The sequence below is a fragment of the Homalodisca vitripennis genome, unplaced genomic scaffold, assembly GCF_021130785.1.
Source record: "Homalodisca vitripennis isolate AUS2020 unplaced genomic scaffold, UT_GWSS_2.1 ScUCBcl_1481;HRSCAF=5165, whole genome shotgun sequence".
NCBI lineage: Eukaryota > Metazoa > Arthropoda > Insecta > Hemiptera > Cicadellidae > Homalodisca > Homalodisca vitripennis.
Window position 1 is genome coordinate 26,792 of NW_025777608.1, and position 68,679 is coordinate 95,470.

General features: G+C 33.2%; 2 protein-coding genes across 9 annotated transcripts; both read left to right on the top strand.

Moving 5' to 3' along the window:
• Positions 1-11,524: 11,524 nt before the first annotated feature.
• On the top strand, positions 11,525-27,147 carry LOC124371478 (ubiquitin-like protein 7). Of its 2 annotated transcripts, none has more exons than XM_046829811.1 (8): positions 11,525-11,731; positions 17,217-17,318; positions 19,870-19,973; positions 20,694-20,827; positions 21,325-21,490; positions 23,364-23,442; positions 24,089-24,183; positions 26,848-27,147. In XM_046829811.1, the coding sequence occupies exons 1-8, from the start codon at positions 11,590-11,592 to the stop codon at positions 27,040-27,042; spliced, it is 1,017 nt and encodes a 338-aa protein (XP_046685767.1). In that variant the 5' UTR covers positions 11,525-11,589; the 3' UTR covers positions 27,043-27,147. The 2 variants fall into 2 exon arrangements, with proteins under 2 accessions (XP_046685767.1, XP_046685768.1); XM_046829812.1 differs by having other exon boundaries at positions 26,851-27,147.
• Positions 27,148-31,215: 4,068 nt separating this feature from the next.
• On the top strand, positions 31,216-59,692 carry LOC124371479 (sugar transporter SWEET1-like). Of its 7 annotated transcripts, none has more exons than XM_046829818.1 (7): positions 31,216-32,097; positions 37,221-37,317; positions 41,181-41,258; positions 43,082-43,205; positions 46,706-46,861; positions 51,792-51,911; positions 59,517-59,692. In XM_046829818.1, exons 2-7 carry the CDS (start codon positions 37,241-37,243, stop codon positions 59,643-59,645), a joined length of 684 nt encoding a protein of 227 aa, XP_046685774.1. In that variant the 5' UTR covers positions 31,216-32,097; positions 37,221-37,240; the 3' UTR covers positions 59,646-59,692. The 7 variants fall into 7 exon arrangements, with proteins under 7 accessions (XP_046685774.1, XP_046685775.1, XP_046685772.1 ...); XM_046829819.1 differs by lacking the exon at positions 31,216-32,097 and adding an exon at positions 32,951-33,303; XM_046829816.1 differs by lacking the exon at positions 31,216-32,097 and adding an exon at positions 33,612-33,765.
• The last annotated feature ends 8,987 nt before the right edge of the window (positions 59,693-68,679 follow it).

Genomic DNA, 68,679 nt, shown 5'->3' on the forward strand with positions numbered 1-68,679 from the left:
AAGGAATGGAAGGAAATTGCGAAAGAACTAAAAGTTACAGGTAACTAAAAACTTTAAATTTAAACTTAAACCAGCTTTGCTGTTTTATGTGGGATATTCAGTTTAAAGTGTAATGTAAAAGTATCCATAGCAGACTTTCTAATTAATTAATATATTTTTTATCTAACATTAGTAAGTAAAAGGTTTGAAATAAGGTAAAAATTAGAAACTTGCGAATGAAATCTTTAATGAACTATAAACAAGGACACACAGTTGCAACTAAGTATTATCTTGATTACGGATTGTTTACAAAATATTCCTTGAAACTATTTCTAACTTCTTTGGCTCGATTAGATGTAGCATTTCCAGATCTACGTTTCAGGAGTCATTCGCAAATAATTTTGAAACTTCTCAGGATAATTTTTTAGTTCATGAAAAAGATGATGATATTCACCTAGTTCCTGTCGCACTTGATTAACAGGATGTGCACTAAATGTTCGATTACTTAACGTTCCCGTAAGCCACCACTTACATGCTGAAGACATATCATCGCTATCATCACTATCTTCACTTATCATCACTGACAGAGAAAATTGTTGCAATAGGCAAAAAAGCTACCACTGTGATTAATGGATAGAAACAACACTCGACTGCTTGTGTTGACGCGTGTTTGGGGAGGGGAAAGAGCTGCGAGGCGGCGAGCTAGACGGCGAGGTAAAACCTCCTGCACTATACGATGCTACCTCCATCTGTACCTCCACCTGCACCTACACATCCAGCTACACCTCCACCTTCACCTCCTCACTATGCGCGTACCCTTACTCGCCGCCTGCCTGCTCCACGCCTGGCCCCGGACCCTGCGCTGAGCGCCACTCCATCCAGATCCTCCACATCGATCAGTTCACCGGCGGGCGAGACTACTGCGTTCCACGCGTCTACGGGAGAGAAACCGACCCCTGTCGCTGCAACAAAACCTGACCTGCTCGCTACTACAAACTCACTCGAAGTGCCTACGCCTGTCGCCTCGTCGGGAGCCTCTGATGCTGACGAGCTTGCGTCAAAAAAACTGCAGATTAAAGGAGCAGATAAGGCAGCTCAATGTCGATCTGATGAGGGTTGTCAATCATTCCATTGAATCGCACACAAGGCTTCTTCGGCATACAAATGACATTTTTGTTGCGAGATCTTCGCTGTCCGGAGTATCAGCGGGAGCTTCTGTAAGAGACTGCGCTGTGCAGTGCGAGCCACCGGTGACCACCTGCTGTCAGGTCTCACAGTGCTCCGAGACTCGTGACCTCGTCACCAATCTGAGGACAACTATTCAGGTACTCGAGGCAGAGATTGAATGTCTACGGGCCGAGAGGGAGGTCCAGGTGTGTTCCTGTGGCTACTCTCAGGCGACGGGTGATTGGATTGTCTGTTAAAATAAAAAATATGTTCCTATTACGACCAGCAATAGATTTGAACCTCTATAAAATACAAACAAAAAACCACCCATTCTCAAAACCATCGCAACCACTAATGCAGCTCAACAAAAATATCCCCGTACAATAACCTGCAACAATAGTAAACCATCCGGCCAACACCCTCCTCCAAAGTCTTCTCCTGATAGAAGGCCAAAATTGAAAGGCAAAATTAAAAGAGAGTTGCTTTCCTTCAGGAATGTTGTGATTGAGGGTGACAGTAATACCCGTTTCCTGACCAGCATTGTGCAGCGCCGCGTCTCATCGGCTGCCAAAGTGACTGGCATATGTAAGCCTGGGGCCAAACTCCCGAATGTAACGTCCAGCAGCCCCTCGCCTCCCTCTAGCTGCTTCATCCTTCTCGCTAGAACCAACGACATCGCTGCCGGTGAGTCACACAACATCTATAATCGCCTGGAAGAAAGAGTCACCGTTCGACTGAGTTCGGCTGATGTCATCTTGGCAATGATCCCTTATCTTCACGATCTGCTCGTTAGCTATCCTGTGAACCAACGGACCATTCTCGCCAACTACTACATAGAGGAGCTATGCGTGAGACACTCAAACCTCAAGCTCCTCGATATCAATGATATCGGAATAAACTGTTAACACGGATGACATGCATCTGCAATTGCCGGGTAAAGAGCTGCTGGTCGAAATGATAGTGGAGGGCTTGGTTTCTGCTGTCGGACCGCCTGCTGCACCTGAGTTGTCTCTAACACTGCCTAGTGCCCGCTGCCTCACCTGCTGCTGCTGATACCTGTGAGTCGCTCACCAGTCCTGCCCAGAACCGTCTCATGCAGCATAACACTTCATCAAAGCTACTTCGCCTATAAAACCTGACGAAAACAATATTACGCTTTCCTGTCAAAAAAAACGAAGAGCCTATGACGAATGTAAAACGAGAGAGGGATATCAGATCCCGTTATTTATTCAGAACACGTTTTCAGAAACCACTCAAAATTTTCATAAAATTTCGAAATTCAAAATTATTCACCTAAATGCTCAATCCGCTACCAATAAGTTAGAAGAGTTGGACCTCATGTGCGATGAGCGAAAACCTGATATTATTGTAATATCGGAACACTGTTTTACAACCGATCAGCATTTAAAAAAATGCAAAATCATGAATTGGCACATATTTTCCTTTGTTCCAATTTTAAGGGTGGTGGTGTGGCAATCTTTGTAAAAATCCCCTTGAAATTTGAAAAAAAATTAAGTAATTCATACTCTAGAATTTGATTTTGAGGCTGCTGGTAATAATATAAATTTAAATTCATCCGAAAAAGTTAATATTGTTGAAATATACCGTCCAAACAACAACCGAAGTTTTATTTCATCCTTTTTTGGAAAACCAGAGAGCCTGCTAACCAATTTTTGTTTTCAAACAATCAACTATTTCTCTTAATTGGCGAATTAAATATAAACGCACTGGACCACCCCGACCCCCACACTCGGCGGCTGCGTGATATTCTTCAAGCTTTTGGTCTAAATTGGTCAGTGAACTCTCCTACACGAGTATGTGCCACGACGAGTACAACCATCGACAACGTTATCACCAACATCCCGAAAGTTGACGTTGTCGTGTTCAATCCTGCCATCTCTGATCACTTCGCTCAGGAGATTGATTAATGGACTTGATCCGGTGACTAGGCTTGCAGAAAATACGGTCCAAAGAGCTCTAAACCCTCAAAATATTAACGTGTTAATTTATCACCTTAAGCGAGAAAGTTGGAAATTTTTAAATAACATTCAGTGTCCAAATAAAGTTTACACTGCTTTTAATGAACGCTTTCTCTATTATTTAAATATTTCATGTCCTTACAGAAAATTTGAAGTACGCAGTAAGTGACATAAGAATACTTGGGTTACACAAGGTATTCTCACATCTCGTGAAAAACTCAAATTTTACCACTCAATTTTTATTAATACAAACAACTAAAATTTTCAAAGATTTTTCAAAAATTATAGAAGAATATATAAGAAAGTTATAAAAGCTGCTAAAGCCTATGAATTAAACAAACTATTAAAGAATACCGAGAACTTTTCAAAAACAGCATGGAAAATTAATCCGTAAAACGAGAACATCCAATACAAAAATCAAAACAATGTTTACTGCTCGTTGAAAACCAACTTATAGATGATCCTCAAAAAATTGCTGACAAATTTAACTAGTATTTTGCCTCAGTTGGTTCGTGTGATGAGTGCTTCACTGAAACCCTCTCCCGCAACCTTTGTAGAGAACCGGTATCGTCTATGATCTTGACCCCTGTCGATAAGGCTGAGATGGCTGGTATTGTGCAAAAAATAAATTAAAAGAAATCTTGTAAAAACAGTGGTATGTCCATGTGGCTAGTCAAAAAATGCTCCAAGCGTATCTTGACTCCACTAAAAAAGTGGTAAACTCCTCATTTCTATCTGGAGTTTTGACATACATAGGAGAAAGATTTGATATACTGTGTCCTGAAAAATTCGGCTTCCATAAAAACAAATCAACAATTGATGTGGTTTCAAGTCTTGTGGATATTGTTGTCGATGGTTTTGAGAGACGGGATAAGGTGCTCAGCATATTTCTCGATCTTTCTAAGGCTTTTGACACTGATGCATCAGTTAGCGACATGAAGAATACGGGGTCTACCACACAGGTGGATCTCGTCCTACATAAGGATAGAGACCAGTGCGTGCAGATCTCAAATGCCATGTCAGGAAAATTGAAAATGGCAAATGGTCCCTCATGGATCGATCCATGGGCCAGTGCTTTTTACTATTTACGTTAACAATTTAAACTCATCGGTTCAGAATGGAAAGGTGATTCAATATGCTGACGATACGACTCTCTGCGTTACTGCAAATTCTTTGCAGAAGCTTGAAATTAATTTATTTGTCACAGTGAATTCATGCATCCAATTTTTTCGGAAATCAATTTAAAAACAAACAGCTCAAAATCAAACACAATTGATTTTTGAGACAGCGTGAAGGTAGTGCACGACCTGCTGTCCTGGTAGATGACAAACTCTTAGAGGAATCTGACTCCATCAAATTCCTAGGGATGTACCTAGATCGAGGCCTGACCTGGGACAATCATGTTGAAAGTGTTTTTTTCCAGAGTAACTTCAGGTTTGTATGCTTTGCGGAATCTGGCAAAACACTGTTCTCACGACATTCTGAGAATGGCTTATTTTGCCCTTGTTTATCCGCACCTTGCATATGGAGTAAGACTCTGGGGTAGCTGTGCAAACAACAAACTGTGTACGAATCATTTCAAAATTAAAGAGAAGAGAGTCGTGCAGGGATGCTTTCAGGGAGCTTGGTTTACTGACCTTGCCCTGCCTCTACATCTTCGAGGTGGCTGTGTTCTGTAAATCAAAGAGCACATTGGCTCAGGGAAGGAACATTCACCAGTATGAGACAAGAGGCAGGGACAACTATCGCAGTCAACCACATCGAACGGTGGCGTCTCATAATTTGCCATCGCAGGCTGGTGTTAGGTTGATTAATAGGCTCTCTGAGGATCTTAAAACATTGGCAGTAACAAAAAATTTGAATCTCGTCTTCAATGCCTATTGGTGTCAGGTGCTTTTGACACGGTATGTGAGTTCATGGAAAGCCGCCCGTAAATAGACAATTAAAATGGAAACACGTTTTAACAGGATCCGATTAGCCATTGCATGTTTGTCTGGATAAGGAACTTTTTGTATGTATAATTGTGTGTGAATGAGTAGATAGGCTAATACATTGGCTAATAGGCTACAGACTGCTTCTATACAGTATTGTATGCGCTGTTAAAAGGCAATAAAGACTGATTTGATTTGATTTGAAAAAGCACTTTATTCAATGTTCGACAGTATGCCCTGTACAGAAACCCGGCAAATCTTGGTCCGAGAATGGTGGGGGATTTCCCCTCATTCGAGTATTTAGTTCGTTATACTCACGCTAGGCGAGCTACTGTACAATCAGATGAACTTTATAGGCAAGTAGCACTTCTTGGTCCAGGATGTTACACGCTCTATACAGAGCCTCGTAACTTGCGGGTCCGGACCAACACGTTCAAGGCCCGGACCAGCATGAGGCGCGATGACCAACAAGGTACGCACGATTTACGCTCCTGGACCAGCAAGTGCTGAGGTTCCAAACATATATATATATATATATATAAAATATTATATCTTAATTTTCATTTTCTGTGTTGATGTTTTATATATATATATATATAATGTTTATATATATATATATATATATATATATATATATATATATATATATATAAGGAATATATATCAGGAGCTCCGATGACCAAATGGTCTAAGATATCAGACTTTGGATCTGAGTTAGACATAGCGCCGTCTCAAATCCTGTCTGTGATCGTAGTACTTTTTTTTCAGTACATCGATATGTACTGAATCAACTCTCCACCTTATTCTATTTGATAAGATCCTTGCACAGCCCAGTGGCCCATGTGGACGGGAAGAATAAGTCTTAAAAGAGGATCAGTTTCTCTTTCATAAAACAATTATATAAATTAAAACATTAGACTGTTGTTATAGAGGGAACTGTTTTAAAATACTACATGGATCTTCCTATAAGGGCTATGAATCAAAAATTATTAAAAAGCAATACATGCATACATAGCATTACAAATTACTATTTGTCATTTCTGGAATGTTAGATAAATGATTAGTAAGAACACCTTTTAGAAAGTTATTAGTACTTTTTCGGATGTGATGATATATAGCTTAGTAAATGTCTTTTTGTGCTATAGAATGTTAATGTTTTCAATGCTTGGAAACTGGGTTTAATATTTGAAAATTATAAAGTTTCTAAGTGTTCTAGGATTTTGCTTAAACTTTTTTATTGTTTTAATACCTTTTTATTGCAAATTTAAACCCCCTGTCTAGGAAAGAATACTGTATATTCAATATAAACTCAATTTGTAAATATTTTAAGAATACGTTTGATATATTTTACAACAGAAACTTACCCATCACTTTGTTATTCTGTCTAAGTCTGTTGTGCACTGTATCATACAACAAATGCCTGCAACTAATGTTTTTAGTTCGCAAAACAAAAGTCACGTTCCCGTTATTTAACAGAAAATGTTGAGCACTCGATAAAATAGATGTACTTTTTAAGAATAGTATGACAAAACTGCCAGGCCACCTGTGCTTCGCTTGCCACTCGCAACACAATAGTAGAGAAGCAATGAAATCACTCGAATTATGTACAGTATTTACCTCATTCCAATAGCAAACATTTGGTTTCTGTCATTCTGAGCCAATTAATGAACAAACTTACATTTTGGAATAAGATCCAGTTGCCGCAGGTACACAGTCGATCCCAAAAAAGGAATTTACACACTTATTTTGGTCCAAAATATGGTCCTACCATAGGATATGTATAAATATTGTATTAACCTGTCAACAAGTTTATAAATTCAACTTGTGTTTTAAGTTTGAGTTTTCAACTTTATTCTGTTCGGAATGTGTTAAACGCTAAATAGCAGGGTAACAATTATTTATTTATTTTTAAAATGCTACAACACCAATGAAAACGGTTTGGTACAGTACATGGTCATGTACAGTATGGTACCCAATTACATTGCAGCACTACTATATTATTTAAATGTATAGAGGAAATTCTTCAATTAGTTCTCCAATCACAGTCTACTTTACATCATTGAACAAAAAAAGTTTCAAAAAGTCGGGATTCAATTTAATATAGTGTAATTTATATAATAAAAATAACAATAGGCTGAGCATTAGTGAAGCATATCACTCGTGAGACTAAAAAACTCATGTCTGTCTGTCTATCTATCCACACGACACTCTAAAACAAACTGAACTATATACTTACAATTTTGCATGAATCTTAATTTGTATATGAGGAAAACTGAGTTAGATCATGGTACCAGTAAATCCATCGGATTTAGCTGAGCATTTTCCATGGTAGAATATTTTTAGGGATTAGTTTTACATTGGTATTATGGCAATCCTGATGGCAACAAGAAAATGCCAAATAAATAAATTTGTAAACAACTTAGTACACTCATTAGAGATTTTAACAAAACAAATTTTGAAAGGTTTAACCTACATGTCCTGACACATACAAAATCATATTATGCTGGTGACTTAATCTGTAGACTGTTATTATTTAAACACTGATATGAAACCAAATTTAATGAAAAAAGTGTGAATGAGTCGTGTGGCAAAATACCTTGTTAAAGATTAAATTAGTAGAATTTGCATGACACTTTTTTGATAAACAATAATGACTTCTTTGAAGTTGCAGGTTCAACCAAGAGATTTGGCTGAGCATTGCTCAGTAAGCATATTGAAAATGTCAATTTGTAATGGCTATAAATAGAACATTGTGACATTTTGAATATTACACAAAAATAAAATTTTATATATGAATATTCTTGCAAGCAATAGTGAAGTAAAAAACATAGCAGGACCAATCTTAGAATAACAATACTCGATTATCATTATTAAAAGTGAAGGAAAATTTTTTGAATGATTTTTTATATAAGTAAAATAATTGTGCACATTTACTACAATATGTGATATAAAAATCAAGTAATGTATCATAAGTAATTAAATAAAAAAAGTAATTTGACGTTTAACTTGACCAATCAACAAACAACACAAACAAAGCTGTGTTGGAATTCTTTGAGAATTACAAGAGCACGTAATTTTTGTGCCGACAAAATAAATTTATATATTTTAATAAGTGGACAGTATGAAGCTGTAGTAAGGTATTAAAAATTAAATTGCACTGATTGGACATACAATTTGAGCCAAACTTAGAAATATATAGCTGTTTTATAACCCCTATAACTAAATATTCTTATTACATTTTACTTTAATAACAGTATAATATTATTACATTTCTAAATAAGAAATCATCACAGAAATCACTCAAATTGTATTTTTATTCATAAAAATTCATAAAAAAAAATAACAATCAACTAATTATGTGCGATTGGTGGCTCAGATAATACTATAGTATCTTTTAATGTGATGCTGGTGCACGGGATATCTCAATAGGGTGGAGTTCCCAAATATTAGGTTGAGTTTCTTGTGCTAGTGAACAATATTTATGTATTGTGAACAAACGATTAGAACCACCGGGCTACCAGATTTATTACTTTCTACCTTTCTATATATAAGTCACGTATAAAAAAGGCCTTAGAACGTCGATTCTAAGTACTAAGCTGCTTGTACAATGTTCAATAAATTGTATGTACGTACTAAATTGTAAAAATATTGTTTTAGTTACATTACAACTTTTTGTTTTACATGGACCTGGATTTACATATGGCCTTAAAGGGCTATAGCCCAGGGTAACAGTTTTTAGATCAGTTAAAGCGCTTGCTTTAGTCATTATTTTTATTGGATGCTGCTAAACTCCAAATCAACTTGATTGCTCAGTCACTCAAGTACCTCATTAACAACTCTAACATTGATTAAAATCTCATTAACAACATTAAGCCAGTAAAACTTCAGGTGATATTAAAATGTATGCTAAAATATTTTTTCCAGCTATTTTAAAAGTCTAGTTGTACTATCATACAGTGCACCATAATACCACATAAAAGGTGGCCGTTATGTTGTCACTTGATATTCCACTGCAAATTTTGGTGCATAATATAGCATAAAAAGAGGAGTTCCACAGGGATCTGTCCTGGGACCTGTTTTATTCTTTCTCTTCACCTTAGATAGTTCAAAATATCACTACTTACCACCAGTAATACAGCTGAAAACATGGAGATCGCAGCCTATCCAGTATATCCTTATCAAATCCTGGGAAATATGTTTATTAATACATTTTCTCATTGATTCTAATCAGACCAGACGTGACTGCAGGCTATCTGTGTATTTAATTAAAAGTTTTAGTATAACAATTCAATCAGGAAGTGCCGATGGCGAACGGTGTAAGACGTTAGACTTCAGGAGATATAGATGGCGCAGGTTTAAATCCTGTTTGTGACCTTTGCACTTTTTATCAGTACCATTAAACTTGTCCTGTATTGACCTCCCTATTATTAGGCTTGATAAAACCCTCGCACAGGCCAGGGGCCCATGAGGACGGGCTGAATAGGGCTTAAAACGAGATCGGCCTCTCCTTTTAAAAGAAAATTACTCGAGTATGTGGAGCTGAGAACTTGCATGCAGACAAGTCCTTTTCCATTTAAGAAGACATTTTAACAATCACTTTCAAACGGTGTATTTTGATCTAAGAAGATCCTAAAACACTGTGTATCCGCCCAATTCTAAGGTGAAACCTATAACCAAACAATCCCTGGACGGAAAGTAGAAATATATCAAAATTTAAATTGGAAGTTACATATTACAGAATTGTAAAATGAAATAATAACAAGTATTCGTCTCTTATATTTTCTCCGAATGTGTCTTCAAAGGATTCTAAAAACTTTTTATTTTGCTCTAGTTAATAGTAGATTAGAGTATGGTTTGCATGTTGGAGAGGAACTTATATTACCAATTTAAGACCACTTATTACTTTGTAGTAAGCATAATTCTGAAGAAAAGCAGACGATTCGTCTCTTCCAAGTTTTCTCCAGCTAAGAATATTACCATTGAGGTCACTTTTTATATTTAAAACCGTATTTAATAATGGAAAATGTAAATATAATGGAATTTTGTATACAGCGAATTTAAGAAGCTCTTGTAATGTTTTGTTCCGAAACCTAATTAAACCTTTTATACTATAACATTTAACTTCTTAGCACCATTGCTACTTAATAAACTTAATGATGATATTAAATTACAAACAAACTATAGATTATTTGTTAAACTAGTCAAGGTGTGGTTGCTAACTCAGGGGTATCCTGAAACATTATTGTGTGATGTGCGTTGACAATACACAAATATAGTGACATAATAAGTTTTAGTTTTAAGGAAAGACTTTCGAGATTGGGCAACAATTACATTTGTACATATAAGTTTATGTATTCCTGTGTATGTATATGTATATGCACGTATGGTATACATGTACCGGTATTTATTATGTACATGTATAATTTGTTGATTTAGGTGTTTTATTATGAACAGAAAGTGTTTTGTTTTTTATGTTATATTTAGGTATTTGTAAATAAGTCTTATTTTAGTAAGTTCTAGTTTTTTGTTTGCTTGGTTTAGTGTATTTAATTAATTCAGTTTGTAGGTAGTAGTACATCGGCATGTATCAGGTTTGGCATGAAAGCACATCTTTTGTTTTTTAGTTGTTATATCTCAGTAGAGTTGTTAATTACAGACTAATGCTCCAGAACTTATTTTATTTTGTAATAGTTATAATCATTATAATGGGACCCCTAGTTGGGCTAGTTAGTAGCCTTAGGGGCACTATTATTTTCCTGTTGAGGTCAGCCTGGATCTTAGAATAAGTCTAATTTCATTACTTTATATTTTAAAACGAATTAGGAAAAAAGTCGAATATGAAATCATTTTGTTTTGTAATGTATAACTTCATGCAGAACATATAGATATTAATTAATTATTATTATATTCAGACAGAAGAATGTTTAAGCTTTTTAGTAACTTTACCAATGATAGATGGAGACGCAGATAAAAAAAATATATTGTGTGTATTACTCCTTATAAGTATTAGGTACTGTACTTAAATAATATAATTAAACTATTTCAAAATTTAATCAAAGATGTAATGCAATTTACGTCTGTTTACTTCTTTGTAACCTACAGCTTTGACTATCTTATGGTTATAGCCTATATTATCAGGGGATTGTACAACTATTTTCATGTATGTGACAAGTGCAAAGAGAAGTTATTATAAGCTGCGAGTTCGCTTCGGGTAATTTTCAAAAAAAAAGTCTGAGAGCACAAAAAGTGACAAGTTGATGTTGATCAGTTGATCAGTCAGTCTTGGTCTTGTCTTGCTTGTTGTTGTTTGTGTTAGTAAACTTGTGAAATTGCGTCTGTCATGATATTAATATAATTTGTTTCTGTATTACGATTGATTGATTAGTTGATGTAACTATTTTCAAGTAATTGATCTGCAAATTGTTGAGTAATTAAACTGATTAATAGACTTAGACACAGAGCCCTATTGTGTATTTTGTGAAGAAGTTGAGTTTTCTTTGATATCTGACTTATTCCCATAGGCTAATTCTAACATGACAAGTCTTGTATTAGGAATGAGATTATCTTTATTTGATTTTCAGAGAGTTAAAGTAGATGATGTAGATCTTCATACAAAAGTGGAACACTTCAAAGTAGAAGTTTCAAAAAAAGCAAATGTACCAAAAGAAAGTTTAGGTATGATTTTGATATTAATATTAATAGCTAGTTATACTTTAATTTATTGAAATAATCTATGGTACCAGTAAGATTAAACGCCGGGGCGGCAAATCACGAATTTGACGTTACCAACGTATTCTGCTCACCCTCCTGAACAAAAAATATATATAGTACTATGGGGTGCAAATGACAAATAACATGATTTTAGGGGGTATATTGATAAGTGGTAAAGTTTCTAATGTTTTAATGTTCAGTTTGTGTGCTGTGTCTGGATAATCTGTTTACTTGAATATTATCTGCGGCCGGGACTGATAGCAGCCTGATAGCATACCTGTTATCTGAGTTGTCCGGGGCATAGGTCAGTTCTACACAAGATGATTGAGTGAGTGAGTTTACAATGATGAATCAACCATCCACTAGTTCAACCAACCCTAGTGAATTGTGTGTGTCGGAGTGTTTCGTAGGGCACGTAAAGAGCTTACGTTTTAACCGAAACGAAATTATCTCTTTTTTAATAGAACAGGGCATTTTTAAAAATGAGTGTATTTGTTCGTCGTGCGGTCGAGTGGTGTTTTTAAACCGGGAGAGACTGTGTCGTTTCGTTGTGATAGACCACTTTTTTGTTGCTGCTGTTTAGCTATATCCGCCAACACACTAATGGTAAGTGTTCTCTGTTAATATCCATCTATATATTTGAGTTTTTAATGATTTATTTAGTTTTTAAACTTTACATAATTGCCTTTTCATTACATTTCAATTTATATTTTTGATCAGCCCCTCTAGAATTTTATATTTTACTGATAGGTACTATCTCGAGGGATGTTTTTCTTTTATTGACATCAGCGCGGGGCAGCACCGAAGGTGCTGCCGAAGCCCGCGCTGATGGCCGGAGGCACTCGTAATTAATTTTTTTCTCGAAATTAAGAAAAACATTATTAATTTTGATCAAAATTCTGCTCATTTCTGTAATTTCTCATTTACGTTTGCAAAGATGGCGGCGCAACCGATGACGTCATCACGAGGTTCAATCATTGGCCACAAAAGGTCACGTGACGCTAGACGTGGATGTAGAACATGGAGATATTACTGGAAAGTTATTTAATTTTTTATTTTCTAGAACTTCGTTATTTCTCATTTCCACCCCATCAAACCTTATACTTTTTTTTATATAGGACGATTCCAATAAGTTAAGAACGCAAAACTCGTATTTTTCCGCCCCGGCGGTTAATATGATAATTACCTAATCTATAAACAAAAAGTAGCATAGCCTTAGGTTTATGGTAGCAAATTAATGGGCACTTTAGCTAAATCTTTGGTGAATCATTGCTGGACATCTAGGCTAGATAAATATAAAATTAATGTCTGGTGTGGCAAAATACAAGTTTTATGTTATTGGTAATTATCATATAAACGGCCGGAGCGGCAAAATACGAGTTTTGCGTTATTAACTTATTGGAATCGTCCTATAGAACAAAAAAATATAAGGTTTGATGGGGTGGCAATGAGAAATAACGAAGTTCTAGAACATAAAAAATGGAACAACTGTTCACGTGCGGAGTAATATTTCCATGTTGTACATCGACGTCGAGCGTCACGTGACCTTTTGTGACCATGATTCAACCTCGTGATGACGTCATCGGATGGGTCGCCATCTTTGCAAACGTAAATGAAAAATAATACTGAAATGAGCAGAATTTTGATCAAAATAAACAATGTTTTTCTTAATTTCGAGCAACAAATTAATTACTTGTTATCGAAATGAGACGAGTGCCTCCGGCCATCAGCGCGGGCTTCTGCATCACCTTCGGTGCTGCCCCGCGCTGATGTCAATTAAAGAAAAACATCCCTCGAGATAGTACCTATCAGTAAAATATAAAATTCTAGAGGGGCTGATCAGAAATATAAATTGAAATGTAATGCAAAGGCAATTATGTAAAGTTGAAAAACTTAAACTCAAATACAAATATATAGATGGATATTAACAGAGAACACTTACCATTAGTGTGTTGGTGGATACAGCTGAGCAGCAGCAACAAAAAAGTGGATTTTTAAAAACTGCAACATTTAAAACTTCTTTTCTTACTAATTTTTCTAATTTTCCTATCGGAACGAAACAACAAAGTCTCCCGGTTTAAAAACAACACGCGACCGCACGACGAACAAATACACTCATTATTAAAAATTCCATGTTCAATTAAATAGGAAATAATTTCGTTTCGGTTAAAACGTAAACTCTTTACGTGCCCTACTAAACACTCCGGGACGACACACACAATTCACTAGGGTTGGTCGAACTAGTGGATGGTTGATTCATGATTGTAACGCACTCACTCAATCCAATCTACTGAACATGATATCTTGTGAAGCACTGACTCTGCCCCGGAGAACTCAGATAACAGATACGTTATCAGGCTGCTATCAGTCCCGGCCGCAGATAATATTCAAGTAAACAGATTATCCAGACACAGCACACAAACTGAACATTAAAACATTAGAAACTTAATATAAATATACCCCCTAAAATCATGTTATTTGTCATTTGCACCCCCTAGTACTATATATATTTTTTGTTCAGGAGGGTGAGCAGAATACGTTGATAACGTCAAATTCGTGATTTGCCGCTCCGGCCTTTTATCTTATAGCTACCATGTTATTAACCTTCCTCTGGAACAAGTAATGTAAGGTTTGCAAATGACAAATAACATAATTTCTGGTAATTCCAAAATCCTCACGGGACTGTTTCCCTTTTTCTATGATCATGGGCTTGCTCATAGGTTTTCCTTCAGACCTTTTAGCAGAAAACCGCTGGAACAAAATTTCATATAGGCCTAGCCTAACTTAGACTTTTTAAGTTTGTCGAGACTGAATGTCTTTTACACTAGTGGATAAGCAAATTTTATAAGTTTATTCTTTTATATGCTATATATAGTGGAAGAAGCTATATTATATTCTTCCATTATCTTATTCCTATTCTCACCTTTTTCTAAACGTTATATGATGTCAAGCTTTTGTTGAATAATATCATAGTAAGTTAGTTGCAATAAATCAAACAAACCAAAACTATTGTGCAGTTTTCTACTATTCGTGTACACTGTACACCACTAGCACACAATCAACAAGCTGGGCTACAGTATAATAAGCTGCCACCAACACAATTGGATTATGATTATCAATTTTAAATATCGATACTATCGAATACGACATTAGATATTCATAAAATAATCATTGCCAACTGTCTTTATTTAGACTAGTGACGTCATTACCAGCTGTTGGCAGTGACATCATTATCAGCTGTTGTTGTTTTGTTTATGTAGAAGTAGGCTAGTACAACAGGCACAATGGCGATGAATATGCAGATATTGGCTCAAAATAATTTTATAAACACTGAGCAATGTTTTAAATAGTAACAAGATAATGACCTTTCTCCTTTAAATCCAACTTGTCCAGTTTGTATTGATGAGTTGAAAACTAGAATTAAAGGTGTAAATCACAAGAAATGTAAGAATAAACATCACTTATCTAAACACAATCTTGAGAAGACTTTTTGGATAATCTAATTTTGTTATTGTGAATATAATGAAAAATGTTATACTATTATAGTTGAAATAAAAATAAACTATGACTTTTATTTAATAATGAATGTACTTTTGACGGCATGAGTACCTGTAGAAATGCCATTTCAGATTGGTCAAAGTAATCGTAAGTACTAAGCTGCTCAAACATCGTTTTAAAAGTATAGTTTATGCAACCATATACTTTTAAAAAACTTTTTTTAATGCAACATACTTTTCCAAGATTGATGCCGGACCGTTGAAAGTGCCATTTATTATCGAGTGGCGGACTAGTGGGCTTTTACCGTACTTTAGTATAATTTGGATGTCTCTGCCCCTTTCTACTATTTTATATTGGGCTATAAGTAGGTAAATACATACATACATATTATAAATAGAATTTAAGTTAAACTTAACATTTAAAAGCGCTCATGTGATCTTACCTTGAATTTACATATTATCTTGAAGGATGTTTTTCTTTTTTTTGCCAGAAGTGCTTGCCAAAGCCTGCACTGATGGCCAGGGGCATTTCTGATTAGTACTTTCCTGACCTCTGATCACATCCCAGATCATTCAACTTTTCCAACATCAGATTATGTTGGACATGCCCTTTTTTGGTTTTTTTTTATATTGTTATTGGTTATTTTTAAAATCTCATTTTAACCCTTCCCGGGTCAATGATTGTTATATACGCCTAACTTAACATTTCCCGGGGGTCATATGCTTATATTTACGCATACACTTATTTTGGCCAAGCGTCAAATGCGTCTATATACGCATAATCATGTTCATGAATATCCTTATTGTTTGCAGTTGTCAGCTATTCCAGCTAATCGGGAACATAATATAAGTAGTTTGGCGGCAGTATGGTTGGTGGGGGTGCCGGAGTTGCTTGAGCTGCTTGGGTGGGGGGGGAGGACCTTTAGCGGCAACTGAATGAAGGTCATTGTCGGTTGCTTCTTTGTTTACTGAGTCGCTCTCCACTCGGCGTACTGAACTGAAGTTGTTAGGTTGTTTCATACTCGATCATACCTATTGAATTGATGGAGGTGAAATTTATAATGTACGTTGCCTTGGAATAAGTCATGAATATTTTATTCCTACATCCCACCCAGTTGTACTCTAAAAAGTAATTTTGCAATCAGTTCTGTAGTTATTGAGTGAAGTAGTTTTGTGGCAGTAAGGTGGGGGAAGGGTGTGCCGGAATAGCTCGGGCTGCTTGGTGGGGGAGGGGTTTTATCGGCAAGTCAAGGTCATTGTCGGCTGCCTGCCTCTTTGTTTCTCAGTCGCTCTGCACCTTGCGCACCACGGCTAGACGGAAAACTTCATCTCATTGGAAGAGACGCAAAGGGTCATCATTGCCATGTCTGCTATAAAAAATATCTGCGAAAAGAAACGATCTATTTTTGTAAAACGTGTGTCAACAATCCGTTCCTTCACCCAGATAGCTGTTTCGAAGCTTATCATAACATGGAGGACTATGTGAATGGACAGTGATCAATCTCCTTTGTTATATGATTAGTTTTTACTTTATTTGTTTTGTATGTTAACCCTAATCATGTAATACATACTTATTTTTAATCATAAAATGTTTTTATTACGCTAAACCTAAACATCAATTATATTTATATACGCATGTCAATTCGTGGAAGGATCAATGACGCTTATATACGCATACTGGTCTATCACACAAAAAAGGTGGGAAAAATTATTTATGTGTAGATTTCCATTTTTCCATGACAGGTAAGCAATTTAAAATCAAATTGAGTAGTTTTTGTCAAACAAAATTTTTTTACCCCAACAGATGAATAATATGCAATCTAAGGCTACAGTAAGTTGACCCTGGAAGGGTTAACATCTATGTATTTTATATTACTTATATCTAATTAATATAATTTTAAACTATTTCATGATTTAACTAAACAACAAATTTATGTACTTTCAAATTTCAGAATTGGTTTACTGTGGTAATATCCTTGATGATGACTCTACTTTGAACGCGTGTGGGATAAAATCTGGAGTCATGATTCATGTACTGAAGAAAAAAGCCAAAGGTAAACTAACTATGATTGTTGCTTAAACATACGAGGAGCGACAATAGTAATGAGACTGATATGAAAAAAAATTGTGCTTATCGTTATAGTCAAGTTTAGTGTTGTCGCCTTCAAAGTAGTTCCCTCCTGATTGCACACACTTTTTCCAGCGCTTCTGCCATTGATGATAACATTTCTGGAACTCATCTTCTGTAATATCCTACAAGACCCTCGTCACAGCTTTTTGGACATCTTGTTTTGTTTGAAAATGGTGTCCCTTCACCGCCATATTGACTCTTGAAATATAAAAAAGTCGCACGAGCAATATCTGGTGAATAAGGCTGTGGTAGTACTGAAATTTGTTTTGAGGTTTAAAATTGCACAGTATGGGATAGGGCATTTTTGTGATGCAGAGTCCAATTATCAGCAATGTTGGCACGGACACGGAATAACTCTTTTACAAAGTTATTACTAGACAAACCGTTTATCAATTGATGTTCAGTTCTTCTTAAATCATTTTCACGGACAATCTTCGATCAGATCGTATGAGTTCATGCACCCTGGTCAAGTTGACATCCATCCGTGAGGTTGAATATCGTCCACTGCGGTATTCATCTTCAAAATTTGTTCTGCCTTATTAAACATTTTATGCCAACGAAAAACTTAACATAAACTCCTCTCCAAAAGCCTTTCTGAAGCTTTCTATAAGTTTTCGTTGCGTTTTCACCCAATGTAACGCAAAAAGAAATGGCATTCCATTGCGCAATATTATGCACTTCCATTTCCTTGTCAAGAGATACAAACATATGTTAACTTATTACAGCACAACTCAAAACTGAGCTGTCGTATCGATGTGCCGCTTGGACTAGAAGCATCTTATAGATCAAGGTTAAAGATGTACCTATGCAAGCCTGCAGGGTTGCCACATCTTGCAAAGAAAATCAGTCTCATTACTTTATTGTCAGACCTCGTATGTATTCCATAACCTTCCTTATCAAAATGTGTGATGTACTTATGATAGACTACATAAAGTCCAGATTATTTTAATATACCTAAGATGACTGAATAATCAGACAATATTTTTTTTAATGTTTTCATACCACTGCAATGAGATGTACGAGTAAACATGACATATCACATGAAATTACACATTTTAAAATTAAAGGAAAAGATGGATTGGTTAAATTTCAAATTGAATTTCAATACTTATGAATTAGTATTTGGTTGATATTTTTTAGTCAATATTACAATTTCGTGAAGAAATGCAATTGTATCATACATTTTATACAATGTTAGGCCATTAAAGTAAAATAGACATTAAAAATTTGGTATTATCCAGAGGCCACTATTTTTAGAAGAATTTTTTCTCCAAACTACATTATTAGAAAGCACAGACTTTGATGTACTTTGAAAATTACATGTCATTAGGACAATCTGTTCATGTTTTCTGCCTTACAAAGGGAAGCAATGTCAGGGAGAACGTACTCTCCACTATTTGTTATTAGCCTATGTAAGTAGGTAAATATACATATGTACGTAAAAAATATGTACATACTGTAAATCTAGAAAGTTAAACGTGATCTCAGCTTGAATTTAGGTATTATCTCAAGCGATGTTTTTTCTTTTATTGTCAGAAGTGTGGGGGCGAATCCCGCACTTATGGGCAGGGGTATTTCTGATTTATACTTTCCCAACCTCAGATCATGTCCCAGATCATCTAACTTTTCTAACATCAGATCATGTTTAATTAACCAGGCTATCTTTAACTTTGGTACTACTAGTAATAAATTTATGATAATTTAATCTAAAAATAGTGGCCTCCTCGCCGACATCGATTCCTTTTGGGAGACAGAAAACAAGAACCGATTTTCATAATGACATGTAATTTTCAAAGTAATTCAAATAAAATTTAAACTAGTTTTTGAGCTGTGTTGATATGATTCCCTCTAGAGTGTGATATGTAAGCCCTGGATATGTGTTTATTCATAAGCTATGCTAACTGAAATAAAGGTTGCGATCTCCAGGCTTTCAGCTGTATGACTGGTGGTAAGTAGAGATACTTTGGACTATCTGAGGTGAAGAGAATGAATAGAACAGGTCCCAGAACAGATCCTTGTGGAACTCCTCTTTTTATGCTATAATATTATGTATCAAAATTTGCAGTGGAATATCAAGTGACAACACAATGGCCACTTTTTTATGTGGTATTATACTGCACTGTATGATAATAAAATTAGACTTTAAAAATAGCTGGAAAGAAATATTTTAGCACAAATTTTCCTGAAACTATCTTTGCTTAATGTTTTTAATTATATTTTAATCAATGCTAGGGCTGTTAATGAGATACTTGAGTAACTGACCAATAAAATTGATTTGGAGTATAACATCCTCAATGTCAAATAAAAAAATTACTTAAGGATGCGCTTTATCTGATCTAAAAGTAATGTCAGTGTAACATGTTATTGTTATTGAGAATATTTATTTTTTTAAGAAAATTCTGGTTTATCTATGAACTTTTTGTTGAGGTCACTTTGATTTTATAATATTCACTTGTTACTTCAATATGTTCCAGAAATACCCAAACCTACTCAGACTATGTCAGAAATTGACATACAGAGTTTAGTGATGGCTTTTCGAGCGTTAACTATGAACCCTTCCTACAGGAGTTCACTACAGGTATAAGTTAGCATAGTGAATTGTATTATACAATGTTGATGTTGCTACCTTGAGAATAGCCTTCCTTTTCTCAGCATATGGTCGCAACTTAGCTTCATTACTTATGGCTTTGATACTGTTTTTTAAGATCAATACTAGCATTATTATAAACCATTCAACTAATGTCTGTTTCTCTCTCAATGAAATAATTGTTTCTGCAATATCAAAAATAACTAGATTAATTTTAATTGATGTCACAGTTTGATTTTTGTACTGTGTAAGTTTAGGCCTACAAATTTTTAATGTGCATTTTTTTTGTATTGTGTTGCACAATTTTAACTACGTAACCAAAGCAATTCAGCAGATTCAATTTTTACCATTGTCTGATGATGAAGTGTTAACTCGGAAATATGTAATTAGTGACAACATCTCATAGTTTGTTTTTGGATTTGATGGAAGTAAGGATGCCTAATTAAGTAGGATTCTGTATAAGTAGACTGTAACAATTTATGTGGATGAATGTTAAACAACGTATAATGGGTTAATTTATTTGTAAAACCTAATGAAAATTTGGGCATGTCTGATTGTAAAATTGAAGCAACCAAAGAAAAATTTGCATAAAACAATTTCTTGACTTGTAAATAGTTCATTTTAGAACACAATCTGAGAGTTGTTAGTTTCTGTCCTCTAGTTATTTCTTTTTTCGTAATCATACATTAATTTAAAATTTTGATTTTACAGAAGCTAAGTCGGCCAGATATCCTGGATAACATCATCCTAATTACTCCAGGACTCAGCCAGGATCCTGTAGCAATATCTATGATCCAGGATCCAGAACTGCTGGTGCGCATGGGAGACATTGATACTGTTCGCAGGTATGTTGGATCAATGATGTGTGTTTTTAAAGCTAATTAAAAAGTAATATTCACAACTCTGAAACACACTTGTCTTGAAAGTAAACAGTTTCCCTGGGGTACATCTATCCCCTGTTTTGTGTGTTTTATACCCACTAAACTCCCCAGAGTGTCAGCCCTTTCAGAAATAATTTTATATATACGCCATTGATCTTTACACTATACTTTGTAATGTGTCAAATGAATAAAAAGGGGCTGTTTCTTTTTGAACAAACTCATAAAAACCGAAGCTTAAATATGCATTTTAAAACTCTAATCCTCCCTCTTTTTGTTTAATATCCTCTGCAACTTGACATTTGGCATATTTACACATTTTTAAAACTCCAGTAAAGCAGCACTGTAAGGATTGATTTTACTATGCCACAACAGTTAATTTAGATGTGTAGTTTAATTTGTGTATTTATAATATTTAATTGTTCCAGCCATTACATTAATTAAGTATTTGTCATATTTGAAAGGATCGTAGAATTGCATCCAGCTCTGGCGGAGGCAGCCAATCACATCGCAGCTGCTGTACACGAGGAAGCTATCGCAGCTCCCACCTCCACCCAGCCCACTACAAGTTCCGGGTACTCGTACTCACTAGATGCCCTCAGCGACGATGACGAGATGGACTCTTCCCAGGTAGCCAATACTTTTTATCATTAAATAACAAATGCTATTAGTACAATATGTCAAAATAAGTCAATGTTAATTAGTTCTCTGAGAAACAAACTTAATTCATGTCGAAATTTCTTCCTAAACTGAAAGATTTCTGATGCTGATAAAAATCAAAGAAATCAAACTGTTAGAAAACTGTTTTGTAAAAGTTCTTTTATTCTATTAAAATGTAAAAAATGTTAGTTAATGTTTTGTGTTTTTGTTTCAGCAGTAATGGAATTTTGCACTAGTTATTGTTTACTATATTGCAGAAAAATCTTAAAATTATGGAAGTCTATTGAATTTTTGTACAATAGCTTTCTCCGAAAAACTTGCTAATTTACAGAGCACAGCCTAGCACTTTATGCACATGTCTATGAAAAATGATCATAACACTCAAAGGGTTAAGTGTCATTAATATTTTCACAACTTTGTGAGGGGAGACTGATCCCTTTTTATACTTATTCTACCCTTCCTCACAGGCGACCGGCCTATGCGAGGATCTTGTGAAACATAATAACGGGAGAGTCAGTGCAGTACAAGCTTAACAGTACTCATTAAAAGTACTAAGGTCACAGATAGGGGCAGCATGATAGCATTATACCTTTAAAAATGTTAAAGGAGCCCTTTAACATTTTTATATTTTAGTGTAGTAGATAGCCATACAAAGTTAGGAGTGGGAAGTTCGCTATGAAACAACTTGAAAACCAATGGCTAAAAGGTGAAAATGGCCAGACATTTGTGCTGTTTGCGAGGAAAGGATCGCTCAGCAGTCACCATCTAAGGAGCAGCTATGTTTGTCACTGCTAGACCATTGGCTGGACAGTTGTGCTGTTTGCTAGGAAAGGATCGCTCAACAGTCACCATCTAAGGAGCAGCTATGTTTGTCACTGCTAGACCAATGGCTGGACAGTTGTGGTGTTTGCTAGGAAAGGATCGCTCAGCAGTCACCCATCCAAGGAGCAGCTATGCTTGTCCCTGCTAGACCAATGGCTGGACAGTTGTGCTGCTTGCTAGGAAAGGATCGCTCAGCAGTCACCCATCCAAGGACCAGCTATGCTTGTCCCTGCTAGACCAATGGCTGGACAGTTGTGGTGTTTGCTAGGAAAGGATCGCTCAGCAGTCACCCATCCAAGGAGCAGCTATGCTTGTCCCTGCTAGACCAATGGCTGGACAGTTGTGGTGTTTGCTAGGAAAGGATCGCTCAGCAGTCACCCATCCAAGGAGCAGCTATGCTTGTCCCTACTAGACCAATGGCTGGACAGTTGTGGTGTTTGCTAGGAAAGGATCGCTCAGCAGTCACCCTTCCAAGGAGCAGCTATGCTTGTCCCTGCTAGACCAATGGCTGGACAGTTTTGCTGCTTGCTAGGAAAGTATCGCTCAGCAGTCACATTTTTACTCTAGTGCTCTTGGGGAATTATATGCACTTTTCAAGTTCAACATGTAAAAATGTTAGGCACTCGAAGGGTTGAATCAAATACATATGTATTTTCCTTATTAATATTAACAACTAAGCAACAAACCAACCAACTTTCTAAAATATGTTTCATCACAAGTTAAGATTATTCAAACTTCATGTAACTCCTTATTCCTCTCCTAATTTTATAGGACTATTCCAATGCATTCCTTTTCCTTGATCCCGATGATGAAAATGATGGTGCAGAGTACATGATGGAAACTTCTGAGATACCGGTATTGGTAAGGCGTTTTAATTTCTAAAAATAATACAAATAATTTTTGTTATCTTAGAAATAATGTATTTATTGTTCATGTGTTGTTGATGGTTGTCAAGTTTAGTATTTCCAAATGGATGATTATTATTCTTGATAAGTATAATCAATGTCAACTGTTTTTTCAGTCATCAGACTCCCAACCTGTCGGGGCTCGCCATGCCATTACAGCAGATCAGCTGGCAAGTGCTCTAGCGTCCGCTAGCAGTAAGTTGTCTCATTTCTCCATTTGATTGTGACATATGATACAATTCGATACTAAAGGGTTGAAAGGGCAAAATGATACCCGCTGTCACCACGACCCTGAGGAACTATTGTAACAACTTTGAAATATAGACAAACCAGGTCATCTTGAGGCTCTTTATAAACCTCAAGATGTCCTCAGGAGCTGAAAACCTTATCTCAGCAGATTTTAGCAGTGCCCTGTGCCATTTTATGGGTTGGTAATAATAACAAACTGATTATGAAATAAACAGCCAAATGTCGTAAACTTGTAATGTTTAGACTTTATTTTAGCTATATAAAGAAAAAGTAGTTTAAGCCATAAAATTCACTATTGATATACATTTTTTAACCTAACAAGTACAATATAAATAACATTAAATTCCTGATGATTTAGAATTGAATTAACATGAATTGTGGGCTTGCATGTTTACATTATAAATTGTTTGATTTTCATGTTAGCTATTAGTAGTAATGTGGTCTTGTGTAATATGTGTCATTCCTATGAAAATGTATTGTACACATTGTAATCAGAATATTTTCACTCTACACAATTACATGTTCCACCTTAACCATAGATCTTTTCCCACTGAAGTGTTTACTCAAGCTAAGTGATTATTTCATGTGCCAGGTCCCAGTCCTGGGGTGAACCAGGACAGCCCAGGGATCACATCGGAGATGTTCAGTCAGGCCATGCAGCGTGCAATTGCCAGCGTCGTAGCTCAGGTGAGTATTGTGTGCTACTACAATAGCACATGATATATATAGTTTAGTTTATGTTTTTTACTGTAAATTCACAACTTTTTAGTTCATTAGGATACTATGTCTTAATTTAATATTTTTTGACTCCATACTAAGAAAACTTTCAACATTAATTAACCATTACAACTGAGTATCGAAAGACCTCACTGAACATAACGAAAGAGTTATTGCACAGATGTGCACATGGTCAGCCCTTAGACTTTTGGCCTCCATAATCAATAGGGTTCTTCCTGGACAAAGAGGAATCTAGCCCCTATCCCCAATTACCTATCCAGAATATCCTGTCACTCCAGAAGCAGCGCAAAGGTCCTTATAGGTGCAATTTTCTAAGCTTCTTGTCGTAAGAGAACAAAAAAAGAGGAACCTATGTACCAAGTTTGAAGCCTTTAGGATCTTCTTATCAAGAATTTTTAATTAGATATTTTATTTTATGGAGTGGATGGGTGATATGGCTCATGCATATCACAAGTCTTGCACTTCCACTTGGTTAAGAGTGACATTCTGAAATGGACTGTGCTCTGTTGAAATCTGAAACTTGAGGACTGGTTAAGGTTTGCTTTTAGCTCTTCGATATAAAATCCTTTACTTCCCCATAGTGTGCAATAAAAAATTTAATGTTGCTATATATTCTATTGTAATTCAGATTTCTAAGGTTTATTATAAGAAGTAATAAATTCAAACTTATTTTTAACCCTTTGAATGCCACAAGGCAAAAAATTTAGTACAAAAGAAATGCACTAGCAACTATATTGCAAGTCATATGCGAAAAATGCCAGGGAATAATAAGAAGTATTACCGGGCTTCCGGAAAAAGAATATATTTTTTTTATTTTTCATACTATTTTTATGAAAGAGGTATCAAAATGTTTGTAAAAAATTGTATTACAATAAAATGTTACAAAACAAATGAAACAACATAAAATAATATTAGTTTTGGCATGTCAAAACCAAAAAATGTATAAAGCAATTTTTATTTTTTAGTTATTATTTTTTTTGACAAATTAATAAGAAACAATTTTATTATGGGAAGAATTTTTTTTAATATTCTTTATAACATTGTTAATGTGAAAAAAAATAATGGTTGACTTTTTTATATAATTACTATAGTTACATAACAATGCTTGAAATTATGTACATAATGAAAAAATCATTTTTCAGTACCGGTAACACAACACTAAAACAAAAATAATTAATGCATTACTTACATTTATCCTTTGGTTCTAAAGTATATCTAATATATGGTCTTCATATTTTCCCAAAAAATATGTACACACACACACACGCGCACGCACGCACGGGAGATATCAATTTAACAAAATCATTTTAGAGATCCTAACCTCAAAACGATGTATACACAACCATGTGACCATGTATTATTTTAGATATTACGCATAATATACGTAGCGAGTTGTTTACGCGCCAACGATGTTACGCGCCCGGTTGATCACCGCCAGCTGTTGTTGCTTCTATTATTCTGTGTTTTTTAATCTTCACTAATATAAAGTATTATGTGAACTATTATTTATCTATTGCAGGATAGTTAACAAATAAAACAATATTGGTCGTGAAAAGAATTCATGAAAAATAAAGTGTTAAAAATTACGATAACAGACGGCGCCTGGCACTTTTCGCACAGTAAGTCGGCGACGATCGTCGCCGTGGCACTTTTCGCAAGGGTTTTTGGTGACGATGTATCGTCGCCGTGGCACGCAAAGGGTTAAGATAATTTTTTTTACAAATAAATATTTGTAAGAAAACAAAACATGGACTGTTCAAATACAATCAAAATTTAAAACAAAAAACAAAGTTCAAATCCCAATGAAAGCTATCCGACGTCGCTGTAAACAATGTACAGATGTAACATAGAACACACAATTTGACATAGGAGTAGAGCTTGCACAAAGAATTCAAGAATTGCACTGTCGTCCTCCCCACATGGATACCAACGTACAGTGCAAAACGAGGTTTAGCCTAACCTTCATGATTAGTTATTTTAAAATTTAAGTAATAACTGAGAAAAACTAAACAATGAATACAGCTGGAAATTGTTATTATACTTCGGTCTGGCTCTCCCCACGAAACTTGATAATTCCAATTACCTTTTGAACATACCTCATATATCATAGTATCACTCTTGCAGGGATATTACTGGAAATTTATTGACAAATATCTTGGATCATTATATTCATCTGTAGTGATCATCAGGAGAAGCTTTCATCTCTGCATCCTAATCCACCTTTGTTCTCCTGTGTGATATGTCAAGACCTCCATCGTTACAGTTTTTAATCATGTTGAATCCTCTTTAGCCAAGAATGAAATCTAAAAAAACTTTTTTATGGATTGACTTATTTCCTACAACGGTGCCAATTTCATCATTATACCATGTCAGCAAGTAGGGTTTGAAACTTTTTCAGATGAATTACTGATTCGATTACTGTAGTTGCTCTTTACAGTTTAGAGAAACTTGGAAGGATGGTGCTTTCAAATTATTAATGGACAATCATAATTTTGGAATTAGGAGTGATGAAGTTAGTGCTTTTAGATTTGCAGCATAGTTCAAAAATGTAAATTACAAAATGATTTATTCAAATTGTACTCCATGAGTTGACAACACGATTTATGTTGATAGCAGCCCAACACTGGAGAGGCCAGTTCCGAGGCAGCCCCAGCGCAAGGACCGACACAGCTGGCCCAACAGATGCAGCAGATGAGAGAGCTGGGTCTCACAGATGATGCGGTCAATCTACAAGCGCTACAGTTGGCCCAGGGCAACCTCCACGCAGCAGTCGATTTAGTCTTCAGTGGTGCAATTTCTCCTCCTTGAGTCTTTCTGGATCAAACGTTCTCTTGGAAAGTCAAGTTGTTGTATGAAAGAAAATTTGTTGTATGATAGCTCCTGATTTGTTTGTGAATTATAGAATTAAATTAATTATGATTTGATTATTTAAAAATATTTATCCTTTCGCTCTCAGTTGATTTTGAACTTTAAACCAAATACGTACCACTTACAAGTTTGTGTTAAAACTCAGGTATGCAGTGAGTCTGACACATTCCATTTTAAGATATTGGGTAGATGGATATTTAATGTCAATGAATGGCCAAGAATATTTCAGTGTTTATGTTGGAAGCTGGAAGTGTTCATTCAGGAAGTGATATTTTTTTGTTTACACTATGACAAATATTCACAATATTGTACAACTACATTAGAAGTTCGATTGACTGATCTAAATAAGATCAGAACTACTTCAGATACGGAAAAACTCGGATAATAAAGAAATTGCTATAAAATATCTTAATTTACAAAAAGAATGTCGATTAATAAAAATCATTTATTTATAGAATAAATTACTGTAATACTATCCCTTAATAGAATACAAATTATAAAAATATTACTACTTGCCGAAATAGTCATTGATAGATTTTTATGAGCTCTTTGCTTCTTCTCGTTGCGGCAAGTACAATAGTCACTTCGTCCACGCCCGACTCAACCATAACCATCTTTGTCCTATACTCTTCTTGTTGTCTAGTCTCTTAATCACTTTAAACTTTATTTCTAATGAAACAATAACTCCGTTATTTGTACCACTCATTATCAAAAAATAAAACTATGAATAACTGAGCTGTTCCATGTCAAACTAACACACTCAATATTAACAATCCCATTTTAGATTTGCTAAAATTTGGTATACTCATAACGAGTGCTAAGAATAAAAAAATACTACATTTTTTATTTCAAACTGTTTTTGTTGTGTAGTGTCCAAAAAGGTAACCAAAAAGACATGATCAGATGTTTCTGTGGAACTCTCCTAATTAACCTAGACAGTTGGGGGACGTGTCATTTTGCAGCATCTTTATACTCTATCCAGTATATATAATGACATGAGTTATAATTTAAAGTTTTTGTACAGTGCATATAAAGATTTTGATTTAATCTTTTTCAAAGAGAACATCATTTTAAATTTTTAATCTTTCTCCATAAATATACATAGTAGGCTACTGTTGTAAATATAAATATGGGACGAAGTTCTTTGTTTGAAACATTTCTGGTATTAGTTTTTTATATGTAGCCTGTTTAGACTGATTTTTAATACCTACATTTTTTATATGATATCTTTAAATTGAGGGGTTTCCAAAAAGTATGTAATTTAAAGAAGGCTTTTCAAAATATTCCTATAAATGATTATTACTATTGAAAAGTAACTGATTAAATATAAATAAGGGATGATGGTTGGTTTATTGTTAATACTTAAATATAATGATTATTAAGCAGTCAAAACAAACAAGTCAAGACAAAAATAATTTATTTACACTGTGAACCATCATCACTTTTTGTCACATTTATATTTTACTGTTTTGTGTTGTATGTCACTGATTAGAGCATAAGAAATGCACAATGTACAGAAATATTCAGTAATGTACAATGTAATTCAGATCTTAAATTACTTAAAAGTAAAAAATTCATATCCCATCACAACAAAACTTCCCAATTTGAATTTAACACAACAGCACTGATATTATAGCATCGTTAAGGTAATAATTTAAAAGAATAACTCAGCAAAGTTTTTTATTAAGTAAAACAAAGACCCCATCCCTCTCCCACCCACACCCCCCCATCCAACTTGTTTGAGCTTGCCTGTGTGGTGTTTCTTGCTCACAAAGCTTGAGATCGGAGGTGATGGATATCACAGGGAAATATATTACAGGTTTTACTGTATTACCAGTTATGTGTTAAATCTTAAGTAGTTCAAACCACATAGACCATTGATAGATCCTGTGAAATGATACAGATCTTAATTAAAACTGTGAAGTTTTTATTTGTTTAACCGTTGTAGAAGGACAAACTCAAACTAACTTCATGCTGGTAGTGACAATACTTTAGGGTGATCTGAGTTCAGGTGGAAATGAAATGAAAAATGTCTTTATTAGAGGCGAAGTTAGGACTATAAAGTCCTCTCTACCACTTAACCTTATAAAAATTAAACTAACATATATATGTATACATTTATAACTAAAATTTAGTCTATTTATTTACATTACATATTAAATGAATCTTAAAATAAAAACAATCATTAATAATTAATGGTACTTTATACAAATTTACAATAATATCGCAAGACACACACTCGCATTCATTCAACTTGCATGCAATTGCCCTAAGTACCGCACTTCAAAGCCGCCAACCGCTATACCCTCTGAGTCCCCAGCATCAAGGCCCTGACCTCCACCCCAAAGCGAGCGCGCTTATCGATGGCTCTGATGTTCACAGGTAAAGCATTCCACAATCGACAGGCAGAAACTGTAAACGATTTGCTAAAGGTAGTTGTTCGATGAATTGGGATAGATAATAAGGATTTACCCCTCCTTATACTTTGTTTACTTATTTCAGACATAAATCAAGGACAAGGATATTCTTAACTGAACATTTCTATGTTTTCACTTTTTTAGGTATGCCCTTTGAGTAAATATCTAAACTGATTTATTTTAAAGATTTTAATACAAAAAACTTCCAGACTAACATCTATTCCAATGTAGTGTTATTTAATTATGTTAGAATTGATAGGATAGTACTTCATTATCTTTTGATAAGGTATTTGTTCACTAATTACCTTGGCAAAATCTCCAATAAAAATAACCTTTTATCATTATTAAATAGTATAGTTTTGCACACAATTTCATAAGCTTTGCACGAGTATGAGCACTTCTGGTTTGAGTAAATTATATTTCTAACACCAATGTCGAGTTTTTCCTTTTTGCCATGTTCAAGAAAATATGTTAAAAAGTGTATATTTATGGCCATTGTAATTATTCCAGTCTTAGAACTTTTTTCTTCAGTTGAAAGTTGTCAGTAGCTGTTTAGTATCAGATAAATTTTAATTATGAAACGTAAATATTACAATTATTTCATAATTCAATAATATTTCTAAGGAATTAAATACTAAAATTTACAATTAAAAAAATAATTTTACTAAAACTTTTAATTTTTTTATCTTGATATTTTCTTACTTATGTGCTAAACAGTGGTTGCAGAAAAAATTTTAATAAGAATCGTTATTACTGCCAAGCTTACTCTATGCTTTCAAGACTAAATGTAAAAAAAATTGAAAATAGTGGTTAAATTAACTAAACATTTTGTTGTGCTGTCATAAAACAATGTTTATACAGAACAGGTGATTACATTTGACCCATTGCATGCCACTAATAAATCCAAGACACTTAAAAAATCTTGTTTCTTAAAGTTCAAAGCTTTTTATTATAACTAAATTATAAAAGGTAAAAGCAAAAAAAGTATAAAACTGGACGTTTTACTTAAAATTAGCCTATTTATTTATAAAAATAAAGAACAATTTCAAAACTGTTTAGTTCAAATCAATTTCAATGTAAAATGTAATTAAAAGCTTAATTACATTTTACTATAAAACAAGATAAATATTTCACACTAATCACAACACTACCACACGATGAAGAATACCGGTAATAAAGAGATACGTAGTGGACTTGACTCATGACAACCGAGAAAGTGGTAATACACGCCATGGATATGTTTGGATATGGCTTTGTAGGAGACACAGAACTGACGAGGAGGTGTTTGGAGTTAGACAAAGGGCGCTAACGTCCCCTTGCCACTGAGTGAAGGTCATTTATAAATACTTCCTTGGTAACCGCAAAAAACACGGAGCATGCACCGGGCATTTCAAAGACCTTTTGTGAACTAGAACCTCTCCAAGAGACATAATCTATAATATCGGATATAACTGTATTTGGCGTTTTGGTCAAAGTCTGCTATACTAATATATCCGTCTATGGCGTCAGAAGGGTAACAGGCTCTTTCAGTATTAGAGGCGCATACTAATGAAACAAATCAGAGATTATTATAATTGGTACAGCCATTCTTGAGTTATTCTTGGCTTAACTAACCAGGCTTTGTTTTATGTGCGAGGGTTTTTTTTTCAACCCTCTGATCTGATCTCACACCATGACAAGCAGATTCATGTCATGTCTGCGGTGTGCGCAGTAGTCGGTCGCGCACCTCCTCTGCTAAAACATTTGTCACTATCAAGTTCAAGTAGTCAGTTTGCGCATTGGTCAGGTTATGGAGCTCTTGGTCATTTTCTTGAACTTGTTATTTTGTAAACCACTATTTAAAACGTTTCATTTTCAACACAGGTAAAATTGTGTAGATTTGTTAATTTATCATAACCCGCAACTGCTTGTTTTAACGTGCAAATCATCAGGGTGCTTTTGCTTCATAGTGGCAACGAATGACAACAAACCAACAATACAGAACTGCTCAGAGCTTTACTATTGAGGCAACTGATCACATCGGGACTACTGTAATAGAAACTTTGTACTGTACTTGTCAGTCTGCAAACCGAAAGTACCCGGTACAGGTTACTGTTACAGATACTTTACACGTTTACCGCCTTAAAATGCCTTTATATAACCTAAGAAATATAACATTTTCAAACTATCACTCTGCTTCACTATAGTTGAATCATAAGTAGAAAGAAATTGTGAGGCCATAAGAAACAATAGTATCGCACACTGATGTAACAGTATTATGTTGTTTATTCAACTATAGTTCCATAATTTAAGTGCTATTCATACACTAATTTAATTATAACTATATAATATATTCTCATTATTTTAAAACTGTAAATTTTAACAGTAATATTTAACAATGATGATAAGTTGATTTGATAGGAAACTTGTTGTCTGAGGTAATTAGTGAACAATTACCTTATCAAGAAGACAGTGCAGTCTTATCCTATCATGGCAAACCAATTAAACAACAGCATATTGGAGTAATAGTTAGTCTGGAAGTATGTTGTATTTAAATATTCACTAAATAGGTGTAAAGCTGTACACAACATAGTTACAGGTGGGTATAAATCTTATACAGTAGTTGGAAGTTATATCAGGTACATATAGTAAATTATTTGGTTATGATTTGTTTATTTTTTTATGAACGTGTTTACAAGTTGTAGACATCCGTAGGTATAAAATTAGACACCAAATTCATATATGGCATTTTACATTGTTTGCTGTATTAATATACTTCGCTTACATTAATTTTAAAAATGTTTGCAGCTAAACTTCATTAATAATGTTAAGAATATCTTTACTATACTTTGAATCAAGTAACACTTAAAACAACGGCAGTTTATTGCAAATTGAAAACTCAATTAAATATATATTCGATACAATTTATTTACAAAAGGGAAACTTAACACAATTATGAAGGTTTCTTTCCTTTGAATGATATCCATATGTAAGCTTTCAATATTTTATTAGAAAATCAGATTGCCTATATATAAACAAAAATTATGTAACACTTACAAACTATCACTGTCATAAATTATAATAAATTCTGTTCTACTTAAGATATACTATACTTGGATTTTAAAGGTATTTATTTGTAAACTTAATCATTTGAAAAAATGTATGTGAAGAATAATTTACGTGTTTGAATCAGAATTAGAAAAATCTTTATTCAGTTGTTACACATGGTGTACATGAATGGCGTCACATGATTGAGAAAGTAAACAGTTAAGTTTACTAAATATGCTTTACATTATTACATTACATTGAAAATGTTTATACTTCATTAATGCACGACAATAATAAAAATAAGGTTGTATCACCACCATACTGAAAAATCTTTCCTTTACTGAACCACTGCCTATGCCTCTCAAATATAATGACTAAACTTCTTAAGAGAATCAGTGTATAATTTAATAATACAGTACATTTAATTTGAGTTTGAGTAGTGGATAGGGCTGTTTAGCACTAATTCCACCTCTTTAATAAAGGCATTGTTTATTGAAAAAATATACAGTAATTCTTTTACTAAGAACAATTATATTTTAAATACTTTATACAATTTTATAATCCCAAAGTATTTGTAGTAAAAAAGGAACGTTATTGTTAATAAGAACAGGAAAATAACATGACAGAAAAGTCTAAATTATCTAATCGTATGAACGATGAAGGTTGATGAAGTTAATTGGAATGTATTGACTAATTGAGTCTACGATGTGCGTGGAGTAGTTCATAGACTGTCACAATCACGTGCGCTAAAGTACAGGTAAGTCTCTTCATGATGCCACTGTAGTTGAATTATAAGTAGAAAGAAATTGTAAGCGCATAAGAAACAATAGTATCGCACAATGGCATAATGTTATTATATTGTTTAATCAGCTATAGTTCCATAATTTGAGTGTTATTCATGCACTTATTTTATTCAAACTGCATAGATACTCGTAATTGTAAAAACTGTAATATTTAACAGTTATATGTATCATTTAACGATTATAAGTTAATTTTGGTTGGAGATTTGTTGTCTGAGGTAACTAGTAAACAATTACCTTATCAAGAAGATAGTGCAGTCTTATCCTATCAAGGCTAACCAATTAAACAACAGCATATTGGAGTGAGTGTTAGTCTGGAAGAATGTTGTATTCTAATCTTTACTAAAAAGGTTTAAAGCTGTTCACAAAATACGTACAGTTAGGTATAAATCTTATACAGTAACCGGAAGTTATATCAGGTACATATAATAAATTATTTGGTTATGATCCGTTTATTTATTTATTTTTATGAATGTGTTTACAAGTTCTAGAAATCTGTAGGTATAAAATTAGACACTAAATTCATATATGGCATTTTACTCGTTTATTGCCTGCTTAATTAATCTTGTACTTCGCTTGTGTTAATTAAAAAAAATTTTTATTGCAGCTAAAATTCCATTTTTAAGTACCTCCCTGTAGGACCACTAGATTGGAGGAAATAAATATACAAGGCATGATTTTAAGTAAGTACCAATTTGAAATTCTACTACTGCAGTCAGTGCCCCAGGCTTGGCACTGTCTAACTACAACTGTTAGCAAGACACAGACGCAAATACTGCAAATATCCATCGTTTTTACATCTATTAATGTTTATGTCAAATGCCCCTATCAATTGAGCATCCCACCAACTGTGAAGTACGAGCTGTTATTTGTTTTTTTGATGCCAAAGCTGTGAAAGCAGTTAAAATTCATCAGTGTAAGGAAAAACATGAGGGAAGAAGTGGTATCAAAGGGGTAAGAGCTTTAAAAGATGGGTGAAAGAATGTTCATGATGAGAACGTAGTGTACAACCCTCCATGATCACCAATGGTTTGATGCTGAAAGTGAATGATGATGTGAAAGTGACCAGATATTTTACAATTATCAGAGTTTCCTCAAGTTTCAAGAAGTGTTCCTTTGGAATTTTTAAACTATAGAAAAAAAATGTTTTGCTATATGACAATATCCATCTGCATGTGACAAAAGGAACACCAGATCTCATCACAGTATTTTGTTAGGAACTTGATAATCTCTCAAACAGCTTGGATTTAGCGCCCAGTGACTACCATTTGTTTTATCACCAGAAGAAGCATCTTGGAAGGTCAGCCCAGCAAGGATGACAATAGCAACAAAAAGATTGCAATGCAGTCACTGTTCAATCAGGCAGGTTGTTTTTGGATATAATAAATGCCTTAATATTGATGGACGTTATGTAGAAAAGTATATAATAGTGTGTGGGCTTTCTTAAAAGAATAAAATTGTCACGAACATTTTTGCTTGACAATTTAATATCTCAAAACGGTACTTATTTGAAAAACATGCCTTCTACTAGTAACTAGTTCAAACTATTAATTTTTAAATAGTTGTTAGGGACATAGTTGCAAAGTACATGATACTTGCGAGGATATGGTAGAAGAAACTTATAGAACTTAAGAATGGGATCCACAGTTTTTACAAAAATCCTGTATTTGAATGCACAAGATTACAAAAATACAAGACTGTTCTATTCCCCCTCCAAGAAATATGATTGATGGGTTTGGCTTCCAAACTCAGATCTTGTGTACACTACTGATTTGCTGTTATATAAGAGCTAAAGTTTCCAAACAGATTGCATTACATGTTATTCAAAGAATATAAAGCGAATATATCATCAGGTAAGACATTAGTTAATACATTAATATTATAAGTATTATATTATTAATAATTATAGTATTAATATAGTAAAAGTTTTACATATGCAATAATTATGATGATCCATAAAGGCAAATAAAAAAAAAACTCTAAAAGAGAATTGAACTAAGTGGGCCACATATAGATTAGATCTCAGCTAGTTCACCTCTCATTTAAATTCTTGCTTTCTTTGTGAGTAACAATATTTTTAATAAATTGTATAAAATAATATTTATAATAAATAAACGTAAGTATATCAGATTTTTTTTATTATAGAGATATAATATTATGATAAAAATGTTTAAAATCGTTAAAATACACGATCATGTTTTGTTTAACACACATTTTAATTATGGGATATTTCGATGATTGAACAGAGTTCACGATTAGTAAAAATAAATTTATTTGCTACTTAATATTATTAATTTGTACAGTACTTATTGTTTAAGACCACACAAATACATAAAAATTTACCATTTTGCATCTTCTAATATTATAATTGTAATTTAGAAATTCGGATTTTTTTTTAATTAGCTTTGATTATGTGATTCAGATAAATATGTTTAATCTAAACAAGAACAATAAATAAGGCAAAGGTCACACAAGAGATAGGCCTAGGACTAACAGTGTGTAAACTATTGGGTACTTTACTACACAGCTCAGCAATTAATTAAGGGTTATTCCATCTTTATGAACATCATTTTCAAGGTACTTGATTGTTATTTAGAATTGATTGGCCCCATAACTTTATAGGTACACATCCACAAATGTATTTTTTTATTTGGAATTTTACATTAAATTTTTATTTTTAAAAGTTAGTATAATTTATAGTAACAATGTTTTCATTAGACTATTAATTAGTTATCCATGCCAATTTGATTACATTTTCTTTTAGAACTTTAGTAATGGCAGGTAAAACAAAACTTATATTTTCTAAGTTTGTTTGACTATATATTAATTTAATGCTCTAACACTTATAATTAAATTTGATGTTTTATGAATAAAACTAATTCTTCTAATCCCAATGCCAAACTGAGATCAGGAAGGAACCACTTGTAGCTAGATAAGGAAGTACCTAAAAGTCTGTTTAGTGGTGTATGCAGAGCAGCTAGAGATTAATTTGAAAGGGATTATTTATAGACATCCTTCATTTAGTTCATGAATAATATTTTTTATTTTATTACAAATTTGCCTAGAGGAGGATTTCATTCTTCCTCCCTCCCCTTTATTATGACTGCATATTTGATTTAATAGATATGCCCTTGTTGTTATATGTTAAGTCACCTGATGATAATGTATTCACCAGTGTACAGAGATAGTGGAAAGATAAACTGTGTGATAAAACAACATGCTTATCCCATTGTTAGAGTAAGAACTGATAAAATTGGCTATTTTTACACTCTTCAGTTGATGATGCTCAAAGCTTAGTCTGGTCTGTAAGTTCATAGTCACCACATCAGTAACTATCTATTCAAATTGCCTTGCAGGTAAACATGGTCTTGATTTGAAACTAATTATAGTTAGTAGTAGCAACTGTTTCTAGTATAACTTTTATTTTTGATATGAAATCTTTCCCAACCAAAGGATTCATTGTCAGCACAAAAGATATGTCTTTAACAATTATATGGCTATTGTTTACAATGTATGAATGAACTAATTTTAGACGTAGTTTTGTTGTATTTTAAAAAACTATGCATGTTACATGGAGTAGTTTTCACAAGATGTTTTATTTGTTGTTTATTTTCACAGACATACAAAAATATTTAATCAAATTGGCATTTTATATTAGGATAATTTAAAGTTTTTAAGACCAATAATTTTGCTTTAAGTATTTATAGCTCATAATATCTGCAAGAAAATGTAATGAAAGATAAAACACTTGCGATTAGTATTATTGGTTGAAGAAGAGGGAAAAAGAAAAATAATATATTTTATAATGTAAAATAATATTTAATAAATAATAATCCGTGCATCAAATTAATCATAGCGATGTCTTGACAACTAGGAAACCACTCTCTCGCCAATATGGGATTAGCCGATTACAAAGGAATAATTGGAACAGCTGCAAGTACGGCTTCTTTCATTCTCCTTCTATCTCCATCGTAAGTACATATATTTGCATATTTTTTACATTTACAGTTTATTAATTCTCGTCATACTGAAAGCTACATGGAGTGAAACATGGAAAATAAAAAGTTATCAATACAATTTTTTTGATTTATGTACAAATAAACAAAAAACAAAAAAAAAAAAAAAAACGCGGATAAGTGCATAATTTTATTATTTTTAATTTTCCTCTGGTTTCTAACAAAAAAACCCATAGCCTATATAACACTTATTACTTACCATTAAGCATATATATTTTTTAATATCTTAAAAATATGATGCGCAAAGACAAAAACCAGTGTATCATTCGGGGAGCTTCTTAATATCAGTCATAGGGTTAAATGTTTTTATTGGTTATTCAGAAAAAAATCTAATATTTCTTATACATAACCATTTAAATATGTAAAAAATACTCTTTTCAACAAAAAGCGTTTGGATACATTTAAAATGAGACATTTTCCATAATTTAAAAATAAAAAAATAAAGCTGCCAAAGTGTTTGAAGTTTAAGATGTTCTGATGGAACAAAACAAGATTGTTTTACTACAGCCAGTTCTTAAGTTTATTTACACTTTGCAATGCATAATTTCAACTGCATTGACTTTATACGTACTGGTTTTCAATGCATTTCAAACATGTGCTATTCAATTGTGCTATTCAAAACATAGGTCAACTTCAATTGTGATAATTTTTACATTATATGATATTAGAAACTACTATTTTCCTGCAATTTCTTTCAGGTTAATCTTATTTGTTTTGGTATTGTATTCTAACATTCTTAAATTACCAGTAATATTAAAAATCACATTTTGACTGGTTATAATGTTATTTAACTTATAAGACCACTGACAATGTTGTGTGGTGAGTTAAATCTATGTGTAACAATTTGTCGTTGGTTAGTCTCCAAAGGACTAATTTCCTTGCCAGTAACCATCTTAGATATAACAACATTTAAATGGCTACTTTATATTCGTAATCAGTGACCATAAACTCTGTATAATATTTGAGGAACAAATATTTTAATATATTCATCTAGCTTAATTAGTCATACCCCAGAATACACACATTTTCATGGAAAAAACATATTCAACAGTCTCAAAACAAACATCACAGATGGTTCTGAGATGAGTATTTAGAGTTTGTAATGGTTTTATAAACCTTATTTTATACTAAAATTATAGTGTTATTTAGTTATAAAAATGTATAGAAACAGTAATACCATAACTCATCATCATCATCATCATCATCAGACGTTTCCGTTATCACGGGTCGTCGTACACAGCCTCCTCCACTTTTGTCTGTCATTCCAGGTCTCCTCTTCCTCCACCTGTATTTTCTGTAGTCCCCTTCTCTCTATGTCTTTCCACATTTGGTCTTCCCATCTTCCTCTCGGTCTTCCTCTTGGTCTTCTTCCTCTTTCCTCGTTCTCCAGTGCTATTCTAGGCATTCTATTATCTCCCATCCTCTTCACATGCCCCATCCACTGTATTCTTCTTCCTTCCATTGTCTCTTGCAGAGAAACTACCTTCAATCTTTCTCTAGTTATTTCGTTCCTTATTCTATCTCTTCTTGTACTCTTCTCTATCCCTCTTAAAAATCTCATTTCTGCAGCTTGCAAACTGCTTAAATCATTTTTAGTCCACGTCCACGTCTCTGCTCCATATAATAAAATTGGTTGGAAATAAGATTTATACATCAATACTTTTGATTCTTTCCCAATGTTCCAACTCCACACAATCTTCTTCACCATATTGAAAAACTTTCCACTCTTCCATATTCTGTTTCCTATCTCTTCTCTTATTGTGCCCCTATCTGTTATGATACTTCCTAAATAACAGAATTCCTTCACCTTTTCAAGTCTTTTTCCTTCAACTAACACGTCTTTATTATTTCCTTCCCTTCTCTCTACTTTCATTGCTTTACATTTTTGTATGTTCATCTCTAAACCATATTTCTTCGCCACTTTTGCCCATTTGTTCAACTCTCGTTCTAACTCTTCTTCCCTATTTTCCCATATCATTATGTCATCTGCATATGCTATTGTCTTAAGTTCTTCTGCTCCTCTGTTTCCTTGTACTTCTAGAATAATTTCATCCATTATAATATTGAAAAGGAAAGGTGAGAATATGCTTCCCTGCCTTACTCCTCTCTCTGTTTTAAAAATTTCCGTATATTTTTCTTCAATTCTTACCCTGTTTTTACATATGCCGTACAGGTTCTTTATTCTTTCTACTATTCCCTCACGCAATCCTCTCTTTCTCATACTCTCCCATATCCTTTCTCTCAGTACTTTATCATATGCCTTCTGTAGGTCTATAAAAGCTACCGTTGTATCTTTTCCGTATTCCCACCTCTTTTCCAACACTTGTCTCATCACAAAAATAGCATCCACCGTTGACCTACCTTTCCTAAAACCACATTGCTCCTCTCTTCCTGTTTCTTCCAGTACTGGTCTAATTTTCTGCAACTAATTTTTCATAAATTTTTTGTGTATGGCACAACAAAGTTATTCCCCTGTAATTCTCGCATTTTTGCTTATCGCCTTTCTTAAAAATCGGCACTATTATTCCCATTTTCCAGTCTTCTGGTATCTTCTTTTCCTTCCAAATCACTCTCATCACTCTGTACAACCATTGCATTCCTAATGGTCCCGCCGCCTTTATCATCTCAGCCGTCAGCTCGTCTATTCCCGCAGATTTCCCCTCTTTCATCTCTTTAACCGCTTTTTCCAATTCACACATACTAAAATCCTCTTCATCTTCTGTCTCCTCTGTCATATCTCTTCTTTCCTCTTCATTTTCTGTTCCTTCTAGAAGTTCCTTAAAATACTCTTTCCACGTCTTCAAAACCTCTTTCTCCTCCCATTTGATTTCCCCTGAAACATCCACCACCTTAGTCAAGATCTCTTTAGGTTTCGTCTTGTTCCTTATCACCCCATAAAAAATCTTCTTATTTCCTTGGAAGTTTGATTTCAGTTTTTCTTCAAAATCCTTCCATGTCCTCTCCTTTGCCTCCTTCATCATCTTTGCTGATGCCCTTGCAAGTCTCTTCCATTTGTCCCTCTTTCGTTTGACCTATCCTTAAACCATTCTCGCCAAGCTCTATTTTTGTTTTTAACTGCTTCAGCAATTCTTTCATTCCACCAAGGGGTCTCTTTATCCCTTTTTTTACTTGAAGTTCGTCCACAGGTTTCTTCTGCAGCTTTGACTATAGCATTCTTGAAATTTGTCCATTCCTCCTCTCCTGTTTTGACCTCCCCCTTGGGTATTGTTCCTCTAATGTTATTTACAAACTCCTCTCTAACTTTCGTATCTTTTAACTTCCATGTCTTGATTCTTGTTAGTCTTTTTCATGTATCCTTTCCAAACCTCATTCTTTGAAAATCAGCTACCACCAGCCTGTGATCTCCTCCCATACTTTCACTGGGTATAACTTTTACATCTGCCAGGTATGGCTGCAGGCATTTGGATGGTTTTTGGATCTGGGGCTTATGCTCTGCTATGAGGACAATAAAAAACTGTAATAGGCAGATGTTTCATACAAAATCAACCTAATCAATTCGGCAAATTGTTTGCCAAACTTGTATTTTAGTAATTTTAATAGACTCTGTTCAGGAGGATATAGTGCAGGAATTTTTAATATACCAGTGGATTGGTATATCTAATTTACTATTAAAAACAATTATTAAATATAAGCTTAGAGAACCAAATTAATTTAACATATTTATATAATTCTGATTTGATTTCTTTTCACCATGCATATTTCTTGACGTATACATATGTTAATTGAAAGATCATCCCATTAAACATACAAATAATAATTGATTTTAATGTACATAACTATTTCATTCCTGTTTTTAGGATTCTCTGTTTGAAAATATGGAAGAACAAATCTTCAAAGAATGTACCATTCCCTCCACTAATGGAAGCAATGGCCAGGTAAGTAATTTAGTTTATTTTTACCTAGTAGTACTAAATCTGAAATATGAAGGTTTATTTTAATACTCCTTTTTAGTTTACTACAGTCTAAATATTATTATACCAGATATAAACATTGAATATAAAGGAGTATCAATTTTAATCAAAACTTTATGGAACTATTAGCAATTACCTGCAGCTTTGCATGAAGTTTCTTGCTCAATAACAAGAATGATATAGGCATATCCTTTTTAAATGGTATACCAAACACTCCTGAGATAATTGATGGTCACTGAAAGATGTTCTAATCTTTACGTTGGACAAAAGCATTTACTTTTGGCTGGCCATAGTAATCTACTTCCAGTCCATTGTATTTTTAATGCCATGGTTGAGTTTCCCTTATTGACTGAATCAAGAAAATATGTACATACTTAGGTCTGAAAACCCTACTTTGGTTAAAAATGTATTGTGGCCATTGCAATGTACTCTAGTCTTAGATGTTTTTATGCCACAGTTGAGTATGCTTTGTTTCCCCGACCAAGAAAATATATACATATGCAGGTCTGAGAAGCCTACTTCGGTCAAAAAACTTCTGACCATTGTAACTTAGTTATGGTTCCATCCAATATAAGCCATCCAATTCTATAAATTGAGGCACAGTAAAAGTTAGTGCTTGGAATCTTTCTGCGATGAGGCAGGCGGCGGTACTGTGTTCGGTAAAGTGAACTTATTGTCTCTTTCATTTACTGCATTGATGGAGCAAGTAATGAGTTGCTGTCTCTATGCAGGTCGGCTCACTAGAATCACAACTGGAATCTACTTTCCAAGTGCAACGCTGATAGTACTATCATGTAGCATAACTTTTTATTTTGTTCTCTTAGGAAAAGAAGCTTATAAATTGCCTCTAGTCTTATAAGGACCTTTGCGCTGCTTCCAGAGCGACAGGATATTCAGGATGGATAAGGTTGGGGGTAAAGGCCGCCTCCCATCGAGATCCATGATGAAGAAGTTAGGGCGGTAATTTTAAAGTCATGTTCCCTCGAAAGAAAGGGAGGCCAGCTCTGAACCAGTCTCTCCGGTCAAAGCAGGTAGGGGGTGGTACACCCTTGTTGAGGCTAGCAAGAACCTCTGAACTTAGGGAACAAACCCCACCAATTCCAATACATCTCCCGCAGTAGACTAGACCTATTGATTTACCCTTGCACCCCAAAATCTCGACATTTGCTATTAGTGATGTGCCGCTCCTGGACATCTATAAGGTTGCCCAGATTTAAGTGACACATCGGTTTTTTTGCTGTGCCCAGTAGTAGGTTCAACTGGAAGGTATAAACCAACCAGGAGTGATTCATGCTGAGGTTCGCAGAGTGACTTTAAATTAATTATTAACAGAGAGGGTAGTTGTTTTTCTTGAAAGCTTGCAAATATCATGGAGGGAGACAGAACATGCGTACACACTAATAGTGGTGCAGTCCTAGTGGTAGACATAAGAACTAACTGAACTAATTCCCCGGACCCCATAGTATCAAATAGGATTTTCCATACATTGTATGTTGACTAGTTGAATTTGGGGCTAAAAAGTCCTCTCTGAGACTTAAAAGTGGGTATCAGTGGCTTAAAGGTGATTTTAGAAACATCATCAAAGTCTGAGCGAGCAGACTTGTTCAGTGGTCAACCATACAAGTAGCAGCCATGGTCGCCATTACTTGACTTGGTCACCTTATAACCACTGTTCCCACCGACATGGACATTCACAAACAACTGCAACTGAGCCACTGTGGTTACATAAGTTTATTCTATGTCTATGAAAATCAAAGTGCTTACCATCTACTCACATTGTGTTCCAGGAGTATCCTCATGTTTCAGCAGGGACTTGTCATGGGGGTTTGGCCAATCGTTGTCACTCACTCCATTGGTCTACTGCTCAACCTGTGTTATTTAACAATATACCTCACCTTCACCAAAGATAAGGTATTTTAAACTTACTTGTTAAAAGAGAACTATATTGATTGTGTCTATAATTTTAGACTAAAATTATAAAAATTATGCTTATAATTCCAATACGAAAATTATATATTTTTAAACATATTTATACCCTTATCCAATATTTTGATTTATTTCAATACATTGTTTGTAATGGTGACAAAATTGATTTCAAGAACTTCCATAGTAGTGATGTCTTAATCACCATCAAATTTTCAATTTTTACAATTTTAAAACACATGCATAAATACTAATAGCTGTGAAAGGCAAATGTTTGGTCAGTAAGTCAACCATTCATCTTATCACCTAATTTTAAAATATTGTTCTTTAACAACTTTAACATTATTGACATTTTTTAATCAGACTATGTATCAGTCTAAGTATGAAATGATATATGTTTATCACTTATAAATTAATAACTTAATACAGTATTGTATGTTTACTTAACATGTATTGTAAAAACTGTCTTAATTTGAAAATGGCGAAAGACAAATTGACATTAAATGGCAGACAATAGTACCAGTGGCATAACTAGAACTTGGGTTTTGCAGGGTGAATCTGATTGAAAAGCACATCACAATGGGGAGGGATATGGAATAAATTAGATAGGCTTAATTTAACGTAAAACATTTCACACAGTATGTTATATTTATATTATACTAGCTATATCCCGCGGCTTCGCACGCTTTTCGTAAGCTTTGCCCGTGTATGTGCACTTCTGGTTCAAGTGAATTATTTTTCCAGTGCCGATTTCGAGATTGCCTTGTTGCCACGATCAAGATAATCTGTGTATGTTTATAGCCATCATACACTTACATGTAACTTATTATAAAGTGGCCTAACACTCAAACTTTAAGTTCAATCAGAAATATATCTTCAAGACAAATATACATCATAACTTCAATATAGTGTTTGGTTATTTAATATACATAACTGTCTCGTATTGCAGTTTTTAGTGTGCAGGGGCTTTGAAAACTTGTATCTTTTGCAGCACTGCCTGGTGGCGAATTACATCAACGGGCATAGTATATAAACCTTCTCTGTGAAAAAATACATATACATACAAATTTTCATAATGGTCGGTTAAATAGTTTACGATTCCATAAAGGACAAACACACAAACATTCATTTATATATATATACTAGCGGGCCCGGCGCGCTTTGCTGCACATTTCAATAATTTTTTGCAAAAGTTGCCCGCGGCTTCGCACGCAATTTCCCGTTGAAAACAGTACACTATATTCACTTATTCTTTTTCTATCACATTCTAAACATTGCTGAGATAATTGATAGTCGTTCCATCGTGAGCCTCTTGGGCGTATTATGAAGGTATGTACCATATTCCTGCCTCTATCTAGCTGTTACCCACGGCTTCGCACGCAAATCTTAAGAACCGAAGTCCTTATATTACTTAGTAAATTTTTTTTTTTACTATAATAAATTTTAGATTAAATTAGTTATATCTCCGATGCCACGATTGAGCTTGCTTTGTTGTCTCGATCGAGAGAATATGTACACACGGAGTTTTGAGAACCATACTTCTGTCAAAAAAAACAACTAAGGTTGATTTTATAACATTCTTTATATTTGTAGCCAACGTAAGATAGTAATTATGATATCTGCATTACTCTTCTGATCAAGCATGAGCATGGTTTATATTAAATAAATATTGCAGTTAAAGGTGAATTTTTACGTCAAATTTGAATTGTATTATCTGGATAGTAAAGTCTATGTTTAACAGTGATTGCAAAAACAGTTTAAACAAAATTTGTCGTTTCTCTTAAGCTTACTCTATGCTTTAAAACTATAAGTGTAATATATGTTTACAAAGAACAGCTGATTAAAAATTTGAAAAGACGTTAACATATGTTTGCTGCAATGCATTTCTTATGGGTATTTCTGTAACCAGTGGGGCGGAATCCTGAATCGGGAAAGGGATGGGCATAGCTTATAAACCTTCTCCGTGGAAAAATACATATACGTACAAATTTTCATCATGATCGGTCCAATAGTTCACGATTCCATAAAGGACAAACATACAAACATTCATTTTTATATATATATATTATTATAATATATATATTAAATATTATATTATATTTATATTAATTTAATATATGTAATGTAATAAATTATATATATTATGCAAATAATAAATGCCTTATAGTTTGGTAAATAAGGGACCAAGATACAGCTGGTTAAAGTGAAATCAGAACTTATTAATGTGTGTATACTGTATTTTTCAAATACAGTGAAGGTTTTCATAATATGGTTATATTATGTTAAATTAATTAAATTGAGCCAAAAAATGTATTGAATGCTGTAGCATTAACATGAAAACAATTGTATTTTTACATATGTCTTTTATATTATTTTTAAATATCCTTGCCACATTTGAAGGATATTAGTCCATTTTTTTCATAGCCAACATCAAATTGCTCAATCACATAAAATATGTTTAAATTCAGAACAGGCAATGGGATTTTTAAGGACATTTACCAAAAATTAATTTTAAACCTGTAAGATAAGGATCATATGACATATATTATTTATTTACAAACAGCAAACACCATTATTATAAAGATATAAGAAATAATGGCTAGAACATGGTAATAATAATGTAGCGATGGTGAGAAGAGTTGATTCAATGTAGATGTTGAGTTTAGCTCCAGTTCACCTTCCTCTTAGTGCAGCGTCGGATACCTGACACTGTCACATATTTGACTCCTGAAATCTGGAAACATGTTTGCCTAAAGAGATAAAAAAAAGTCGGCACAACTAAGTGCACTAAGACGTTTTAGGCACGATCTCAAAGCAGGGTGGAGCAACCGAGTTTTCTACACAACACATAATATGTACAATTTACAACTGTGCACCTGTTGAGACAAAGAGAATACATCTTCACCTAGATTACACTATATTTTGTAGTAAAGGTGTCTCTGGTTTCGAAACGATGTAAAGAGTTTATTTTGAGCTTCTTTGTCTCCTTCTTTTATTTGAATCTATTCTGACAAACATGACTTCAGATTCCAAGAGTCAACTCTGTAACAGCTTGAGATTTCAGACTGCACTAAGAGGAAGGTGAACTGGAGCTAAACTCAACATTTACATCTGTTATAATGAAACATGACATTTAATTGTTAAATAATTGATTTATGATTTTTAATATTTTTAAACAATAGAGTGAGGTTTGTTACATAATTATGTAACATTTTGTTTTTTATAATCAAAAATTGATTTTTAATATTAATTTTAGAGTATGCAATTCTAAATCAAATAAATGATCAAATTTAAATTTAAAAAAAACTTTAGTATCAAAATTTACCCTAACTGCAATATACATGAAATTCATTTAACTAGTTCAAATTCCCCATCATTAGAAATAAACTAAAAACAAGGAGGTAAAGTTACAAATTATTAGATTTGTATTAATTAGTTTAATTACTATTATTACTATATTACTAATACTTAGTTTTTATGATTGACAGGCAGAGGCTCAAAAGTGCATGCTACGATGGTCAACCATATTGGTACCATTAACAGCTTATACACTCTACGAGGACAAGTCGCTGTTGGAAGCTAGGTTTGCCACAATTGTAACCGCTGTTACAATAAGTCTAATGCTGTACCATCTTTATGCTGTTGTAAGTTTGTCTGAAAAAGAGAGTTCCAATAATTGTCACCTCTGTAACAATAAGTTTAAGGGGGGTCGGAACGAATTTTCGTCAAAATTATCGATTTTTAGATTTTTAGCTATCTAAATTCCTCTACTTTTTTAGCTTTAATTTGATATCAAAATTACTGTTATTATTATTATATTTATTTTTTTATGAGACATTTTATTTACAGTATGCACCGTAATTTTTTCGTGGCTCCACCACGCCGAACTGGGCTTCAATATAGTACTCACTCTAAAACTGTTACGAAAGATTTTTTTTTGTTATTATAGCTGTGTTGGCAACACTTCATCACGTGATACACTTTTGGTTGTGTCAGTCAGATGTTCTGTTTATTGTTTGTCTGACTTGTTGGTTATTTTGTGTTTGTAATGTTGTGACAGTGATTGTTTATGCTTCAATGGTGAAATTTAGTTACCAAAGTTATTGAAAGTGGTTGTAGTTTATATTTTTATTCGAAATGCCTCGCGTACCTAGTAAGACATTTAAAAAACGTAAAAGTTTTATTCAGTGGGGTACCAGCTTGGAAGACAAACAATGGAAGTGGTGGTGATACTTCGGTACTTTGGGATATACCGACCACACCAGTATGAAGAACACAAAAAATAGAAATTTATAGAAACAAACATGATAGAACGAAAAAACAACTCTTCAATTACAAAATTACAAACTTACAAGCATTTCCAGGTATTTTGATCGGTATTGTTGTCGCTGTTATCTTATCTTTCTCGAGAATCCTGATTACGGCAGGCCGCGCGGCATCACGTGATTTGCACGGTACATCATTGCCTTTCCATTACAATTCAATTTATATTTCTGATTAGCCCCTCTAGAATTTGATATTTTACTGATAGGTACTATCTCGAAGGGATGTTTTTCTTTTCGTCGACATCAGCGCGGGGCAGCACCGAAGGTGCTGCCGAAGCCCGCGCTGATGGCCGGAGGCACTCGCATTTTGGGTGGCGGAATGTGATCAAGAATAAAAACAAGTTTTGAGTGTTTTTTTAATAAAAAGTTTAGTTTGGTAAATGTTTGTTTTTGTTGAAATTTTTGTGTTTGGAGAAATGTAGAGGTAAAACACGGAAGTACAACAAAGCGATGCACCAGCTGAACGGGCGGCGAGACTCTGCAAATCACGTTATCTACTAGACGCTCGACTTTGACCTCTGTCTGAGGATGGGGAGGTGTTTGCGATAAGACAATTCCTGTTTTTATATTGACGAAATATTGTTCTCTACGCTAATCTAGTAATCAGTAGAAACGAAATGTGTGAAATAACGATTCATGTCTGGGTGTGGTCGGTATAATCCCAAAGTACCGATACTTCTGCTAGGCCTAGTGTTAGCTCCAATGTCACTGAACTTACGCCTACTCCTGGACCAAGTGGATGATTGTAATCTAAATAAACAGAGCACATCAGGGAAAAAGTTAGTTAGTAGTTTAGATGAGTATGAGCAAATACATAAGTATGAGTAACAATTGTAGTAATGATATTGTAAACTTGCTGAGTTTTGAGAAGTTGCTTTTAGACATAGCGGTTTGCTCTCAATGCAATGGTTCACTTTCACTTCAAACAAGTAACAGAGTAGGCCTATCTGTGACAATTGAAATAAAGTGTAATTGAGTGTGGATTTTCTGTATCATCTAGTAACAGTGAAAAATTAGGAAACCGTAGATCAGAAGTAAATGTTCGAGCAGTTTATGCTTTTCGCTGTATTGGGAAGGGGGAGCAGGCAGCGAAGACATTTTGTTTCAGTTATGAACTTACCAAAGCCTCCTTCTTTCAAGGTATACAACAAAACCCTTGCAGCAACAGCAAAAGAAATTTGTGAAGAAGAAATGAAACAAGCAGCCACAGAAGCTGTGGTTGAAAATGATGGCGATATGAATATAACTGGTATTTTTGACGGAACCTGTCAGCGCCCGCGGCCATGTCTCACACAACGGTGTTATTACTGCTATTGCCGCTAATACCCGGGAAAGTAGTAGATTGGTTAGGGTATTTAGGCAGATTTTGTAGGTGCAAAAACAGACTAAATCAACAACATGAAGGTAATTGTGCTGCTAACTATGCCGGGACAAGTGGTGGAATGGAGGTGGCCGGTGTTGTTGACATGTTCAGGAAATCAGAGGCTACTAGGGGGTATCAAATACAGATATTACTTAGGTGACGGCGACAGTGCTGCATTCCCAACCATTCAAAAGGAAGCCCCTTATGGCCCAGAGTATGTAACAGAAAAAGTTAGAGTGTATAGCTCATGTTAGAAAACGTATGGGCACCAGGCTCCGAACTCTAAAGACTAAAATAGGGAAAAAAGATCTTTCCGATGGTAAAAAAGATAGGAGGCCGTGGTCGCTTGACTAACTCTGTTATAGATGAAATACAGACATATTATGGTCTGGCAATTATGAGGAATACAGATAGTTTGCAGAAAATGAAAGCAGCAGTCTGGGCGACTTACTTTCATCTTGTTTCATCTAACGCTGAACCTGCTCATGCACTATGCCCCAATGGACCTGATACATGGTGCAAATTCAAGAAAGCTATAGCTGAGGAAAAACCATACAATCATAAGGACCACACCCATCTGCCTCCAATTGTTATGGATGAAATAAAGCCTATTTTCAGGATCTCTCTCAAGAGCATCTGCTGCGTAAGTGTCTGCACGGGGGCACGCAGAATCCTAGCGAATCCCTGAACAGTGTCATCTGGTCTCGGGGTTCCTAAAGCAGTTTTTTTGTAATGAAGAATACCTTGGAACTAGGAGTGTGTGAAGCAATAGCTACTTACAACCGTGGTAATATTATAAAGTGTAAAATTTTACACAAACTTGGAATCAATCCTGGTCAAACTGCATCCGTGTCATGAAGGAGCTTGACGAGGTGCGGATAAAAAAATCGGATAAAGCTATGCAAGAAATTGAAAAACGGTGCCGTAAACAGCTCAGCATTGCCAATAAGAGGTTAGAAGATGTTTATGAAGATATGGAAGACCCTGACAACCCTTCCTATGGAGCAGGCATGCACTAAGGTAGGTTTTTTTTTTTTCCGTTTTTCATAATAAAGTTGGTTTTTTGGCGTTTTCCGAAAAGTAGATTTTTTTACATTTAGGTACACATATATCAAAAACTACTAAAGATATCCAGTTAATTCTTTTTTTGTTGTGTTCCCCCACACTTATATCTTTGTTTTAAGCGATGGGTTTTATGATATTTCCTATTTTTAAATTTGTCATTAAAAAAATATACAAATAACATCCGCAAATATTTAATGACTAATTAAAAAAAAGATTTTTTTGGGAAAAACATTTTGAGAAATAAAAACCAATCGCTCTAATTAAAGATTAAGGTGTGGGGAACACAACAAAAAAAAGAATTAACTGGATATCTTTATTAGTTATTGAGATATGTGTACCTAAAGATATGGTATTTTACATAGGGAAGATAGGACATGCCGACCCCCCTTAATGCTGCACCACATTTATGCCGATATAACATACTGAAACAGCGATTCCCTAACATCATGTTGACGCCACTACTAGTCTTGAAGACTATGTAAATAAAGAGATTTTTTACTTTGACTTTGATTCCAAATCAAATTCAAATCATCTTTATACATAATGTGCACACATGTTATACAATTAAAAAATCTTGAAGTTACATTACACTTATATATCTAGTTAAAGCACTTAATATAGTATAGTTAAAAAGGTTTAGACAGAAATTTTGACTTATAAAATCAAAACAACATGAATAACACAAACATTGCAGTCACAAAACTGCAATGTTTTTTTGCAACCAAAATTTGCTTTGCCGAGTTATATTTGCAACCTTTAACTATTAATAAAAAGAAATCACGATTCAACATGTCACACTTGTGAATAGTTTGAACAAAATAATATTTTTTGTAAAATATATTTTTATTAGTAAGTTGTAAAACCCTATTTGTATTATAATAGTTGATCTTATTCACTCCATGTATCAATAAAAATAATGGATATTAAATCCAACCCAGTAATTTAATCTAACTCTTTTAATTTACAAAATGAAACATTTGATAAATTTAAAACAAGTAATGATTCAAAATAAAGTTTTTCTGTTAACAAATAAATAATACAAAATCGAATGTACAAATATGATAAATTATCTTTATATTTCAATTTGTGTAAATGTTTAAATTGACTCAGAAACCATTGACATACATTTTTTTAATTAACAAACCCCCATCTCTTAACATTTGTAACCCTGGAAACGTTAGCATACCCATTTGTTGTCGATCAAGTAACTTCCTAAGTGCAATTGACACAAAAAGTGTCAATTAGTATTTTACCAGTAAAATCATTATTAACGGTCAAAGACCTTTAAATTATACATTAATTAAAAGCCTTAGAGTTGTTTTTTATGTTTAGTGGTCTTGAATTTTCTTTTGTTCTATTTCTATTTGCCAATTTGTGTCTTTTCCCTAGATGTGATTTTATTTTTAATGTCTGTGCAGTGGGGATTGTATTTATAAACAAATAGTTTTCTTCTTTGTTCGGAAGTTTTTTATTCTAGTTGTAAAAAGATCATTACACTGTTCTAAGAAATTCAATCTATCAGTTAATTATTTTTTTTAATGTTTATTTATATCAATGGCTTGATAATTCTTGTACGAATTGTTGAACAAAGTTGGAATGTTGTATACAATATTCATTGTTCATAAGAGACTTTTCATGATGTTTTGGTGGGAATATGCATTTTGAGATCTGCCTTACTGAGCAGTTCGATTTAGTTTCCCTTGAACTTCCCATGCTGGCTAATAAACATTACCCATGCTTTTCAGTTCCCTACAGAATTATTGTTTTTGTAAGTATTTCAGTGTATGTGATATGTACTATATTTCATTTCTTCAATTCCAGAAATACGTGATCGCATCAAAGAGTACAAAGGACCTGCCATTCCCGATAATAGTGTCAGCGCTCTGTGTCACGTTTCTGTGGACGTTGTACGGCATTGCGATAAACAAAGTAGCTCTCCAGGTGAGGAACTTATTGTTGTTCATTTCATACTGAAAGTAAAATGTCATTTATTAGTCAAAAAAAGAAAACCGTACGTATGTGACAATCTCAAAATATGTACAATAAGACAAAACTAATTACGGGCTGACATGTTATAAGAAACAATGTGAGACAACTTTCATACTCTCATTAACCAAAATTAATTGCACACAGCTCAATATAAATAAAGTATGGAATAGTTATGATTCTCAATTATTCAATTCATAGTGGAATTGTCAGACTTCAATTCCTCAGCTCTTTTTACACAGTTCCTACTTTAATTTGTATGTTTATTTTAAGATAATACAATTTTTTGGTCATTTTTCATTGTTAAGTGAAAAAAATAGTGACACTTTGTTTCACAACTATGTAAACTGATATTTCCGATGTATAGACTGAAAAAACATGTTAAAATAAACATCAACTTTTTACCGATTGTGACAAGCGGAAGTCAGAAATCACAACAAACATGTTGTGTGTGTATATTCCATGCACTCTATCTCTAAAACATTGTTTGAATAAAACAATACTAATTATTACAAACAGAACTAAATAATACAGTTCACAACATGCCTCCTCGCAATAACCGATTACTGACAAGGGATCAATGGCCAGTAGTAGTAAATGATGATTGTCAAATCAGAAATCACAAGCAGTCCGAATGGAATTTTTATTGGTTTACGAGATATTGAAGTGAAGGGTTGATTGATAGGTGTAGTTTACTGTGAAGGATGGTTGCTACGAGTGGGTGGAGCTCCTTTAGTATTAAAGATTTTTTCAAACCTAAATGCTAGGAAGTACCATCTCCAGCCCGTGATAACTGGGAGAAACTAGAACAGAACAAGCCTCTCCTTCTTCTAAGATGGCTTGTCTGAGATAGTGCCCCACATCACTCTTTATGATGGACACATATGGAATCTTGGCAGAAGGTGACCCCAACCCTCATCCTTGTCAATTCTGAATATCTTATTTATCTGAAAGAAGCCCAGTCATGAAAGAAGTCCTTATAGGACTAAGTGCAATTCAATCAAGTTTGTTCTTTCTAGCACAGCTTCTAAAAGTGTGTTTCCACACATAACCAAAATGTATAACGAGCATAACAGCATGAGCTATGAATGTACAACCATACAATGAATGAATGTACAGTATTTTGTCAATTATCATTAATTTAAACTAAGAGTATAGTAAGTTTTAAAAGGCTCATTTTGGGACTCCTTATCTATATTTTCAACTCAGTTACTACTTTCTTACTGTAGCAGTAAATATTTTATGAACATACTTGTAATTTGAAACAGCTCCAACAACGGAAAGCAAAATGGAATGCTCAACACTGTCAAACGCATTTGACATGTCCATAACAATTCCTACTACACTTACACATCTATCAATAGACTCTATTACAAGTTCTAAAAATGAAATTACTACAGACAAAACTAACTTTTCTTGATGAAATCCATGTTGCATGTCATCAAGGATATGATATTTTTCTAAATATTCATAATATCATATGTGCATTTCGCCTTTTCAAACAATTTTGAAATTACTGGACACAAGATATTGGCCTTTAATTTTTCAAGTCTTTCTCATTACCTTTTTTGTCTATATGTATTATTTTGGATAGTTTAAGCTTCTCAGGAAATATGCCTGATACTAGAGAAGAATTAACCAAATGAGCCAAAACTTTACACAATCACGATTTAGCTGCTTTTATCACTGTCATTGGGATCTTACATCACAAAGGTTACAACAACTTTAGCAATACCATTACAAGCACTTTAAACTGTGCTTGTCCACACAGAAAATCTCGGATTATCCAGAGAGTGCATACACAAATTACTTACAATGAAAAAACAAAGATCCTAAAAGAAGAATTTCTTAAGGCACAGGAATAGTACAGACTGTCAGGAAACCAGAAACAAAAAACTGAAGCAACCGGAAAAAAAATAAATCTTATGACTTGAAGCAAGCACTGAACACATCTGTCAGGCTAGCAACAAGAGCAAAGCAATATGGGAAATTATAAATAGCGAACAGAAAGCAGCCCATGCAGCTCAGCCAGTATCTATGAAATGCTTAACAATGGGTGGCAAAAGGTTACAGATGCCACAGAAATTGCAAATAATATTAACTTATTTTTTATAGAACTGCAGAAGAGACATTCAGCAACCAAATGAGTTGTAACTATTTCCAGGGAAACCTCATTAAAATTGAAACCCCTTTGCCTATGCTTCACCCTGCAACAACTGAAGAGATACAAACAGTTACAAATTCCATTAAGTCTAAACCATCAACTAAAATTGATAACATATAAAAAATTATCAAACTCTGTGGGAAAACACTTTTGAATCCTGTTTTAGCTATTTGTAACATGTCCCTTAAACGAGGCATATTCTCCTCCAGACTTAAAAATGCTAAAATATATCCAAAACAAACAAGGAAATAAATATGAACCAGCCAACTACCAACCCATCTCCCTTCTACCTACTGCCTAAAAATTATTGAAAATTAGTTCTTAAAGATTACTTACACATTTTCAAGAAATAGCCTCTTAACAAACAAACAACATGGCTTCACAAAAGGAAAGTCAACGACAACTGTGATTGCTGATCTAGTGAAGTTTATAATGGAGTCAGGCAACACTGTCTCCAGTGTATACCTGAATCTGAGCAAGGCATTTGACTGCTTTGGCCACAATCTAATTTTGGCCAAATTAAAAAGTCTGGGGTACTCCTACCTTGTACTGTAACTGTGTAGCATATTTCTATGTAAATTCATTATTCTTAAAAGAAAAACTGAGAAGCTCTAAAATTACAGAATATAAATTTAATAATATTTTCATGGCAGTCTTACAGAATTTTAGAGTTGCAATTTAGTTACCTAAACTCCATCTAATGAGAATAGCAAATACTTCATTTCGGAAGAAAACATTCACAAAAATCAAGACATTGTGCAGAAGAAATTTGTGTGCATTTTGTTGAAGATGAGGGCCCACTTCCCTTAATTCTATCTCTATTAATAAACTGCTCCATGATTCTGAATTTTTGCGATTCTGGAATTGAAATTACTCAAAGTAACATTAAATTTTTATGTTCGTTTAACAACTTTAAGCTTTAAGCTTTCGTTTAAGCTTTGTTGACAAAGCTGTTATTTTTCAAACAACCTTGTTTATTTTCAGGTTCAGACCGGTTTTTCATTCTGTGTTTTTGCATTTGAGCTAAGTCTGTTTGCTATCTATCCAAGCAAACCGACATCAGAGTCGGAGCAGAAGTCTGGTGAAACCTCGGATTCTAAGAAAGAAAGTTAAACTGTTTGTAGTTTTATTGTTCATTTTATTAAATTTTTTATTTTATACCATTTGCTATTCTTTCCTTCTTAAATTTTTTATAGAGAGTGGTTCCCTTGTGTGACTTGTACATTTTTTTTCTCTCACCCTCATGTACAAGAGAAAGTATATTGTGGTGATCCAAACTACCAGATTTTAGTTGTAATTCGAAGTACCTGTTTTGAAACACAAAAAAGGTGTTTTCATTAAAATGCCTATTGGAATTTACAAATGGTTTGCTGAGGGGGAGGACATTGGCTGTGATTATGCTAGTTTCAAAAGAAGTCATTCATCCAATTCTGTAAATTGAGGCATTACTAATATGAGCGCTCAGACTGCCATCTGTGGAGTGAGAGGCTCCGGTAGTAAATATTTGAATGATAACGATCAAAGTTATAAATGGCACAGCCCTAGCATCAGAACTGACTGAAATAATCCCCCAGAACTCAGTACACTTTGATGAATGGTTATCTCCAGTGTAACAAGGACAGTCAAAGCCATTGAAGAGTTGTAGGATTATATAATTGAATCATAATAAGTGAACATATTTCAAATTGATTGTAAGTCAATTAACACAAAACATACAAACACATGTGTTTTAAAAATAGGTTTATATACTTATAATGTTATTTTTTGTTTAAAGTTTCAAGATGATGGAGTTTGTAAATAAATGAAACAGTTACAAGTACATTAATAACATGCCAAAGTCAAGAGTTATCATTCATGTGTAAAAGAAATGTCTAAAATACTAATACATGTTAATTTTGATATTTCGCAGGACAGCCACATGTGAAATCCCTTTACTGTTTCCTGTCAACCAACTGAAACAATCCCAGTTGTTAATCCATTGTCAAATTCCTTTGTTTCACAATGTGCACAAGGTACAAAGAATAGTGCAATTTAAAATATTAACTGTATTGTTACCAAACATGACATAAAGTGTGAAATAGAATTTACTTTAAAAATAGGCATCTAAGTATAAAAATTATAAAACTCTGCAGAAAAACACTTTTGACTCCTATTTTAGCTATTTGTAACATATCCCTTAATAGTGCAGTCATTGAAGCGAAAAAATACGGTCTTACCTCCGAATTTTTTTACTGTGAACCGATTTGCATGAAATTTTGGAATTAGGCTCATCTTACCCTTAACATCAAAAAGTGAAAAATGATCTGAACTCCGCCTATTATTTTTAAGGGGTGTAAACAAACCCCTTAATGGAAAAATTGACATTTTATCGCTAGAAAACATGTCTAATAGAAAGTGGTGAAATTGCAAAGTGTTTTCTAACACAATTACCTTCATATTCAAATCATTTTTCAACCCTTGAAAAATCTTTACAACCCTTGCAAACAATCCCTAAAATTGAAAAAATCACAAAAAAATACTTTGGTATGACATAAACAGATGTAAGTATAGAGTAAGTAATATTTTATATTCTCTATAATAATTATCAAATTTTTAACCCCCTTTCAACCCTTGAAAACTACCCCTTGATAAAAAAATTGTTAAAAAAATGTTTTTTGATAAAATGAAAAGGATTTAAATATTATTCCACACTCTCAAAAATGATTATCATATTCTTAAGCTTTTCTACCCTTTAAAACTACCCCTAAATTAAAACAGTAAATATATATGATTATGTATTTAAAAATAATGTAATTTAGAGTAAAAAATTGCCATTTATTGAATAAAATATTTACAAATAATATAAAATTGTACTATTATTATTAAAATATAATATTATTATTCATGACTCAATGTCGGAGTCACTGTCACATTCAACATCTTCTGGCTGAATTGGAGGGCTATTTTGGCAGTTATCTCCACTGCACGTTCCACAGGTACTATTACAAAACAGACCAACTTTTCTGCATCCGCAAGATAGTTTTTTTATCTACGTATATTTTTTTACTAAACAAAAATGTATTGAAATTGGTGTCTAGTTAAAATATTATATTAAACACGTGCTCATTCCTTTGCAGACGGAAATATACTGGTCACATTATAACGAATAAATGGAGCACGCACAGCTGATCACCTGGCTTTTTCGTTGGCCCCTTCAACTCAAATGTGTTATATATACATATAAGAACGTTGGTATGTATTCATGCCAACGTTTCCAAAATATATGAGCCATATTATGTATATATATATATATATATATATATATATACACACACATTACAATAGCTTTGGGTCTCTATTATACTGCGTACTTTCACATTGCTCCAAATATTCACACTCCGAAATTTTCAGTTACCAAGTAGAAAAAAAAATGGACCATAACTCCTTCAATTTTCATGCTATCACAATTTATAAAAAACCATTGTAAAGGTAATTAAGAGAGCTGCAACATCCTTCATTGCAATATGTAGTAAAAAACCTTTTTCTAAATGGTGAAGGGTTAAAGGGCTTAAGAGAGGCTGTGATTGCGCTGCCACACGCTCTTTAAACAATCATATCTCCGTCAATTTTTGTTTGATAGAAAAAACAAAAAAACCAAATTGTTTGTCAGAAAAATACCTAAATTTTTCATCCCTACACTGTTATACGTATCTGTCGTCATTTTTTAGATATTATGAAAAAAAAGGTGGTTTTTTAAAAATTTGAAATTTTTTTTAATCATGACTTTTTTGAAAAATATGTGTCCTGAAGCAGCCAAAACTGGTACAATCTATCATGTTAATTCTAGGCGGAATACGATTAATTTTAATTTTTTGTGGAAATGGCACTTTTGTGAAACCCATTGATTTAAAAGAAAAAACATTAGATGCTCCTCTTATTTGCAATACAGCTCACTTATTTTACGTGCAAAAGACTTTTAATAGTGCTCATTTTAAAGCTTATTTCTAGCACTACAAAACCTTTTTTTATTAGCATGCCTAAAATGCATCTGCTCGCCGCTGGATGGCATTGACCACATCTATTAAATTTCAGACAAAATAAAAAACGTCTTTGATCTTTAATATCTAGCTTAATATTGCACTTAGAATACTTTATAAAAAAAACCACATTGTTCATTTTTTTACCTGCTACAATTTTGTTCTTTATAAAATTTTCAATAAAACGTATATTTTTGGAGATATTTGCAAAAAACCAATGAAAAACGTGAAAAAATTTTGAATTTTCAATTGCCAATAACTTGAAAAGTATTGGATTTTTCGAAAAACTTTATAGATGATTTTTTGCTTAAAATTAGGCCTTCTATCGATATCCGAGGTTATTTTGAAAAAAAAATTCATCCCCGAGAAGGGGTGGCAACCATCCCCAGGGTGGTTGCGGAGTTCAAATCATTTTCACTTTTGAAGTTAAGGGTAAGATGAACCTAATTCCAAAATTGTATGCAATTCGTTTCACAGTAAAAAAATTCGGAGCAATAATGCTTCAATGACTGCACTATAAACAAGGCATCTTTTCCCTCTAGACTTAAAACTGCTAAAATATATCCCAAACATAAACAGGGTAAGAAAGATGAACCAGTTAACTACCAACCCATCTCCCTTCTATCTACTGCCTCAAAAATTATTGAAAAGTAACTTTTAAAGATTGCTTCCACACCTTCAAGAAATAACCTCTTAACAAAGAAACAACATGGCTTCACAAAAGGAAAGTCAACAACTGTGATTGCCGATCTAGTTGAATTTATAATGGAAAATAAACTCCAACACTGGATGTTGGAGTTCCAACACTAAATGGAGTCAGGCAACACTGTCTCCAGTGTATACTTCAACCTGAGCAAGGCATTCGACTGTTTTGGCCACTATCTAATTTTGGCCAAATTAAAAAGTCTAGAGTACCTTCCTACCTTCTTGTATTATAACTGTGTAGCATATTGCTATGTAATATTAATTCACTATTCTTAAAAGAAAAACTGAGAAGCTCTAAAATTACAGAATATAAATTTAATAATATTTTCATAGAGGTCTTACAAAGTTTAGCTTTATCAGTGGTATATGAATCGTTTTGAATACTTTGTAGAGTTGTAATTTATTTACCCAAACTTTCTATGAGAAGAGCAAATACTTCATTTAGTGAGAAAATATTCACAGAATCAACACATTGTTTAGAAGATATTTGTGTGTATTTGTTGAAGGTGAGGGCCCACTTCCCTTAATTCTACCTCTATTAATAAACTGCTCCATGATTCTGAATTTTTGCGATTCTGGAATTTAAATTACTCAAAGTAACACTAAATTTTTATGTTCGTTTAACAATTTTGTCAACAAACCTGTTATGTTTCAAACAAGCTTGTTTATTTTCAGGTTCAGACCGGTTTTGCGTTCTGTGTTTGTGCATTTGAACTAAGTCTATTTGCTGTCTATCCAAGCAAACCAACATCAGGGTCGGAGCAGAAGTCTGGTGAAACCTCGGATTCTAAGAAAGAAAGTTGAACTAGTAGTTTTGTTGTTAATTTTATTAAATTTTTTATTCAATAACATTTGCTATTCTTTCCTTCTTAAATTTTGTATAGAGAGTGGTTTCCTTATACAGGGTGGTTCATGAAGTTCTCCCCCCACTTCTACAGCACATTGTACTAGTAAAAATAATGAAAAAATGTGATATAAACATAGGTCCGAAAACGCTTCGTTAGCGAGAGTTACAGCTAGCGAAAGATTTCGCCTGAATTCCTGGGTAAAGAGTAAAAATAAAGCCATACTGAACTTTTGGAAAGGTTAATTAAGTAAGAAATATCGTGGATTCTTATGTATTTTTACCTGATAAAGCTAATAAAATAGGTTTCAGAACTGTACCTGTAGTAGTTTTTGAGGGATTCAGGGTTAAATGCAAAAAATTGGGGCACGTAATAATGTTTTTTTTAAGTTTGATGTACAGTAACTTTGTTAAATTGGTAATAAATACATAAAATCAGCAAACATTAATTGTAGAGAATTTAATTCTGAGAAAATTGATATAATCAAAGTCTAAAATAAAACAGAAATAAGTACCAAAAAAATGTTATTCAGTATAATACATTACTAGCTGTAAAGAAATACCGTACGGTATTTAGTTAAAATAAAACAAAAACAAAATGTTTGTTCCTTAATGATGAGATAAATTGAGAAATCAAGATAACTGTTAAATAAATTTGTTTGTAAATAAAAATATCATGTTTTATTACGTTGTATTTTTTTTTTTTAATAAAAATTTACATCAAATGTTTGAAAATAAATGAAGCAAACATTTTTCCCATTATTGTTACTAATCATCGAAATGCAGTTTTTTGTTTTATTAATTTCTAAGTTGGTAACGCACGAATAACAGCTGATCAAACAATGGTATTCTGTATTTTTTTGCATTGCATTTAACCCAATTGCATTTAACATTGCAAACAATTTTTTGCATTTAACCCTGAATCCCTCAAAAACTACTACAGGTACAGTTCTGAAACCTATTTTATTAGCTTTATCAGGTAAAAATACATAAGAATCCACGATATTTCTTACTTAATTAACCTTTCCAAAAGTTCAGTATGGCTTTATTTTACTCTTTACCCAGGAATTCAGGCGAAATCTTTCGCTAGCTGTAACTCGCTAACGAAGCGTTTTCGGACCTATGTTTATATAACATTTTTTCATTATTTTTACTAGTACAATGTGCTGTAGAAAGTGGGGGGAGAACTTCATGAATCACCCTGTATAACTTAGTACATTTTTTCTCTCACCCTTTTGTACAAGAGACATTATATTGTGGTGGTCCAAACAACCAAATTGTGGTTGTAATTCAAAGTACCTGTTTTGAAATAAAAAAATATGTTTTTATTAAAATGCCTATTGGTATTTACAAGTAGTTTGCTGAGGGAGAGGACATTGGTTGTGATTATACTATTTGAAAAAGAAGTAACTCATCCAGTGTTGTAATTTGAGACATACAAAAAAAATGTGTGCTCAGACTGTCATCTGTGGAGTGAGATGTCAGGTGGTAAATATTTGAATAGTAACAATCAAAGTTATGTGGCACAGCCCTAGCGTCAGAACTCAGAGGTGACCGAAATAATCCCCTTAGAACTCAGCACACTTTGTCCGTATGAATGGTTATCTCGAGTGTAACAAGGCCAGTCAAATCCATTGGTCAGTCAATAGCAGGAGATGTACTCACCCAGGGTGACCAGATGCAAATTCCTAAAAAGGGGACTTATGGGGCTGAAAAAGAAGACATTAAAACAAAAAGGAGGGCAATATTAAATATTCTTATAAACTTTGTGAAAAAAAAAATGTATTTATATATTATTATCAAAACACAAATTATAAATTAGTATTGTATTGCTTGTAATCCAAATAATAAACTCTAATAGGATTGTTTTTACTTATAAACCAAGAAATAAAAGAATTCATATTATTAAATTGTATATTGATGGATAAAAGTACATTTTAGGCTATTATTTTGTATATAGCATAAGATTTAATGAATTATTATTAGAATTTTTCTTTTTTATAATTATAACTAACTTGAAACAAAATATTAAAAATTATGTTAAAGATAATATTTGTAAAATAATTCGAATTAATTTATTTCATTAATTCATTACATTATTAGTAATATATTCACAGACATATATAAGCAATTATCACTATAACAGAGAAATATATAATGTATTATTAAAAAATTCATAGTACATGAATAGGAAATCAAGGGGTAGAGAAAATTTAGAAAAAAATACTTTTTGAAAACCCCTTGTATTATACAAACTAGATTTTTTATTTTTGCTCTGATAACTTTGACATAATGGATTTATGAAGATTCTTGGAACATTTGAAAGATTAATTGCTTTAATACCACTAGTATACTATTACACATTAAGTAGTGTCAGAGCGTCTGAGCGGATAGAAGCAACAGTGAGTCAGTGACACTATACACAACACTCAACATACAACTGAATCTAACAGCAGTTCACATGCATTACATTATTGCATTTACATGTGTGCTGCAATAATGTTTAATGGTCTATCTTTGGGACTTTGGAAATTGGAAGAACTCCAATGCTACTATTTTTTAACATTTAAGTATTCGCTAAAAAGCCGGACATTTTACATAATTTTCAAAAGCCAGAAGGACAAACATTAACAAGGAGGACATGTCCTCCTAAAGCCGGATGTCTGGTCACTCTGTACTCACCATCATGAACATTTTCCCTCTGTTCAATATACATTTCTCATCAACAAAGACCTCTTTAAATTGATATTCTTCATCATCGTAAACAGTACAAACGTGGTGATAAAGTTCTGCCAAAGTTCCATTATTTGCTATTATAAAATTAATGAGACACTGCAATCTCATTACTGACAGCAACAAAATATGGAGTCCTGACTGTAATTAGCTCACAGGGGATAAGTGATCAGTTCAAGGTCATAGAACTGTTATCTAGCACAAGTTAGAGAAAATTACTTTTTGAAAACCCCTTGTATTATACAAACTAGATTTTTTATTTTTGCTCTGATAACTTTGACATAATGGATTTATGAAGATTCTTGGAATATTTGAAAGATTAATTACTTTAATACCACTAGTATACTATTACAAATTTTCCAAGATTAATTTTATTTTTGCGAGGCCTTTGGAATCAAAGATTCCATCATCAGGCAACTCCATATATATATATATATATATATATATATATATATATATATATATATATATATAAAATTCATTTGTAAAGTTGTGATAATGATAATTAAATGATGATGGAGTCTTTCATTTTGGAAGGTCTTACAGAAATCAAATTAATATTGGAAAATGTGTAATCATTTACTAGTGACATTGAAAAAAAATCAATTTAGAAATAGATTGTTTCTTGTTTTGAATGCGTTCTAGCGTTATAAACAATAAATATTTTTCAATTCCGTTCATTCTTTATTATAATAATGACGAATATCACGAATATCATGTAACCTATTTCCAAGTAAATTTTGAATTTAGTATGATATAATTTTTTAATTGTCTTTCTCCTCTTGAAAATTCTGCTCCTAATATGTAATTGTTTTTTAAAGTTTAGAACAACTAAATCTATTTTACTTTACATTAAATTATTTGTAATGTAGAGTATGGTGCAACAAACAAATTTTAAGTTTTTAATTATTGCAAGATTTTAATATTTGTTAGTTTCAATTCAAATTTAAAGTCAACCTGAACAAGGACAAGCTGCTAATTATCACAAAATAGAGAGAAACAGAGAGAGAGATTATCCAAGGTCATAGTAGTTATTTGGTAAGTACTTTCTTTAATTAGCTTCAGTCCTTTTTTTAGCAACACAAAGTGTTAGAACATGTTAACAGTGTTTAGGTTTGTAATATTTCTTTATACAACAATAAAAACTTGAAAAGGTCAAACAAATATTAATTTGTGGTGGTATATAAATGGGTGCATTAAGGTGTGAAAACAGTTACCCAGTACAGTTATTTTTAGCTCTATAAGGCTAAAAATTACTCTATAACTTATTACATTTACTGCAAAATATTAATGATAATATTTTTGGTTATGCTAATATTTTTAATTTTAGCTATTTTTGACAGGATATTCTTATATAGTTAACAGAATTGGTGTAGAATCGTCTTTTCCCTTAGATGTGGCTCTCTATTAGTTCATGAATCTTATGATGCATGCACACATGTGTACATGTATATACACACATAAATGTTGCCAAATTTGAAACCCAAAATATTATTATTATTTATTAGCATCTGAGCACTTATGTTATAAAACAGTTCTCAAGAATTAAATAGTAGTTCAATTTTTATTAACAACATCCAATAATAGTTAATGAGGAGAAGGTAGAGCATTGAATTACTCTCTATCCATTTGTTTTATAGAACGTGATATTATACCCTCATGACAGAATTTCCAGAAGGTTTTTTTGTATTTTCTCCGATCTAGCCTCGAGAACCCAAAACCAGCATAATCCAATAATTGATATATATTTATTATATGACTGTATGGGCTTAGGTAATATAAGCTCGTGATCATGGCAACTGCTATAATTTTTTAATAGATCCACACTAAAATTGTATATAGTTAATATTTGCACATAGCTTGGATTAATTCATTAGCCAATGCAATGTTTCTAGATGGTGGTCATTTGTATTTAAGCAAACATTTTTAACTTAACTAATTTCAAATACAGACCCAAAAGGACATTTTTTTTAATTTGATGTAGTAGTACACAACTTTTATACTTGCATTTTTAAACATCAAAGATTATAAAATTAATGGTTGCAATTTAATTAAACTATTATACATTGTACAGCAAAACAAAAAAAGTTATTTATTCTTCTGTGGTTATTTACAATAAAGTTTATTTTATGTGGATTTGATATCTTATAGGGGTTCAGATACTGAACTTGCAAAGTTAGAGTACTACACAGAAACACTATGGAAATAATAGTGAACACTATAATTTCCATAATTTCTAGCCAATTCTAACTTAACTTGGTATTAAGACAGTAGTTTACATTTCTTGAATATTATGTTCATTACCTTGTCTCAAACAATAAAAGATTTTAAGATGGTAGCCATTTACATTTATGCAATTTTTTATCTTGTGTATTTTACAATGTAAATCAAATTTATCAAGCAAATATTTTCTTTTTTTTAATTGTCAAGTAACTTTTATTGTCGATAATCTTTTATTACGGTTTGTTGGTGGCAACCATTGAAAAGTTGTAGGATTATATAATTGAATCATAATAAGTGAACATACGAGGTATGGCTATTAAATAACGAGACTGACGCTGCAGTGGAACGAGTGCGCATGCGCCAACCAACAATGACCAACAGCTGTGTAGTTTGAGACTTCCTCTTCAGAATGCAGTTAGTCTCGTTTCTGAAAAAAACATTGTTGTGTCATAACCTTCATTTATGTAAGTGTTGTTATTTTGTTTTTGCCGGAAAAATGGTTAGCGTAATAATAGAGCAACGAATTGTTATTAAATTTCACGTTAAACTTGGAAAAACCGCTACCGAAACCTATAATTTACTAAAAGAAGTGTATGTCAGTGAATGTTTATCGCGGACTCGTGTTTTTGAATGGTTTAAGCGTTTTCAAGATGGTCGACAAGACGTGGAAGATGATTCGCGGCCAGGTCGTCCTTCAACATCAAAAACGGAAGACAATGTCGAAAAAGTTGCTAATTTGATTCGATCTGACCGACGATTAAGCATTCGTGCAGTTGCTGAATCTGTAGGCATTGATAAAGACATTGAGGTACTTAATAAACTACGTGAAAGAGTAAGAAAAAAACGATCCGAAATGTGGAAGGACAAATCATGGATTTTGCACCAAGACAATGCGCCAGCTCATTCCACGTTATCTGTCAAGCGGTTCCTGACCAAGTACAGCATCCCAGTGTAAGAACATCCACCTTACTCGCCAGACCTAGCACCATGCGACTTTTATCTTTTCCCTAAGGTGAAATCTGCATTGAAAGGTACGAGATTTGAATCCGTAGAAGCTGTTCAAGAAAAAAGCGGCAAGACTCCTGAAAGAGTTGACAGAAGATGACTTTCAGCATTGTTCCCAACAATGGAAAAATTCGCATGGAGCGTTTGCAGGGATAGAGAAGGGGTGTATATTGAAGGTGATAATAAGTAATTATGTTTAAAATGAAAATAAATTTTTTTACAATATCAGTCCCGTTATTTAATAGCCATACCTTGTATTTACAAACATATTTCAAATTGATTGTAAGTCCATTACCACAAAATATACAAAGACATGTGTTTTAAAAATAGGTTTATATACTTATAATGTTAGTTTTGTTTAAAGTTTCAAGATGATGGAGTTTGTAAATAAATTAAACAGTTACAAGTACATTAATAACATGCCAACGTCAAGAGTTATCATTGATGTGTAAAAGAAATGTCTAAAATAATAATACATGGTAATTTTGATATTTCGTAGGACAGCCACATGTGAAATCCCTTTACTGTTTCCTGTCAACTAACTGAAACAATCCCAGTTGTTAATCCATTGTTAAATTCCGTTGTTTCATAATGTGCACAAGGTACAAAGAATAGTGCAGTTTCAAATATTAACTGGTTTCTTACCAAGCATGAAATAAAGTGTGAAATAGAATTCACTTTAAAAATAGGCATCTACGTATTGTACAGATCTTTTTTACTATAAACAATAACATTTTTCAATCCTGATAATACTTGCCATAAGCCCTTTTTCAATGAATGCTATTAATATTTAAAATAAACGAAATGACAAAAGGGTTGTTGAACTTTGAGATTTTAAAAAGTAATTCTTGACACTTTGATTAAAATAGCCAAATTTAATCTTATGAAAGTCACATATGTAATCCAATGACAAGTGGGTCCTTCCTTGCCTATTATGATAAGAACAGTGCCTCTTGAAGTATGGCACATCAATGATTTTAGACATCACTGACAAACATCTGATAAGACAAGAGCATATTACCTAACCTTACTCTTCCCAACTAAAGTATTTTAAGAAACTGATAATTTGTTGTCACTCAGAACGTATGAAGTCATATATACTTGATTTGTGATATTATATTGATAAATTACCTGTTTTTGTTAGAAATTGTTTCACATCAGGTATTTATGTAGAAATGTTTTTAAGTTGAACAGTATTTTTTAACTTTAGTTTTGTATGCAAAATTATATTAGCTATTTGAATCATGGTGTAATTTTAAAATAACTATCTGTCAAAGACTAGAAAAATTCAAACTTATGTCCCATATTGCCTCCTTAGCATAAGGGAAATTGTATGACAGACAAGGAGCAATTAAGGTATGGTAGTCAATAGCGTGTCTAAGATGATCAAATGGGTGGGGGAGGTGGGTTACCAGTATTAATTTTCCGTACTTCCTAGTCAAGCTGGAATATGGCAGCACTCACCTGGAATATGTTAAATAGTTTATTAAAAATTGTAACTTTGACAGCCATCTGAGAGCATATTGTTCTTATTTTATGCTCTGAAAAAAGCAGCTATGACTTAAGCAAAAATTGTACTTTTTGGAGACCACCCGTTAACACAATTTCAAGAATACAAGGCTATATTAAATTGAATAACAGAGAGGCTTGAGAAAAATGGTTTAATCTTAAGCACCACAAGACACATCCTCCACTTTTTACTGAGAACTTATGCATTATGAAATGGGCTGCTACTATTAATATATTTTACTTGAAAATATGGGCGTGTATTTTATAACTTAAATAATAAAATATTGTATAACTTAAATAATATCTATTTTATACTGGCTGATTCACAAATATATGGAGAAACTGTGAAAGCCCATCTACATGTAAAAATAATGAAAATAATTTATATAAACACTGGTCCGGAAATGATTCGTTAGCGAGTTACGGCTAGCGAAAGATTTCGCCCGGATTTTAGCTCGCCATGTAAAACAAGGTCTCCCTGAAATTCTGGTAAGATAGATTAAGGGATGAATTCAATCATTCCTAATGGTTTTTGACCTGATAAATTGAAAATAATATGTCCCAGAACTGTAAGTTAAGTAGTTTTTGAGAAAATCCATCTCAACTACAAAAAATGGAGTGAAAAAACATTTTTTTTCGTCTTTGGGGAACAATACTATGTTATTTTACCAAGAAATTAATCAAAATTTTTAAAAAACTGTTTATTCTAAACAAAAACTGTGTAAATAGAGTACACAGAAGCTAATTAGATAATGCCTAAAGATGAAAAACTGTATTTTTTCACTCCATGTATTGCATTTGACACTGGTTGAATTGATTTAAATAAAACATGTTCTTGTGTGTAAAATAAAACATAAAATATACAAACTTTAAATTTTTGTACACATTTGATTAAAATATGTTATAAAATAAATTAAACAGCTTATTGAATAACTTCTAAAATATCAGACATTGACTGCCAAAGGGGTGAAAGCTCATAATTTTATTTTTATAGGTAGATTAATAATTATAAAACACATTTTTATAAGCATCTAATTTTGTATATGTCAAACAAGTTTGATTAAAACAATACCAGGAGAATATGTAACATTAAAAGTGAATTAAATTCAATTTATTTTAAGAAATAGTATATTTTAAAATAAGCAAATTGAAGGTTTTAATACTTTTTATTTATGTAATATTTTTTATTACTACTGTTACTACCTGTAATCATTATTAACATAAGTCACGAACACATGACTAGTACTAACAATGAAAATAATCAGAACTATGTTAAGACTATTACAAATTAGCTGTTCAAAGAGACGATCGGTAGGCGTTCAAGGCCATTACTTCCTGTCTCTCTCGTCTGAAGTGCAGGAAGTGTGGAAGCAACAAAATTACCAAGCATAAGTCTTGTTTTGCTATATGTCAGCTGATGTAGTTGAAATATCAAAATAAATAAAAACAAAACTTAACTGTGGTACATGGTTCCATTATGAGTATACTCCCAGTTTAACGCAAAATAAAATATACCTTGAATAT

Bases quoted from the DNA above. Each gene is read 5' to 3' on its own strand.
- LOC124371478 (XM_046829811.1), top strand. From the start codon at position 11,590: ATGACAAGTCTTGTATTAGGAATGAGATTATCTTTATTTGATTTTCAG. The intron at 11,732-17,216 runs GTATGATTTTGA...TTCAAATTTCAG, and splicing joins TGTACCAAAAGAAAGTTTAG to AATTGGTTTACTGTGGTAAT. The intron at 23,443-24,088 runs GTAAGTTGTCTC...TTCATGTGCCAG, and splicing joins TGCTCTAGCGTCCGCTAGCA to GTCCCAGTCCTGGGGTGAAC.
- LOC124371479 (XM_046829814.1), top strand. From the start codon at position 35,163: ATGTTATTCAAAGAATATAAAGCGAATATATCATCAG. The intron at 35,200-37,220 runs GTAAGACATTAG...CTTGACAACTAG, and splicing joins TAAAGCGAATATATCATCAG to GAAACCACTCTCTCGCCAAT. The intron at 46,862-51,791 runs GTAAGTTTGTCT...CTTCAATTCCAG, and splicing joins TGTACCATCTTTATGCTGTT to AAATACGTGATCGCATCAAA.